At 39.4% G+C, this 72,089-nt stretch overlaps 4 protein-coding genes and 1 long non-coding RNA gene across 5 annotated transcripts in view; 2 read left to right on the top strand and 3 right to left on the bottom strand.

The window, feature by feature from the left end:
- Positions 1–8,722, bottom strand: part of LOC130294977 (high affinity immunoglobulin gamma Fc receptor I-like) — a 12,947-nt gene extending 4,225 nt beyond the window's left edge. The window contains exons 1-4 of the mRNA XM_056545135.1: positions 8,650–8,722; positions 4,820–5,068; positions 3,079–3,336; positions 771–1,049 (exon numbers count right to left, since the gene is read on the bottom strand). Coding sequence (XP_056401110.1) covers positions 771–1,049; positions 3,079–3,336; positions 4,820–5,068; positions 8,650–8,722 — 859 coding nt within the window. The remainder of the gene's footprint in view (positions 1–770; positions 1,050–3,078; positions 3,337–4,819; positions 5,069–8,649) is intronic.
- A 13,412-nt stretch (positions 8,723–22,134) lies between these two features.
- LOC130295586 (fibrinogen-like protein 1) lies at positions 22,135–33,395 on the top strand. The gene is made up of 6 exons (XM_056546435.1): positions 22,135–22,198; positions 25,003–25,027; positions 26,330–26,421; positions 27,917–28,037; positions 32,684–32,869; positions 33,031–33,395. Exons 1-6 carry the CDS (start codon positions 22,139–22,141, stop codon positions 33,330–33,332), a joined length of 786 nt encoding a protein of 261 aa, XP_056402410.1. The 5' UTR covers positions 22,135–22,138; the 3' UTR covers positions 33,333–33,395.
- Positions 22,139–52,779, bottom strand: LOC130295587 (uncharacterized). The gene is made up of 4 exons (XR_008848920.1): positions 52,652–52,779; positions 51,602–51,701; positions 25,047–25,139; positions 22,139–22,860 (listed from the first exon to the last, which is right to left on the bottom strand). It is a non-coding gene; the product is annotated as an uncharacterized LOC130295587 (long non-coding RNA).
- Positions 46,920–60,555, top strand: LOC130295585 (fibrinogen-like protein 1). Its single transcript, XM_056546434.1, has 7 exons — positions 46,920–46,954; positions 48,878–48,947; positions 51,558–51,582; positions 52,673–52,764; positions 55,967–56,087; positions 59,839–60,024; positions 60,185–60,555. Exons 1-7 carry the CDS (start codon positions 46,935–46,937, stop codon positions 60,484–60,486), a joined length of 816 nt encoding a protein of 271 aa, XP_056402409.1. The 5' UTR covers positions 46,920–46,934; the 3' UTR covers positions 60,487–60,555.
- Positions 60,556–66,615: 6,060 nt separating this feature from the next.
- LOC130294976 (fibrinogen-like protein 1) overlaps positions 66,616–72,089 on the bottom strand; it is a 6,290-nt gene continuing 816 nt past the window's right edge. Inside the window, exons 3-6 of the mRNA XM_056545134.1 lie at positions 68,895–68,986; positions 67,803–67,923; positions 67,056–67,241; positions 66,616–66,917 (exon numbers count right to left, since the gene is read on the bottom strand). Of these exons, the coding sequence (XP_056401109.1) occupies positions 66,616–66,917; positions 67,056–67,241; positions 67,803–67,923; positions 68,895–68,986 (701 nt within the window). The remainder of the gene's footprint in view (positions 66,918–67,055; positions 67,242–67,802; positions 67,924–68,894; positions 68,987–72,089) is intronic.

Below are 72,089 nucleotides of genomic sequence, written 5' to 3'. Positions count from 1 at the left end.
CTGTTTGGGCCACTTAGAGGTCAGGGGTCATGCTTTGGTACCATAAACTGTCGGTGAATGTACATGTCTGTATGTATACGTCCATGGGTGTTCAGGATATCAATCGCATATGGGTAGTGAGCCTGGAGATTGAAACGATCAATGGAGACACTGAAGTAGATGGCTTAACCCCATGAGAAACACCTAGGTGCGGCAGACTGTGAAAGAGGGGGTAAAAAACAAAAAATCTAAAAAAACATATTAACTCTCCACTTAACTTTGAAAACCCCCCAAAAAAGGGCATGACTGCTGGGGAAAGGGTCGTGACTACTAAAAAAAGAGCATGACTGCTGGGGAAAGGGTCGTGACTACTAAAAAAAAGGGCATGACTGCTGGGGAAAGGGGCGTGTAGAAAAATACCAATCAGGAAAAAACCCCACAAAACAATTCCACTCCTAGTTAGTGAGGGCCATTGTGTTTGTGCAGTGAGAAAGGACAGAGGACACAGGGCATCCCCGAAATGCGTGGGAGTCCCTGTTATGGATAAGTAATGAATGCTAATTCTCTTTCTCCCAGAAGAACAAAAATTTTAAAACTATTAAGGTGACATCCTAGGACATGGTGGAAGTTACTTGGCTCTTGTATGTATGTTTGGTAAAATGGACAAACTCATTAGAAATGGGATCACATACTATACTTTTACCATGTAGTTTATTTTTTATAAATGATTACTATTTTTTACTATATTGTCCTTCAAATAGATTCAAATTTCACTCCATGACGTTACTCACCGTATACTTGGATATAAGACTCCTGACTTTTCTTTATGTTACTGGATATGGTTTTTACCACACAGGAGTATTTCTCAGAATTCTCTATATAAACAGGCCGGAGACCATATTTATTGGATGGACTAAAACCCTGAATATTGTGTTCTCCTCTGTAGAAAGCAAACAGCAGACTTGTATCTTGTCGGAGAAGACTAAGGTTCGTGTAGCAGGTGAGGGTCATCGTATCACCTTCCAGTGCTGGATTTGGGGTCACATTTATTTCTGGGGTTGAGAACAGTTCTGGAAAATCCATTAAGATCCATTAAGATATCATTATACTTCTGGACGTCACTGGAACATTCTGGCTATGCTTCATATGACAGATAAAATAATTAATAAATAAATAAATAAAAAACATTCAGATTGTGGTGGACACCATAGACATCATAGACACCAAACTATGGTCTCTCTCTCTCCTTCTCTGGTGGGCACGTCTGTATTGTAACAAGGCAATGAGCGTGGACCTACTGCGTTACCAAACTGGTTTGATTTTGGGCTTATCTGACTTTGGGAGTGGAGTCGCAGTGCCATCTAGGTTTTCACTCTATATCCCGTTGCAGAAAGTAAAAGATGAAGGTTTGCTTCTAGCGGGCACTAGGTCGCCCCAGCTCCTCAAGCATGGCCCTGGTGTAGGTAGCAGTTGTCCCAGCAGACTAGGCTGCACCAGTAAAAAGTATCAGGGGGTCAGTTAAGAAGTGTATTCAACAGTCTGAGTCAGGCACTGGAAAGTCAATATGGTATACAGGGATCAGATAGAGACAGAGTTGGTAAAAGGATAGAAGGTCAATGGTGGCGACACAGGTTTAAAGGGGTACTCTGCCTCTAGACAACTTATCAGATGTCTGATCGCGGGGGTCCCGCCACTGGGGACCCCCGGCATCTCTGCTGCAGCACCCTAGACATCCAGTGCATAGAGCAAACTTCACTCCGTGCCAGACTATTGGCGATGCCGGGCGGAGGCTCGAAACGTCCCGGTCATGCCCCATTCATCACGTCACGGCTGTCACGCCCTCTCCCATGGACTTGCATTGAGGGGATGTGGCCATGACATCACGAACGGGGTGTGACTGTGAGTGACATCACGAGCCTCCGAAGCTGCACCAGATGCTCTAAACGAACGCCGGGTGCAGCAGTGAGATATCCAGATATAGGGGATAAGATGTCAAGGGGCGGAGTACCCCTTTAAGGTAAACATCTGGGTCAGGCACAGGGAGATGATACAATACAAGAGGGCACAGAATCCAGAATCCAGAAGACATGGACCAATTCATGATATCAGGATCAGAGGAACAAAAAAAAAAAAAAAAAAAAAAAAAACGGTCCCAAAACTATTCAAGCAAGTGAAGCAGCACTCCAAACAGGATTCAATCCAAGTGGTGTTTTATTCACCATCTGATAAAGGTGCAACGTTTCGGTCCACAATCCGGACGTTTCTCAAGCTGGACCTTCATCAGATGGGTGAATAAGACACCACTTGGATTGAATCCTGTTTGCAGTGCCGCTTCATTCTCTATTTGCTAGGGGAAAAAAATGTAAAAATTCACCGCGACCAAATATAATTTTAGTGTACTATAAGAAGCAAATCACTGGAAAAAAACACTAAGACTAGACACTAAAAGAAAGCCAAAACTTGTCCTAAAGCCATTAAAAAAAACACATTACACAGAAGTGAACAATACCCAGAAGCCACAGTCGGGATCCTGACTGTGGCTTCTGGCCATTGTTTACTTCCTTATAATGTGTGTTTTTTTTATGGCTTTAGGACCAGCTTTGGATCCCTTTTAATGGTCAAATAAAGGTTAAATTTTAGTGTTTTTTTCAGCGATTTGCTTTTATTTCCTAGGATCAGAGGAACAGATACAGCTCATCTTTACAATGGAGACTGAGGAATGATAACAATGCTCAGGTAGCAGGGAGCGAGCCGAGCTGGCCCAAACAGATACTGCCGCAGCAGGATTTAAAGGGGACAGGTTTTGGGTGTGCACACTGCCCATTTATGCTACAGAAAGAGAAGGTGTGTATATACCGAGGGTCAGGACGAGGACATGGAAAAGAGGATAGACTTGGCAGCAGAGGTAACTTGGTTGACTTTGGTGCCAGTCCCTTACTGCTAGGGTTTTATGGGCCGATAGAAAACCATATTAATTATACGTCCACAAATTGGTGAAACCTAAATTATATACAGAGTTTGATCATGGTCTCTAAAAATCAACTCAAGTTTCCTTAGTCTAACTCTGTTTTACACCCATAAATATCACTCGTTCATTACCTCTGACGTGAATAAAAGACTCATCGGAGTACGTGGCATAGGACGATTGCTGATTTTTCTTTACACATCTGTATTTTCCAGCCATATCTTTGTTAATATTCCTGAGGAGTAGTCCTGTGTCTCCATCTGATGGCTTGATTTCCATTTTGTCTTTGTAAAATAGTGTAGGTCTCGCCGAATACCCCGGCCAGCTGTAGCATCTTAGAAGCACATCATCCCCTTCATACACAGAGGCCGGTGTTTGTAGAATAAGATAACCTAAAGGAGAAACCTGTTCAGTGACTCTCTATGGGATGACCTCATGTTACGTAGACTTTACCATGACAATATGGTAGAGCTTGGCTCATCTTGAAAGGACGAAAATTAATGTTGAACGAGGCCATGTTTCTTCTCCTCTTCTCTGCTGTCAATTTAATACCCGATAGTCTGTTTGCTGTAGATATATTGTCTAGCAAGCATAGTCTTCATAAAACTAGATAGACTACAAAAATGGCATGACCTTAAATGGGTTATCCAGATATAGAAAAACAGACCTACTTTCTTTCAAAAACCACTCCCTTTCTATATCCAGGTTGGGTGTGGTGCTGCAGCTTGGTTCCATTAATGTGAATGGAGCCAAGTTGTGATACCATACCCAACCTGGAGACAGACATGGAGCTGTTTTTGAAAGAGATTAACTGTGTTTTTCTATTCCTGGATAACCCCTTTAACAACTAGTGTTTTCAGATTTACTTAGCTTAGAGAAAGGGCCTAGTCATAGTTGGGGTGCTGGTGCTTGCGGGGTCTCAAAAGGCATCTTTGCCACAAAGGAAAATACCTGTATTATACAGTAAATGATCAATAGTAGATAGAGACCCATTTGCACTAAAAGTTACACCTGTGGTTGGTCTCATCCTTTTTTCATTGGGTGATAAGAATCTATAAAGTAAATGGTATCCTCTGTTAGGTGAGGAGAATAAAAATACTGCTTAGATAGGCGCTTCTTCCACGGAGGTATCTTTAGTATGGTAATGCCACAAAACGAGGTGGACTCAGATATTAGTTCAAAGAAAAGGTTTTATTGCCAAGGGAAAAACAGAAAACAAAAACAAAAAAATAAAAGGTAGTGTAAAAACACCACGTTTCGAGGGGCAGCACCCCCTCTTCGTCAGGTCATGACCTGACAAAGAGGGGGTCCTGCCCCTCGAAACACGTTGTTTTGACACTAATTTTTATTTTTTGGTTTCCCCTTGGCAGTAAAGCCTTTTCTTTGAACTAATATCCACGAGTCCACCTCGTTTTGTGGCATTACCATACTAAAGGTACCTCCGTGGAAGAAGCGCCTATGGAAGCAGTATTTTTATTCTCCTCACCTAACAGAGGATACCTGATGACCTGTACCCACCCAGAGGAATACGGTCAACTGCAAGGCAGCATCCCACAATAACTAGCCACAAGAAGTGACAATCAAGCGGACTACGGTATTGTGCTCGCAGTACAACACACGCTCCCATACCCCTTTTTGTGTTTATTTCATACACCAGAGATAATTGCACATAGTTGCGCTTTGTGTTTGGAGCTACAATGTTGGCTAACAAACGAATTGGGACAAAGGTCATGACATGACATTGCAAGGGCACAAAATAGTCATTATCATTGAGCATTACAAAAAATATGAAATGTCACATGTTTTTAAAGAAAAGCATTAAAAACATCAAGCCCGACCCTCTTTGAATTTCTTACGGCTAGGTATGTTACTCACCATAAATAACCTCCAGTCTCACACTCTCGCTGATTTCACCGGTTGGGGTCTGACATTGGTAATCTCCAGTGTCTGATGTTTTGGTATAGCGAATTGTAAATATTTGTCCGATAGTTTCCAATTGGCTGCTGTCCTTGTACCACAAGTAGCTTTGGATTTCCCCAGGTGACTCCACAACACATGTGATCACTACAGACTCTCTGGTAAAAACTTTGCTCCAGTTTGGTGTGAAGGTCACAGCAGGTCTGACTACAATAATATTAATAAAAATGGAAACAGTTACTGTAGGTCTGGAAGGCGAGACCCCACAAATTGTCTGCCCAGGGGGTCTCATAATTTCTTAATGTAGAAGGTGAAGGAGCTTGCCTTGAAATAATCTTTCTAGAGCTGTTGAAGTGGCCTCTAAAGGGGCTATAACTTATGTTTACCATCTTCTGGTGATGAGCGTCTGTGTAAGGTTGAATTCCGGAGTAATGTGACACTGATGAATAAGGGCGTGATGTCTATATCAGAAACGCGTTAGAGCTGAACCTATTGTCAAGTACTGTGCTGCAATTTTAATGGAATGGGAAATAAAGGCTGTATTTAAGACTAGGCTGGACATCCTTTCCATTCCTACAAGTTTTATTTGGGCTGGAGCAGAGCCCTGTCCATGCGAGGAGAGAGTTAAAAGATTGAGGTGAGCAGGATAAATGGTGCTGTTGCACAGCTGCTTGTATAGTCATCACATAAGAGTCTCAATATCCCTGATGACGCATTTGGTTCTGTGAAATATGTTGGGCAGGCTTATTTGAAGTGTTTTTATTTATTTGTTTTATTTTAAAATAACATGGGACGCCCCCTTCCATAGACTTGCATTGGGTGTGACGTCACACAATCCTCCAGCCCCGTGGTCATCACGCTGCACACTCAGAGCCTCTAGCACTGCGGAGAGCTCGCAAAGTTGGGTGCTGAATGAAAGATTGTGGGGGTCCCCAGCGGCAGGACCCCCACGATCAGACATATTATCCCCTATCCTTAGGATAGGGGATAAGATGTATTAGAGCCTGAGTACCCCTTTAATACCTTTTTGAAAACATGCAAATATTCCACGAAGTGACTCATGTTTTTTTCCTCCTCACCTTCTAAGACCCATAACTTTTTTATTTTTCCACTGACAAAGTTGTCTTCGGGCTCATTTTTTGTGGGACAGTTTGCAATTTCCATTGCCAATTTTGGGGGGCAGTAATTATATCGGAGTTCACAATACAGTAAAACTGACATGCAAACTTTTTTCTATGGGTCAGTAATGATTCCAATGATACCAAACTTGGATATTTTTTGTTTTGTTTTATGGTTAAAACAAAATAAAAAATGTAAAAAAGACAGAAACAAAAATCTATTCATTGTCGCGTTCTGACCCCTATGGTAAGCTTGTCCTTTGTCACTTATGATAAAATGAAATAGACGCCCTAAAAAAAAAAGTTTTAAAATGACAATGCCCTATTCATCATCCATACATGTGGCCCCCTGCAGATTTCATTGCTCAGTGTTACTTGGGGTCATATCAGGTATCAGGCTGAACCGTGTATCTAATCAATGTAGTAGAAGTCAGCGTTATCTTAACAGTTAGTATGAGATATGGTATTGAACTAAAATAAGCACACGCTGCCACCCCGACGTTTCACCGGACCTCCAGATTCTCAAGGGTGTGGGCAGTGAGTGTGATCACGTTAGGGAGAGGGAAACTTATAACCTCTAATTATTAAGGCATCATGGCATCTGCAGCATTGCGGTACTTTCAATGGATGATCGGATCACCCGCAGCGCTGCTGATCCGATCATCCAGCATGGCAGCCTGAGGTCCCCTAACCTGCCTCCACTGCCTTCCATGGGTCTTCTGCTCTTGTCTGCGATCGCAGAAGATGACCGATAATGCTGATCAGTGCTATGTCCTATACATAGCACTGAACAGTATTAGCAATCGAATGATTGCTATAAATAGTCCCCTATGGGGACTATTAAAGTGTAAAAATAAAAGTAAAAATTTTTTAATAAAAAGTTTAAAAAATGTGAAAACCCCCCACCCCCAATAAAAATGTAAATTGCCCCATTTTCCCTATTTGACCCCCAAAAAGTGTAAAAAATAAATAAATGTTATATACTTATTTGGTATCGCTGCGTGCCTAAATATCCCAACTATTAAAATAAAATGTGAATGATACCGTATGGTGAACGGCGTGAACGTTAGAAAAAAAAAGTCCAAAATAGCTGCTTTTTAATAACATTTTATTCCAAAATAAATTATAAAAAAAGTATTAAAAGTTTCATATAAGCAAATATGATATCAATAAAAAGTAAAGATCACGGCGCAAAAAATGAGCCCTCATACCGCCGCTTATATGGAAAAATGAAAAAGTTATAGGTCTTCAAAATAGGGGGATTTTAAACCTACTAATTTGGTTAAACAGTTTGCGAATTTTTTTAAGCGCAAAAGTAATAGAAAAGTAGACTATCATGGGTATAATTTTAATCGTATTGACACTGAGAATAAAGAACAAATGTCATTTTTACCGTAAATTGTACGGTGTGAAAACGAAACCTTCCAAAATTAGCAAAATTGCAGTTTTCTTTTTAATTTCCCCACACAAATAGTATTTTTTTGGTTGCGCCATACATTTTATGGTAAAGTGAGTGATGGAATTACAACGGACAACTGGTCGCGCAAAAAACAAGCCCTCATACTAGTCTGTGGATGAAAATATAAAAGTTTAGATTTTTTGGAGGCGAGGAGGAAAAAACAAAAACGCAAAAATGTAATTCCTTGAGTCCTTAAGGCCCAAATGGGCTGAGTCCTTAAGGGGTTAATGATATCACTGTGCTATAAAGGCTCTGCTATAAAAAAAAAAAAAAAACTCCAGTGTCATATTCGACCATCTTTATAGATACCAGACATGTTTACGCCCAATATGGATAAAAAAAAAAAAATCCCCCAAACTCTCTATAGGGACAGTATTTTTATTTCTTAAAAATTCCAAAAAATGTATTAGCATAAAAAGATGTAAAGGTGAAACCCTCATTAGGACCAAGGGGACTGAGACTCTTCAGTTTATAAATCCTCTGCATAAGTCTTCTATCCTGATCGGCTTTTCTGGAGCCTATAGTTACTTTGTTAAAACCCCCAAAAACACCCATCAATTTTTGGAAGCTCCTCATAAATATTTATCTAGAAAGCAGTAGGAGATGAGCAGCTGGTTGCCATCTCTATTCCTGCTTATCCAAACATGATCAACAAGACTAATCTATGGTGTCCTCATCCATCCACAGAATGCATAACGACACTTAAGACCTTTGGGGATCTTCATAAAATGGATAGGTTTTATCAAAATATAATTAACCTTACACAATATTATTTAATGCCGATCCGGCATATAGAAATGAAGGAATGGTACTCACCCATCTGACGATAAAGCAGTGGCATTTATTGTGCAGAAGCATACATACACATAAACGGCATCATAGGAGCGGCATCGTGGGAGAGGGACGCCGGGAACCGGCGTCCCTCTCCCACGATGCCGCTCCTATGATGCCGTTTATGTGTATGTATGCTTCTGCACAATAAATGCCAATGCTTTATCGTCAGATGGGTGAGTGCCATTCTTTCATTTATATATGCCGGATTGTTGATGGACTTGCTTTCATGGAATAGAGCACCCCGCACTGACAACTGAATTGCATATATCCAGCAGTTTATCCATTCAAAGGCCATTATTGTAAGCTGTGCCGAACGCTGTTTCTTTGTCTACTTATTTAATGCCAACCCTCACAACCCTCCTTCTCCCAGGACTTACCAGGTTCAACGAAATCCTTGGATCTCAGGCATAACATTGCGGCTGCAGCGTTCAGTATGATAGAAAGGTTCATCTTGAATGTACAATTACCCGGGTCTGGTGTTTGGTCAACACAGGAAAAGGAAACAAAAAGTACTAAATGTCAAGCCGTGGTTGTGTGGTTGCACGTAGGACCAGCATAAGATTATAAATCTACAGCAAGAAATAGACTTATATATTCTGCAAACCATAGCTGTGACCAACAAAAATTTATGAAAGTGATACAGGTGTTACAGGGAGTCTGGTGCAGTGTATGGTGCAGTGACCATTACTGATTTGTATGGTAAAAATAGACGACCCCAATGGCAAATATGGGAGGTTGGAATGACTAGGGTCCGGCAGTCAATTTTTTTTGTTCGGTGGGGGTATGGAGGGGAGTTTGTGCCAGACTGGATGGGACCAGCTTCACCATGCGTATGGAACCCGTAAACTATGGTAATGGTTGCGGACATATCACTGGGGCTGCTGGTTTGGATGCACAAGGGCCTGTGTATGTGTGAGGGCACATGGTGTACAGTAAAATGTGTATATGTCTGTATGTCAATGAGCGAGGGCATTGCTCTCGGAACAAGGCAGGGGTTCATATGTTGTGGCCATGAACCTGCCCATCCCAGCCAGATTTTTTTTTGCTTGCTATAGAATGTAATGGAGTTTGGCAAATTGTTGACATGAGATTGATTTATAGATATAGATTCAGAGCTCAACAATATGTTTATAGGCTGGAGTTGTGTTCAGTATCTACGTTCTTAACATACAGTCTACGGATGAGTGAACAGTGAATTTCATGAACATAGGACGAATAATCACCAATATATTCTCGAAATATGGTGAAATCGAATATGGCCCTTGCTGCTTATCACTAGTATTCAAGTAGTTTTAAAGTGGGTTTAAACTCATGAAGTAACCCATGGTAACTTACAGCTTGTTCAAAAACACTGATGGATTTTGTATGTCTGTAACACTAACATGAAGCTGCATCAATTATCTCTGGTTGTTGGTAGATGCCTGCCGGTGTTAAAATACACAGGGATTTTTTCAAGCGTTCCATAAATTATCAATTTTTGGGAGTTGCAACAGGATTCGAGTCTTAAAATAGTGAAGAACAAATAGTTGTATGGAGGGGGGGCTTATAGGTTGGGTATATGTAGGCCTGGCTGGTAGAAGCAGTAGCAGCAAGGGTGGCAGACGTGTGTTATAGTATCCAGCATACAGCAGGAGGTAGCATACAGGTGTTTCTAGTAGTAGTCAGTAGTACTGTCTAATCAGTGGCATCTGGCACAAAAGTTTCAAATTCCACACTGATCCATGTTTTTTTATGTTGCTGGCTGACAATCTTGTTTGCTTTGGTCTGACGATGCCGATGGCCATGCTGACTGCCAAACACTCTTTCTGATGTTACACTGGAGGGTGGAGAGAACAGAACACCCAGGGCAAACTGGGCAAATTCTGGCCAGTGGTCTAATCTGTTGACCCAGTATTCCATGGGGTCTGGGCTTATGGCACTGCTGGGGTGTGCTTTAGCTTGTTTGTTCAGATGGTGGTGTACATCCCTTTGGGAATGACTCCAGGATGGAATTCCAGAAATAACATTTGCGTGTTATGTTAAACCCAGATAAAAAAAACAGAATTAAACCCAGAAAATACACATAACTGACACTAAGATGTCTATGTCGCATTCACAACATTTTTGTGTTTTCAATGCAATTTTGCCCCGACCAATGACAAAAAACAACGAGGCAGGGATTGGTATGGATATGGATTGTCTCTTCCTCTATATGTTTGTTGTCCAGTTTGACCATAGTTCTCACTGTCTATATACATTGTCTACTATAGAACAAAAAAAAAGTGAGACTGAGAGTAAAATTTCCGGGTAGAAATATAAAATATAATCTCTAAAAATACATTTACATGTTCCATGTTGGTCATGTGATGATTTTTATTAGCTTTCAGCTTCTACCTAAGTTCTGTGCTGCTGCGACAGACTGACCACAAACAGGAAATATTGTAAAACCCACCAAAGAGCAAGAAGAAGGTTCTATGATACAGCAGGAGAAGGAACGCAGAACAGCTGGTGTAGACATGATCTGCGTATAACAGAGAAGTCCTAACTTTCTCAACTGATCCGTGCCTCAAAGGCACAACTGTGATGTAAACTTAGCCTTAAATGTCTTCATTGACATCTGTGTCCATGTTTGTCCCATCTAGGTCACATCTGAATGGTTGTACCAAGCTTCACCCAGTGATAACAGCTGAACAATGGAGAGAAGTTTGATCATGTAGCTGCATTTTAAGAATGATGAAGTCATGGTTGGCCTGGTAGTTTATAGTGAGTAAATCCCCAGGCCAACAGTTTTACCACCTTTCTGACTCTTTATGCCGGATACATACCATTAGTTAAATGGGTACTCTGGCGAAAAACATCTTATCCTCTATCCCCTAAACACCCCCACGATCTCCGAGCTTGAAACAGCGGCATCCGGAAGATGGAAGCTTGGAACTTCTGTGTTCGTGACATCACTCCAAGCCCCCTCCATTCATGTCTATGGGAGGGGGCGTAAGGGATAGTACATAGCCGTCATGCCTCCTCCCATAGACATGAATGGAGGGGGCATCACGGCTGTAGTCACCAGTCATCTGACACAGAGCGGAGATCAATCCGTGCACGGATGACTGAGGTGCCAGCGGCGGGACCCCCACCATCAGACATCTAAGATTTTTTTCACCAGAGTACCCCTTTAAGGAACCGTTTCATGACACTACATTAAACCCACCAGGGAATATAGCTTGATGACATTGATTCTTTTTGTTCTTCAGGTGTTGTGATAAGAACACAATGCATCAAAAAAAATTGATTTGAGAATTATCCCTATATGGTCACATCTGCCCATGACATTTATAAGGTAATGGTTCTGCCCATTTACATGACGTATGTTGATGTGGTCTGCAGTCGCGGATGAGAGCAAAGTTGGGTGTGTGGGTGATGAACAAATAGTTTTTCCGTTACAGTGAGTTCACACGCTGCAGACGCAATGTCAGCTCTGGCTCTGGTCATTCTACTCTGTAAGTATCAGAATATTCTGTCTTATATACATATTTATTAGCTGGTAAATCATAGATTTGGTGCATGAAAATAGTTGAAATATTAGAATATAATGTATAAACTTCTACTTGTACTACCTATTACTTCTTACTATGCTTTCTTTTGACTAGGCAACCTTTTAGAGGCATCGTCCAAGCCCTGGGTGACCTTCACACCAAACTGGAGCAAGATATTTGTAGGTGAAGACATCAGGATTACGTGTAATGTAGAGTCAAACAAACAAGGACAGGACAAGTATGACTGGTACAGGAACAAGGTGAAGATGGACGGAAGTGAGAGAATTATTTTAGTTAAGTTTGCCAAGATGGAAAATGCTGGAAAATATGAATGTCAGATCGGAGACAGTGAGAGGAGTGACCCTGTCCAATTACCTTGCCGATAAGCCGATAATGCCCCACCCCCCGCACTGCCCAGCGACCGCCCCCCCGACAATCGGCCTTAACCTCCACCGATTATCGGTATCGGCCCTAAAAAAACGATATCGGTCGATCCCTAGTCACAGGTTGTAGTCTCTTCTGCAGTCTCAGTTCACCAACAATTGGGAAGGGATGAAGGATCACTTTACACACCTATTCTTCATTCGCTATAGTTCCATGGTAAGATACAGGGGAGGAAATGTTTCTAAGATCATAACTCACCTTCCTCTACAGATTTATAGCTACAAAAACTTTACTTCCTTATGTCTTAACCACAAATATCACTGCAACATATATTGTTCTATGATCACGTCTAAAAGTAACACCCCCAAAATGTAACTAAACAAAGTACAAAGTAGTGACAAATACAATGTGTCTCTGAATGAATGTTAAAAACGTATAGATATTATTCTGTAGTCAAATGAAACAAAATATTTATTTATTTTATTTTTTTTTCATTATCAGCAACTTCATCTGGAGAGACTTCATATGTGAGTGTCATAAACAATGATATATGAGACAGATCTGTCTACGGTGCCTGTCTCATGTCTATTTCCTCAATGATTTAACCCCTATTGTAAATTTGGTTTATTGGCAAAATGTACAGACTTTTAGATGTTTTCAAAAAATATAATTGAATAAGAACAATAGCTGAACACAACTAATATAACACGTCCTTTATTTACATTAAATACAAAATGTTACTGTGAATGTTACAATGACTACTGCAGTAATGCATACATCTTTCTCCTGGCGCACCCAGCAACTTCCTTAGTTGTCCTGACAACTGCCCTGCACGTTGTAGGTCCATTCATCGGTGAATGAAGCGATGACCGGCCAATCAGGAGAGAAGAGCGCCTGGCTAATCTGCAGTGGCTCCGGCACTCACCCCTACCGTGGCAGGACATTTAAACCATCTCTTTTTATTCACTGGTTTTACTGGTGCCCATTAAAGAAGGCCTTCCCATCACCAGCATTCTTGTATTCCCTGTCCCTGACTTATCTTCTGACCTCCTGCTTTTTTTTTATATTGCCTTTGCCTACTGATTTTGTACTACTCCTGGTTTGACCCATTGCTTGTTTCCTGACATTGCATTTGCCTTCTGATTTTGTACCATGCTACTTTCTAGGTTTAACCCGTAGTTTTTCCTGACTCTGTTCTTGTCTTTTTTTTTTATTTTGTACAAACCGTCAACTATTTTGGGGGCTATCATTTAGGGTGGATCATCCAAGTAGTTAGGGAAAGGGGTTTGGGGCAATTTGTAGGTTGCCATTTTACCCTATCCCTGACATAACAGTTACCATATAAGTTGTGACCAGCAAATCATAGTAATAATGATAATGTGTTCACTGATTTTGTTAATCATCATTTTTTTTTCCCCCCCTTTAGGATGTTATATATGCAGCAGTGAAGACCGGTATTAAACACTAAGCATCTGACCTCCATTTTCCAAATGTTAGCTTTTCCTTTATAGACTCTTTTATATTCTTTTTAAAGTAAAAAAAAAAAACAATAAAATGATGCAAACAAGTATAGAATTAGCACAAGCTAGTTGGATAAATTATTTAATGAAAAAGGTAATTGTGAATAAAAGGATTGTCTAGTCTTAAGCTAGTAATTAAAAAAAAAAATTTTATGGACCATTAGGTAATCACAAGTTAATGAATTAACTGTAAATTAAACAACTGTAATAATCATGCTAAAAAACATAAATGGTTGATTTTGCTAATTGCTGCATCTTGTTTGCCCCCATGGCGGTACCCTTTCCCTTTACAGAAGATAAAATGTGGAAAACATAAAATGTGTTGCTCTTTTAGGTGGATTAATTGCTGATCCTCTGAAAGAAGTAAAATACATAGAATGCAGTTTAATGTGTGTAATGGTATCAGAAGAGGTACAGGGCGCAAAAAAAATTATAATAAAAATACTCTAAACCTTGTCTTTTATCAGGTGTTACCTGCTAAGTGCCCACCATGGTTTTCCCTCTCATAACTCATCCTTAAAATATATCCAGCTCTTATTCTTGGTTCCCAGCATGGCTCTCTCTTTCAGTAGAATTGAGAGAGCCGAACCCTCCGAACCTGCATTCGATCCGAACTTCGAGGGGTTTGCAGTTCACCGAACTTTCGAGCATTGCCAGGTTCAACTCACACAAATGTCGAGGCTGAGCTGTGCTCACAGCTGACAGCCGCGAGCACATCTCAGCCCAGCAAGGAAGGAGTTGATGCTAATTATGTCCTTGGGGGGAGGGTGTGTGTACATTATATAGCCATCTAAATGGCTGTATAATGTATACAGGAAAGACAGTGATACTTACCATCTCGTTGATGGTCTGGGCCTCTTCTTGTGTAGCTCTACCGCCCTTGTGACGGCATCCCTAAAGGCAGGACTACACAAAAAGAGGCCCAAACCAGTGAAGAGATGGTAAGTATCATTCTCTTTCAATGGGCACTCTCATTAAAATGAATTTTTGCTTAAAAAAGACTTCTAATATACTTTGGTAAAAAAAAAAAAAGAAGTTTTCTATGTTTTATTTGTGCTTAAAAAAGCTCAAGAGCACAATTTCCCCCATCTTATATACAGACTTAGGACTGAAGCTCAAACACAGGAAGTGCAGCCTGGAGTGCTGAGGGGTGTGTGTCCAACCAACAGCATATCGCAGTTAAGTGTGAGAGGAGCTATGATTGGATGAGGCTGAACACACCCCCCTCAGCACTTCAGGCTGCACTTTCTGTGTCTGTGTTTCTATAAAACATAGAAAACTTCATTTTTTTAAACAAAGTATATTAGAAATATTTTTTAATTACCAAAAGGAGTGCAATAGCAAAAATGTATTTTAATGAGAGTTATCCTTTAATGTTTACATTATACAGCCATATAGATGGCTGTATAATATGAACAACTACGTCCACCCAAAGGAGTTAACTAGCGTTAACTCAGTAGTGCTCATAAACTCCCTCTTTGCTGGGCTCGCACATAGCGCTTAGCCCAGCAAGATGTTGCAGTAAACCAGCGGATGGCTGGTTTACTGTGAAAAAGAGTTGAGTTGAGTTGCGCAGCAGCGCAACTTAACCCTGTAACTGTCGGTATGCAGCGACCTTGTTCACCTCAAACGAACACTTTTCAAAAGTTTTGGAAAGCTCCCTAAACTCTAGTCCTCAGCATGGCTCCCTCATTCCTTATGGTCCCCAGCATGGCTCCCTTTTTTTTCTTTAGGTCCCCAGTATTGGGGGGCTTCCTCACGATTAACACAGTAGAGTTTTAGGTTAAACTTGATGGACTTTTGTCTTTATTTCAACCTTACAAACTATGTACTATACATGCACCGATACAGTCTTTTAAGGACAGACAGATTTATGTGAAATTGTTGTTAGTAATAAGTGTTTTCATGCTGATTAGGCTTGGTCAGTACATGGCTCTTTGGGGTTTGAGAGCACCTTTCAAGCTATGTAGTAAAAATTGCATAAGGGAATATTTCCAGCATTAAGACAACAATTACATTTCAAACAATTTATACTGAAATATTCATATATACAAACAGCATGAACATTATAGTGAGACAGTGGATACAGGCATATTGCTCCTTTTTCCCCCTTTTAGTCAACGGCGCTGGTGGACCAGACATATGAAAAAACATACAGCCAGGTTACCTGTGATATTTCGGCTTTCTTGACCAAAACTACCAAAATATGGCCCACCAGGTAATTAAAAAGTGGAGTTTTTCTAATACTGGTGATGAACTTTGTCTCTTGTTCTAAGGCTCAGTTCACATTGTTGTGGTCCTCCTTCCTGTTCTGGGTCCATTTTTTCCCCGCCAATCAGGACTGAATAGCATAACACAAGGCCCAGCATCACTTCACACAGCTCTACATCCTCCGATGTTTCATTTAAAGGGGTACTCCGCCCACAGACATCCAACTTGTAGTATAAAGTAAGAAGCCTTGAGGGATCCTTAGATTACTGACCAGACGCAAATTATCTCAAAAGGCTCCGGTGTATGAAAGGGCATGGTTGAAAATGAGATAGATAGATGTGAGATAGATAGATAGATAGATGTGAGATAAATAGATATGAGATAGATAGATAGATAGATATGAGATAGATAGATATGAGATAGATAGATATGAGATAAATAGATATGAGATAGATAGATAGATAGATAGATATGAGATAGATAGATATGAGATAGATAGATATGAGATAGATAGATAGATAGATATGAGATGAATAGATATGAGATAGATAGATAGATATGAGATAGATAGATAGATATGAGATAGATAGATATGAGATAGATAGATATGAGATAGATAGATATGAGATAGATAGATATGAGATAGATAGATAGATATGAGATAAATAGATATGAGATAGATAGATAGATATGAGATAGATAGATAGATATGAGATAGATAGAGAGATATAAGATAGATAGATAAATAAATAGATAGATATGAGATAGATAGATAGATAGATAGATATGAGATAGATATGAGATAGATAGATGATAGAAATTAGATAGATATGAGATAGATAGATATGAGATAGATAGATGATAGATATGAGATAGATAGATAGATAGATATGAGATAGATAGATGATAGATAGATGATAGATAGATGATAGATAGATGATAGATATGAGATAGATAGATATGAGATAGATAGATATTAGACAGATAGATATGAGATAGATATGAGATAGATAGATATGAGATAGATAGATATGAGACAGATAGATATGAGATAGATATGAGATAGATAGATATGAGATAGATATGAGATAGATAGATAGATAGATATGAGATAGATAGATATGAGATAGATAGATAGATATGAGATAGATAGATATGAGATAGACAGATAGATAGATATGAGATAAATAGATATGAGATAGATAGATAGATAGATATGAGATAGATAGATAGATAGATATGAGATAGATAGATAGATATGAGATAGATAGATATGAGATAGATAGATATGAGATAGATAGATAGATATGAGATAAATAGATATGAGATAGATAGATAGATATGAGATAGATAGATAGATAGATATGAGATAGAGAGATATAAGATAGATAGATAAATAAATAGATAGATATGAGATAAATAGATATGAGATAGATAGATGATAGATATGAGATAGATAGATAGATATGAGATAGATAGATGATAGATAGATGATAGATGATAGATATGAGATAGATATAAGATAGATAGATATGAGATAGATAGATATGAGACAGATAGATATGAGATAGATATGAGATAGATAGATATGAGATAGATATGAGATAGATAGATATGAGACAGATAGATATGAGATAGATATGAGATAGATAGATATGAGATAGATAGATAGATATGAGATAGATAGATATGAGATAGATATGAGATAGATAGATATGAGATAGATAGATATGAGATAGATAGATATGAGATAAATAGATATGAGATAGATAGATAGATATGAGATAGATAGATAGATAGATAGATATGAGATAAATAGATATGAGATAGATAGATAGATATGAGATAGATAGATAGATAGATATGAGATAGATAGATATGAGATAGATAGATAGATATGAGATAGATAGATATGAGATAGATAGATATGAGATAGATAGATAGATATGAGATAAATAGATATGAGATAGATAGATAGATATGAGATAGATAGATAGATATGAGATAGAGAGAGAGATATAAGATAGATAGATAAATAAATAGATAGATATGAGATAAATAGATATGAGATAGATAGATGATAGATATGAGATAGATAGATAGATATGAGATAGATAGATGATAGATAGATGATAGATAGATGATAGATATGAGATAGATATAAGATAGATAGATATGAGATAGATAGATATGAGACAGATAGATATGAGATAGATATGAGATAGATAGATATGAGATAGATATGAGATAGATAGATATGAGACAGATAGATATGAGATAGATATGAGATAGATAGATAGATATGAGATAGATATGAGATAGATAGATAGATAGATAGATATGAGATAGATATGAGATAGATATGAGATAGATAGATATGAGATAGATAGATATGAGATAGATAGATATGAGATAGATAGATATGAGATAGATAGATAGATATGAGATAGATATGAGATAGATATGAGATAGATAGATATGAGATAGATAGATATGAGATAGATAGATATGAGATAGATAGATAGATATGAGACAGATAGATATGAGATAGATATGAGATAGATATGAGATAGATAGATATGAGATAGATAGATATGAGATAGATAGATATGAGATAGATAGATATGAGATAGATAGATAGATAGATATGAGATAGATATGAGATAGATAGATATGAGATAGATAGATATGAGATAGATAGATATGAGATAGATAGATATGAGATAGATAGATAGATATGAGACAGATAGATATGAGATAGATATGAGATAGATATGAGATAGATATGAGATAGATATGAGATAGATATGAGATAGATAGATGTACTGGTGAGGGAGATTGGATGTTGAAGGGGGGGGGGGCAGTAAAGTGCCGCCATAGTTGTTGGCCTAGTGAAGGATACAACCACTGATACACAGCACTCAATGCCACATATACAGTACAGGTACCTCCAGGAGCTGCTGGGTCTAAGCCCTTCCAGATCAGCACAGTAGTGAGGGCTGGGGGGCAGTATTTTCTGTGAATGTGGCTAAAAACTTATACAAGAAAGTAAATGTAGCTGATGTACACAGCATTAACACTACACATACAGTAGATCCGTAGCCGCCTTCTTGCAGTGAGATGACACGTTGTTCAGACTCTTCATACTCTGAGGGTTGTGGGAATAGAAGAGAAAGTTCCATGCTAAGAACATGTCATCTTCACAACCCAAAATAAATGTTCATGCATCAAATTGGCATTAATGACACTAAACTAGAGGGTGAAATATCTCGTGCCCATCATAAGCTCTATGAAGAGACGTCCCCCGGGGTCAGGACCAAGTCCTTGTAGATCAATCACTGTGGTCACCACATGGGGGTTCAATGCTAAACGAATGTCCTGAGGGTCCGGCTGTACATCATCTCCTTCACCAAGGTAGATAATGGAGCCATTCAGGAGCAGGATCCTTTGATTCCGCAGTAGTGTGTACAGGGCTCTATCCCTATCCATCAGAAGGAAGTCATTCAAATGTCAAGTCATCTACAAGACTGGGCGATGTTCTTACAGATGGACAGAAGGTTTTTTTCTTTCTTTTCTCTCCTTGTTAATGTTCTACTTATCTCCTAAACAACATCACTCATGGTTCATGATGTTGGACCTTATTTTTAGATGCAACTTTCTAAACAAAAGCCTTACACAAAATACTCAAAAAACAAAAAACAAATATCTTGTGATTAAAGGGGTACTCCACTGCCCGAGCTTTCAGAACATTTAGTTCCCAAAGCCCGGTGCGTGGTCGTGATGTCACTACCACGCCACCTCAATGCAAGTCTATGGGAGGGGGCGTACGCCCCCTCCCATAGACTTGCATTGAGGGGGCGTGGCGGAACTAAATGGGCTTTTGGAACCAAATGTTCTGAACACTGGGGCAGTGGAGTACCCCTTTAAAAAAGGATAGATTTTATTCAACAAATATTGCATACAAAAGTGGTGACCCCAAATATCCCCATAAAATACACAACCACAAAAAGACATGATTAAAGGGGTACTCCGGTAGAAAACTTTTTTTTTTTTTAAATCAACTGGCTCCAGAAAGTTAAACAGATTTGTAAATGACTTCTATTAAAAAAAAATCTTAATCCTTCCTGTACTTATTAGCTGCTGAATGCTGCAGTGGAAATTATTTTCCATTTGAAACACAGAGCTCTCTGCTGACATCACGAGCACAGTGCTCTCTGCTGACATCTCTGTCCATTTTAGGAACTGTCCAGAGTAAAAGGAAATCCCCATAGCAAACATATGCTGTTCTGGACAGTTCCTAAAATGGACAGAGATGTCAGCAGAAAGCACTGTGGTCATGATGTCAGTAGAGAGCTCTGTGTTCCAAAAAGAAAAGAATTTACACTGTAGTATTCAGCAGCTAATAAGTACAGGAAGGATCAAGATTTTTTAATAGAAGTAATTTGCAAATCTGTTTAACTTTCTGGCACCAGTTGATTTTAAAAATAAACATTTTTCACCGGAATACCCCTTTAAAACCTAATAGGAGAAGGTAGTAATTACAAAGGCAAACAAAAAAATATATATATATACATATTTAGTGCTAAATTATTGCACATAGATCCCACGGCGGATGTGTGTCAGTCCCATCAGCGAGATCACAGGATTGTGGCATCACTGGGAGGGCAGGGAAAACACACCGCCGGCGCATCCTCCCGGGGCATGTGCTCGGAGCACACCACTGCGGCCATCTTGCTTAAAGGAGATGTCTCATGTAAAAAAGTCCACAGTGCAGCACTCAGGAATCATCACCCCCCCCCCCCCCCATGCCATCTACCAGTAGATGAAACGCGCTCCTCACAGCTACTCATCTCCTATTCAGTGGATAATTTTAGTTTTGCCAGAGTTCTCCTTTAAGGATGTGTTCACATGGGACGTTTAATTATCTGTACTGCAATTTTACTGCTACGTATGGAAATTGCTGTAAAAATGGGTACTCCACAGGCAAAAAAACATGTTTTCAAACCAACTTGTGTCAGAAAGATTTGTAAATTACTTCTATATAAAAATCTTAAACCTTCCAGTACTTATCAGCTGCTGTATGCTCCAGAGGAAGTCATCTTATCTTTTTAATCCAGCATGGTGCTCTCTGCTGACACCTCTGTCCATGTAAGGAACTGTCCAGTACAGGCACAAATCCCCATAGCAAACCTCCCCTGCTCAGTTTTTTTGTGTTTTTAAGTAGTCTTATCTGAATGGCCAGAGTTTTCTTGTTGTTCCCCCCCTCCCCCCTTAAACTTGGTGATATAAAAAGGGGGTGGTAGTGAAGAGTATTAGAAGCTACTCACAGAGCACTTCTGAGGATTAGAGAGAACTTAGTAGGTCCCATTTACTCTCTCATTTTCTTTCTTTAATTTTGTCATTGTATATTGTTTTATTTATTTGTTTCTACATTATTGTTTTTAAATTTGCCATCAGATTTATTTTATTCATTAATTTACCTATTTATTCACACATTTTTTTACTCATTAATTTATTTATTTGCCAATTTGTTGGTGAATTTATTTAGTTATTTGTTAATTATTTACATATTCATTTATTTATTGACTTATTTATTTTCTTATTTATACATTTATTTACCTTTTTGTTTATTAATTTATTTATTTACTTATTTATTTTCTTATTTATACATTTATTTACCTTTTTGTTTATTCATTTATTAATTTACTTATTTATTTTCTTATTTATACATTTATTTACCTTTTTGTTTATTCATTTATTAATTTACTTATTTATTTTCTTATTTATACATTTATTTACCTTTTTGTTTATTCATTTATTAATTTACTTATTTATTTTCTTATTTATACATTTATTTACCTTTTTGTTTATTCATTTATTAATTTACTTATTTATTTTCTTATTTATACATTTATTTACCTTTTTGTTTATTCATTTACTTATTTATTTTCTTATTTATACATTTATTTACCTTTTTGTTTAGTAATTTATTTATTTACTTATTTATTTTCTTATTTATACATTTATTTACCTTTTTGTTTATTAATTTATTTATTTACTTATTTATTTTCTTATTTATACATTTATTTACCTTTTTGTTTATTCATTTACTTATTTATTTTCTTATTTATACATTTATTTACCTCTTTGTTCATTAATTAATTAATTAATTTATTTATTTATTTACTTATTTAATTGCATCAAAACTTACATTTGCCAATCTGTTTAGGTGTGTGAGAATGAAGACGAGGAACCTGCTGCGGTGTTTGCTCCTAGTTCTGTGTCAACGAATCACACTGGTAAGTTCTGTCAGTTTAAGGGGGGTTTCATACATGGTAATTTAAAAAAATGGTGTGCTTTTTGTAGTATTTTTCAAGGAAGATTTTTTAATTTCTTTTTTATTAACTAAAGATGTTATGGAAATCTATATTATATCTACAAATTTATTTTGTTTGTTTTGTTTTGTTTTTTGCTATTTTTTTGGTAGCACTTTTCATCAATTTTGGAGAATTTTTAGGTATGTGCCAATTTTGAAAAAGGGGTCCATGAGGAGTGAGAAATATAAAGGAAGGATTTATACTTCTCCAACCTGCAGGATCCACTTCTGGCTTAGAGTCAAAGATTGCCTTAAAAAAGCCTTAAAGGGGTACTCCCACCCTAGACATTTTATCCCCTATCCAAAGGATAGGGGACAAGATATCGGATCGCAGGGGTCCTGCCGCTGGGGACCCCCCAAGTTATTGCATGCGGCACTCACCTGTTTTTTCACAGGAACCGCTGGAGGGTCTGAGTCACGACTAAAATCCGCCACATATAAAATCCGCCACATATAAAACCGATACTGGGGAACTCAAACTTAAAATATGAAAATAAATAATAACATAATGATTAGCTGACGAGAGGCTGCAGACCCATGGGTGGGAAGTGTCGACTGGGAGAAATTTACACCTGGTCTGTTAATCTATAGGATATAAATAATGTTATTTAATAAAGTACAATATAGACCAATAAGATAAAAAATTTATATAACACCAGTTAAGAGAATGGCCATATGAGATATAATATAATAAACTTATAAAAATGAAAATTAACCTAACAACATCTAAAAAGAATGACCAGATGTGACACAATAAACTTATAAAATCATTGTAACAAATGACTAAATGAGATACAATAAATATATAAAATCTATAAAATCACTATAATAATATCTAGGAGAATGGCCAAATGGTACACAAGAACCCTATAATTAGAAGAAAAGAAATAAAGAAAAAAGAAAAAAAGATTCTAAAAAACTCAGACCACCTAGTACCTATAAAGAGAGAGAATAAGAACACAAGGAACGATCATAGAAGGCAAAAACTAAGAAGGATATAATACATTTACTGAGAGAAGGGATCAACCAGGGACGCATGCGCGTACAGACTATAGATGGGGCTTGCGTGTCACGAGACGGAGCTCGCGTTCCACCGAGAACAGGACAGAAAGTATTGCGCACGCGCGAGAGGACGCGCGTGCGCAGTAGCGAAAAGTAGATGCCCGGGATTACAGAATGACGGGGCATGCGCGAGAATGGCGGCCGGAACACATGGAATGCCAACCACGTCCTGATTGGATCCCAACCCTTCACTGGCGCATCGGAAATGATGCGCCGATACAGGGCTATAAAAGGCAGTGCCGCACGCTGAACGCCATATTAGGCAGCTCTCTGAAGAAGTTAGTTTTCTAACGAAACGTTAGAGCAATTTATCAAGATTTTAGACAGGAATACAGTATGTGTCAAGAGTGTGGAGTTACTGTGTAATGGTAGAGTGGAGATACTGACCATGCACAGTGAGAAATGGGATAACTCCTACACCAGTGCTGTAGCACCACCTAGTGGGCTTATACTAGAAGACACTCTGTTTCTCCTGACAGTTTTAATCATATATAAGTTTCACATTGTCACAGACATTTTTTAAGGAATAAGAATAAAAGTTATATTTTAATTGGGTTACAGGTAGGGTATTGTTCCCCGGAAGGGAGGGCCTCCTCCCAGAAGGGGATTGGAAAATTTATAATTAAACCCATAACCCAATGGGACCTTTTTTGTTGGATTTGAGTCGCTACTACGGGAACGGAAGTCCGTGACGTCGGGACTCCGCCCCCCGTGTGATGTCACGCCCGTCCCCTCAATGCAAGTCTATGGGAGGGGGCGTTATCACGCCCCCTCCCATAGACTTGCATAGAGGGGACGGGCGTGACATCACACGGGGGCGGAGTCCCGACGTCACGGACTTCCGTTCCCGTAGTCGCGACTCAGACCCTCTAGCGGTTCCGGTGAAAAAACAGGTCGGAGCCGCATGCAATAATGTGGGAGTCCCCAGCGGCGGCACCCCCACGATCCGACATCTTATCCCCTATCCTTTGGATACGGGATAAGATGTCTAGGGTGGGAGTACCCCAAGTTGTCCAGGATTAGAAAAATGCTTCTTCTTTCTTTCTTTCTTTCAAAAACAGCACCACTCCTGTCCAGTGGTTGAGTCTGGTATTGAAGCTTGGCTCCATTGAAGTGAAGGGGAATGAGCCGCAGTACTACATACAACCTGTGAACAGAAGTGGTGCTGTTTTTGCAAGACAAAAGCAGCATTTTTTGAATCCTGGAAAACCCTGTTTAATGTGTGCTGTGTATTTATTTATTTTTTGTTGTTGTTTTTGTTGGGGGGGGGGAGGGGTTGGTGCATTTTGAGACATTCTTCATGGGAATTCCTTAAATCACAAGACCTATAATAAGAAAAACACACTATTTTATTAGAAAACAAATGTATTCTTCCTCCCATAGAAGTCGATGGGAGAAAAAATGACAAGATTTTATTAAAACAAAAAAAAAAAAAGGCCACACCCAGAGTATAGTGTGATTTTGGGAAACACTACAAAAGCCTAAAAACAATACAAAATGGTGTAGTATTATGTCCTATGCATAGAATTTTCTATTAATATGAGAGAATTTTCTCTTGTTGTAGCCTATGAAACTGAGCATCATTTTTGAATGTATAATAATAATAATAAAATACATTTTAATAATTCTAAAGTTAACATAAAACACAATGTTTTTTTCTTACAGAGTCAGGAAGAGCAACAGGCTGAGGGTAAGATATGATCACTTACCTCCATATACAGGGGGAACATTTTTCTTTTATCTACATTGTATTTGTGTGTCATGTGACTCATTGTCATTTCTTTCTAAGATAGCATGCATAGCTAGAAATAAAAAGTAATTAAAAGTAAAAAAAAAAAAAAATTCTAATTATAATTTATACATTAAAGGAATATTCCGGTGGAAAACTATTTTTGTAAAATCAACTGGTGCTAGAAAGTTAAACAGATTTGTAAATTAGTTCTATTTAAAAATCTTAATCCTTCCAGTACTTATCAGCTGCTGTTTGCTCCACAGGAAGTTATTTTCTCTTTGAATTTCTTGTCAGTCTGACCACAGTGCTCTCTGTCCATGTCAAGAACTGTCCAGAGGAGAGGTTTACTATGGGGATTTTCTTCTGCTCTGGACAGTTCCTGACACGGACTGAGGTGTCAGCAGAGAGCAGTGTGATCACACTGGAAAAAACTACATAACTTCCTGTGGAGCATACAGCAGCTGATAAATACTAGAAGGATCAAGATTATTAAATAGAAGTAATTTACAAATCTGTTTAACCGTCTGGCACCAGTTGATTAAAAATTTTTTTTTGCCACTGGAGTACCCCTTTACTTGGACAGTATGGTGCAACATAGGCAATGCATTTCCGAGCGGATTTCACAGAAAGAATTGACATGTCTGTTCTTTCTGCAGAGGCCGAAATCAGAATTTCCGCTGCGGAAATTCTGCTGTGCGCACGGTGCAGCAGAATCCGATTGAAAACAATGGGACTCTGCTGCCATGGAATTTTCAAGTTGAATTTTCTGCAGAATTCCACGTGGAAATACCGCCCTGTTAATGAGGCAGTCTAAGATTGCGCTAGATTTTTAAAGGGGTATTCTGGTCATAGACATCTTTGGATAGGGGATAAGATGTCTGATCGCGGGGGGCCGGCTGCTGGGACCCCCTGCGATCTCCGTGCAGCACCCACATTCTATGCGGGGCTGCTTCTCCAGTCAGGGACTGGAGAGGTGATGTAAAGCCAAGCCCCCTTTGTGATGTCACGTCACGCCCCCTCCATTCATGTCTATAGGAGGGGGCGTGACGGCCATCACGCCCCCTCCCATAGACATGAATGGAGGGGGCGTGTTGTGACGTCATGTGTCCAGTCCCGGAAGCACCGATTGGACCATTGGGTGGACAACATTCAGCTGTTCCTTTCAAAACAAGGGGGAGGAGAACTGAATACACCGGAAATAAATAGCAACACATGGGTTAAATATTTTTGGTATTTTACCGAATTTTCTTGGTTCTGCAGGATTTGACTGTTTTGACATCTGGACAAAAAACAATCTGTCGGATAGTGGAATCTACACGGTTAAACCTAAAGGAGCCGATGTTGCTTTTAAGGTGAGAGAATCAATGATCTTTCTATAGCAGAAGACAATGGGGGAGATTCATCAAAACCTGTGGAGGGGAAGAATGGTGCAGTTGCCCATAGCAACCAATCAGATCGCTACTTTCATTATTAAAAAAAAAAAAAAAAAAAAAAAAAAAAGGCCTCTGGAAAATGAAAGTAGTGATCTGATTGGTTGCTATGGGCAACTGGTCAACTTCCTCTGCACAGAGTTTGTATTTTTATTCTCTGACCTTATATTGATTGACCAGTCTTTATTCAGTGATGAGTCAAAGTTTTGTATGTTACCCCTTAAAGGGGTACTCCGGTGGAAAAAAATATTTTTTTAAATCAACTGGTGCCAAAAAGTTAAACAGATTTGCAAATGACTTCTATTAAAAAATCTTTACCCTTCCAGTACTTATTAGCAGCTGTATGCTACAAAGGAAAGTCTTTTCTTTTTTTCATTTCTTTTTTGTCTTGTCCACAGTGCTCTCTGCTGACACCTGATGCCCGTATCAGGAACTGTCCAGAGCAGCATAGGTTTGCTATGGGGATTTTCTCCTGCTCTGGACAGTTCTTGACATGGGCATCAGGTGTCAGTAGAGAACACTGGACTTATACGTAATTCTGGACTTTGGTATTTTTTTTTAACGTATATGCCATTGACCATGCAGTTTAATTAACATCATATTTTTATAGTTCGGACATTTACGCACATGACGATTCCACATATGTTATGTTTTTAGTTACATATTTTTTTTATTGAGAAAAAAGGAGGGAGGGCTATTCAAATGTTTAATATGGAACGGGTTAATTCCCATTAATTAAGATCTTTTTTCTTACTTTTTTTTACATCATATTATAGTTCCCTAATGATTGCATGTAATAGTCCCCTATGGGAACTATAATAGGGGGTAAAAAAAAGTAAGAAAAAAAAATCTTAATAAATGTGAATTAACCCCTTCCATAATAAAAGTTTGAATCACCCCTCTTTTCCCATAAAAAAATTAAAAATATATAAATAAAAACATAACAACATATGTGGACTATTACATGCAATCATTAGATTGCATGCACTGGTCAATGCTATGCCATAGAACAGCATTGAACAGTGTTATCAGTGATCTGCTGCTCCAGCCTGCCATGGCTGACTGGAGCTTTGGATTACCGATCAGACGGGAAGGATGTAGGTAAGGGCCCTCCTGCCGTCCTCTAAGCTGATCAGGACATGGCGATTTCACCACAATAGTCTCAATCATCTCCGCTGAGCTGCCAGGAGTGTTTTCTTTTTAATTTTAGATGCCACAATCAACTTAGATGGCAGGGTCTAAGGTGTTAATGCCGGGCATCACCGCGATCAGTTATGTCCGACATTAGACACAGGTCCCGGCGGCCTGAGCCAGTGTCATAGAAGGGGAGCGGGCGCAGAGCGTACATGTACACTCTGCATTTTTAAGGGGTTAAATCCATGTGAAAAATAAAGGACTGTCATGGCTCCCTCTGCAGGTGTTCTGTGAAATGACAAAAGAAGGAGGTTGGACTCTTATACAGAAACACAACGGAGAAGACAGATTGTCATTTAATAAAAAATGGGACGACTATGAGAATGGATTTGGAAAGCTTGGAGGTAAGTGGGCTAAGATCTATTTTTGATTTGTGATATTATAGTAGTTGTATTCTTGTATATAGGAGCAGTATTATAGTAGTTATATTCTTGTATATATAGGAGCAGTATTATAGTAGTTATATTCTTGTATATAGGAGCAGTATTATAGTAGTTATGTTCTTGTATATAGGAGCAGTATTATAGTAGTTATATTCTTGTATATAGGAGCAGTATTATAGTAGTTATATTCTTGTATATAGGAGTAGTATTATAGTAGTTATATTCTTGTATAGGAGCAGTATTATAGTAGTTATGTTCTTGTATATAGGAGCAGTATTATAGTAGTTATATTCTTGTATATAGGAGCAGTATTATAGTAGTTATATTCTTGTATATAGGAGTAGTATTATAGTAGTTATATTCTTGTATATAGGAGCAGTATTATAGTAGTTATGTTCTTGTATATAGGAGCAGTATTAAAGTAGTTATATTCTTGTATATAGGAGCAGTATTATAGTAGTTATATTCTTGTATATAGGGGCTGTATTATAGTAGTTATATTCTTGTATATAGGAGCAGTATTATAGTAGTTATATTCTTGTATATAGGGGCTGTATTATAGTAGTTATATTCTTGTATATAGGAGCAGTATTATAGTAGTTATATTCTTGTTTATAGGAGGCAGTATTATAGTAGTTATATTCTTGTATATAGGAGGCAGTATTATAGTAGTTATATTCTTGTATATAGGAGCAGTATTATAGTAGTTATATTCTTGTATATAGGAGCAGTATTATAGTAGTTATATTCTTGTATATAGGAGCAGTATTATAGTAGTTATATTCTTGTATATAGGAGCAGTATTATAGTAGTTATATTCTTGTATATAGGAGCAGTATTATAGTAGTTATATTCTTGTACATAGGAGCAGTATTATAGTAGTTATATTCTTGTATATAGGAGGCAGTATTATAGTAGTTATATTCTTGTACATAGGAGCAGTATTATAGTAGTTATATTCTTGTATACACTAGGCAGTGTTATAGTAGTTATATTCTTGTATAGAGGAGCAATATTATAGTAATTATATTCTTGTACATAGAAGCAGTATTATAGTAGTTATATTCTTGTATATAGGAGGCAGTATTATAGTAGTTATATTCTTGTACATAGGAGCAGTATTATAGTAGTTATATTCTTGTATATAGGAGGCAGTGTTATAGTAGTTATATTCTTGTATAGAGGAGCAATATTGTAGTAGTTATATTCTTGTATATAGAAGCAGTATTATAGTAGTTATATTCTTGTATATAGGAGCAGTATTATAGTAGTTATATTCCTGTATATAGGAGCAGTATTATAGTAGTTATATTCTTGTATATAGGAGCTGTATTACAGTAGTTATATTCTTGTACACAGGAGGCAGTATTATAGTAGTTAAATTCTTGTATATAGGAGCAGTATTATAGTAGTTATATTCTTGTATATAGGAGGAAGTATTATAGTAGTTATATTCTTGTATATAGGAGGCAGTATTAAAGTAGTTATATTTTTGTATATAGGAGGCAGTATTATAGTAGTTATATTCTTGCACATAGGGGCAGTATTCTAGTAGTTATATTCTTGCATATAGTAGCAGTATTATAGTAGTTATATTCTTTTATATAGGAGCAGTATTATAGTAGTTATATTCTTGTATATAGGAGGCAGTATTTTCGTAGTTGTATTCTTGTACATAGGAGGCAGTATTATAGTACTTATATTCTTGTATATAGAAACAATGTTATAGTAGTTATATTCTTGTACATAGGAGCAGTATTATAGTAGTTATATACTTGTATATAGGAGGCAGTATTATAGTAGTTATATTCTTGTATATAGGAGGCAGTATTATAGTAGTTATATTCTTACACATACGGGCAGTGTTATAGTAGGTATATTCTTGTATATATAGGCAGTATTATAGTAGTTATATTCTTTTATATAGGAGAAGTATTATAGTAGTTATATTCTTGTATATAAGAGCAGTATTATAGTAGCTATATTCTTGTATGTAGGAGCGGTATTATAGTAGTTATATTCTTGTATATAGGAGCAGTATTATAGTAGTTATATTCTTGTATATAGGAGCGGTATTATAGTAGTTATATTCTTGTATATAGGAGCAGTATTATAGTAATTATATTCTTGTATATAGGGGGCAGTATTATAGTAGTTATATTCTTGTATATAGGAGCAGTATTATAGTAGTTATATTCTTGTATATAGGAGAAGTATTATAGCAGTTATATTCTTGTATATAGGAGCAGTATTACAGTAGTTATATTTTTGTATATAGGAGACAGTATTATAGTAGTTATTTTCTTGTATATAGGAGGCAGTATTATAGTAGTTATATTCTTGCGTATAGGGGGCTGTATTATAGTAGTTATATTCTTGTATATAGGGTGCAGGCCCCCTCCCATAGAAATGAATAGTGGGATCATGGCGTGATGTCACAAGGGGGCCTGTCCGTGACATCACGACCACTGCCGCAGAAACCTGGTGTTTCTATAGAATGCCGGGTGCTGCAGGAGATCGTGGGAGGTCCTAGCAGCCGGACCCCCACAATCAAACATCTTATCCCCTAACCTTTGGATGGAGGATAAGATGTCTAGCAGCGGAGTAGTGGATATGTGTCTGATTTCAGGGGGTCCAACTATGGGGATCCCCCTGATCTCCTCTACTAACACATCCTCAGTGCACTCTGGTCATCACCTTTCTGGACGAGCCCAAGTGCACTAAGCCAATCATCACATTTTGCAGATTACAGCCAGGAAAGCTGCTTGAAAATAATATACAGGGTGGGCCATTTATATTTATATTATATATGTTTGTGGCACATTAGTATATGTGAGGGGGGAAACTTTTCAACATGGGTGGTGACCATGGCGGCCATTTTGAAGTCGGCCATTTTGAATCCAATTTTAGTTTTTTCAATAGGAAGAGGGTCATGTGACACATCAAACTAATTGGGAATTTCACAAGAAAAACAATGATGTGCTTGGTTTTAACGTAACTTTATTCTTTCATGAGTTATTTACAAGTTTCTGACCACTTATAAAATGTGTTCAATGTGCTGCCCATTGTGTTGGATTGTCAATGCAACCCTCTTATCTATATACTGCTATATACTACTATATACACCGCAGAAGAAATGCCAGCACAGGCTTCCAGTATCCGTATACACTGCTATATACTACTATATACACCGCAGGAGAAATGCTAGCACAGGCTTCCAGTATCCGTATGCACTGCTATATACTACTATATACAACGCAGGAGAAATGCTAGCACAGGCTTCCAGTCTCCGTAGTTTCAGGTGCTGCACATCTCGTATCTTCACAGCATAGACAATTGCCTTCAGATGACCCCAAAGATAAAAGTCTAAGGGGGTCAGATCTGGAGACCTTGGGGGCCATTCAACTGGTCCACGACGACCAATCCACTTTCCAGGAAACTGTTCATCTAGGAATGCTCGGACCTAACACCCATAATGTGGTGGTCACCATCTTGCTGGAAAAACTCAGGGAATGTGCCAGCTTCAGTGCATAAAGAGGGAAACACATCATCATGTAGCAATTTTGCATATCCAGTGGCCTTGAGGTTTCCATTGATGAAGAATGGCCCCATTATCTTTATACCCCATATACCACACCATACCATACATTTTTGTGTTCCAACAGTCTTGGAGGGATCTATCCAATGTGGGTTAGTGTCAGACCAATAGCGGTGGTTTAGTTTGTTAACTTCACCATTCACATAAAAGTTTCCTCATCACTGAACAAAATCTTCTGCGTAAACTGAGGGTCCTGTTCCAATTTTTGTTTTGCCTATTCTGCAAATTCAGTGCGCCGATCTGGGTCATCCTCGTTGAGATGCTGCAGTAGCTGGAGTTTGGTGCCATTTGTGAGTAGCTAATATCCGTTGAAGGGATGTTCGACTAATGCCACTCTCCAGTGACATGTGGCGAGTGCTACGCTATGGGCTCTTGCTGAATGAAGCTAGGACAGCCATTGATGTTTCTTCATTAGTGACAGATTTCATGCGTCCACATTTTGGCAAATGCAACTCTGAACCAGTGTCACGAAACTTAGAAAACAGTTTGCTAACTTTATCATGGGATATGGGTGGTCTCGTAGGGTGTCTTGCATTGAAATCTGCTGCAATGACCCGGTTAATGCATTCACCAGACATCAACACAATTTCTATCCGCTCCTCATGTGTTAACCTCGACGACATGTCAATGGCTGTAAACGAAGAGAAACTTGTAAATAACTCATGAAAGAATAAAGTTACATTAAGACCAAGCACTCCAGTGTTTTTCTTGTGAAATTCCCAATAAGTTTGATGTGTCACATGACCCTCTTCCTATTGAAAAAACAAAAGATGGATTCCACATGGCCGACTGCAAAATGGCCACCATGGTCACCACCCATCTTGAAAAGTTTCCCCCATTCACATATACTAATGAGCCACAAACAGGAAGTTAATATCACCAACCATTCCCATTTTATTAAGGTGTATCCATATAAATGGCCCACCCTGTATGCTCCAAATTTTACACAGTGTGACCCAGCCTTATACTAAATCTACCAGATGTAATGATCTTTTATCTATCGTTCAAGGTGAACACTGGCTTGGACTCCGATACATTCATGCCCTGACACGGCAGACGGACAGACCTTCCAAACTGCACATAAGGATCGAAGACTTTAATGGTCATGAAGCCTTCGCGGAATACAGTCCCTTTAGTGTTGGAAATGCCCAACAGTTCTATAGATTGTCAGCAGGAATATACTCGGGTACAGCAGGTATGGGAGCCACAGATCTGAGGGTATATTCCCCCCACAATGGTCAATCAAAACATCAATATGTTGGGAATACTCTCTCAATGCCTTAACTCAACATATTGTACAAATATTGTATGGACAGAGCGACTAATAAAAAACATATTTTGTATTTTTCCCTACAGGAGACGCCTTTTTTGGAAATTCTGAAAATGGCCGTTCCAACCAACACACAAGCTTTTTCAGCACCATTGATAAACCCAATGACAAATGTAACCCGATTTGTCGTGTTGGTGACCTGATGTATATAAGCTGCAGTCACATTTATCAGGCTGGTTGGTGGTTTAACTCCTGTGGAGAAGCCAATCTGAATGGGCGTTGGCGACAACCACCAAGACATATGAATCAAGCTTCAGCTGTTTCTTGGCCAACATGGAGACCAAATGAGTCCTTGAAGTTTAGCAAAATATATCTGATTCACAATTAGCGAGTTACTTCTATTTTATATGTAAAGGGGTACTCCGAAACCCTTCTGATCTGTACAATAAAGTTAACATGGTGTTTTAAAACTTTGGTGGAATGTTCTTTTTTAATATTTCTCGGCAAAGAAACAAACAAAAAAAAAACTGTTATATCTATCCCAAAGGGTGAAAAATACAACTCATCCTGAAAAAAAAATAAAAAAAATTGGAAAAACTGCTTCGCCCTTAAAGGTGTACTCCACCCCTAGACATCCTATCTCCTATACAAAGGATAGGGGATAAGATGATTGATTGTGGGGGGCCCGCTGCTGGGGACTCTTGTGATCTCCGTGCTGTACCCGGCTTTCGTTTAGAGTGTCTGGTTCAGTGCCGGAGGCTCGTGACATCACGGCCGCGCCCCGCTCATGATGTCATGGCCACATACCCTCAATGCAAGTCCCATAGACTTGCACTGAGGGGGCTTGATGTCACAAGCGGGGAGTGACCAGGGATAAGGGGATAAGATGTCTGATTGCGGGGGTCCCCCACAGTAAGACATCTTATGCCCTTTCCAGCATGGCACCCCAGTCATCCGTGCACGAAGCAAACTCTGCTCTATGTCAGATGACTGGCGACTACAGCCATCACGCCCCCTCTCATAGACATGAATGGAGGGGGCGTGGTGTGATGTAATGAATGTGGAAGCTCCTGTTACGCCGAGCGCTCCGGGTCCCCGTTCCTCCCCGGAGCGCTCGCCTCATCCTCGTTGCTGCAGCGCCCCGGTCAGATCCACTGACCGGGTGCGCTGCGGTACCGCCTCCAGCCGGGATGCGATTCGCGATGCGGGTGGCTCCCGCTCGCGATGCGCACCCCGGTCCCCGTACCTGACTCGCTCTCCGTCGGTCCTGTCCCGGCGCGCGCGGCCCCGCTCCCTAGGGCGCGCGCGCCGGGTCTCTGCGATTTAAAGGGCCAGTGCACCAATGATGGTGCCTGGCCCAATCTTCCCAATTAGCTTGATTAGTTTCCACCTGTGCACTCCCTACTTATACCTCACTTCCCCTGCACTCCCTTGCCGGATCTTGTTGCACTTGTGCCTAGTGAAAGCGTTCCCTTGTTTGTTCCTAGCCCGTGTTCCAGACCTCCTGCCGTTGCCCCTGACTACGATCCTTGCTGCCTGCCCCGACCTTCTGCTACGTCCGACCTTGCTTCTGTCTACTCCCTTGTACCACGCCTATCTTCAGCAGTCAGAGAGGTTGAGCCGTTGCTAGTGGATACGACCTGGTCACTACCGCCGCAGCAAGACCATCCCGCTTTGCGGCGGGCTCTGGTGAAAACCAGTAGTGACTTAGAACCGGTCCACTAGCACGGTCCACGCCAATCCCTCTCTGGCACAGAGGATCCACCTCCTGCCAGCCGGCATCGTGACAGTAGATCCGGCCATGGATCCCGCTGAAGATCCTACACTGGTCGCCCAGCTAGCCCTAAAGATCGCCCAACGAGATCAACAGCTGGCATACTTGACCTCCGAGACACTGCGTCTTCAGTCACAGATACAGCAGCTGCAGCCGCAGATACAGCAACTTCAGTCACAGCTACAGCTGCAACAACCATCTCCTCCGCCGGCTCCTGCAACTCCTCCGCAGCAACCGGCCGTTCCTAACCCCTGCTTGTCCCTGCCGGACAAATTTGGCGTAAAGATCGCCCAACGAGATCAACAGCTGGCATACTTGACCTCCGTGACACTGCATCTTCAGTCACAGATACAGCAGCTGCAGCCGCAGATACAGCAACTTCAGTCACAGCTACAGCTGCAACAACCATCTCCTCCGCCGGCTCCTGCAACTCATCCGCAGCAACCGGCCGTTCTTAACCCCTGCTTGTCCCTGCCGGACAAATTTGATGGGGACCGCAATGATCCTGCCACAGCCACAGTCCAGTCCTTCTTCGCTGAGGTCCGTGGTGTCTTCGAGGAGCCTGCCCGAGCTTCTTCTGCCGAGATTGCCCTGCTGAACCTGGCCCAGGGTGTTTCTTCCGTTGGCGAGTACGCCATTCAGTTCCGTGCTCTTGCTTACGAGTTGTCCTGGAATAGTGAGGTTCTCTGCGCGACCTTTAAAAAAGGCCTATCCAGCAACATTAAAGATGTTCTGGCCGCACGAGAGACTCCTGCTGACCTACATGAACTCATTCATCTTGCCACTCGCATTGACATGCGTTCTTCCGGATGGCGTCTGGAGCTCCGCCTGGATATGGACTTTGTTCGCACGAAGCGTTTTTTCTCCCCGGCTCCTCTCTCCTCTGGTCCTCTGCAATCCGTTCCTGTGCTTCCCGCCGCGGAGGCTATGCAAGTTGACCGGTCTCGCTTGACACCTCAAGAGAGGACACGACGCCGCATGGAGAATCTTTGCCTGTACTATGCCGGTACCGAACACTTCCTGAAGGATTGTCCTATCCGTCCTCCCCGCCTGGAAAGACGTACGCTGACTCCGCACAAAGGTGACACAGTTCTTGATGTCAACTCTGCTTCTCCACGCCTTACTGTGCCTGTGCGGATATCTGCCTCTACCTTCTCCTTCTCTACTATGGTCTTCTTGGATTTCGGATCTGCAGGAAAAAATTTTTTGGCCTCTCTTATCAACAGGTTCTACGTCCCTGTGACCAGTCTCGCCAGACCCCTTTACATCTATTGTTTTAACAATAAAAGATTGGACTGTCTCGTGCGTTTCCGCACAGAACCCCTCCTAATGTGCATCGGACCTCATCACGGAAAAATTGAGTTTTTTTTCCTCAGGTTCTTTGGCCCCAAGAAGAGGGGGAGACCCAAGGGGGGGGGTACTGTTACGCCGAGCGCTCCGGGTCCCCGTTCCTCCCCAGAGCGCTCGCCTCATCCTCGTTGCTGCAGCGCCCCGGTCAGATCCACTGACCGGGTGCGCTGCGGTACCGCCTCCAGCCGGGATGCGATTCGCGATGCGGGTGGCTCCCGCTCGCGATGCGCACCCCGGTCCCCGTACCTGACTCGCTCTCCGTCGGTCCTGTCCCGGCGCGCGCGGCCCCGCTCCCTAGGGCGCGCGCGCGCCGGGTCTCTGCGATTTAAAGGGCCAGTGCACCAATGATGGTGCCTGGCCCAATCTTCCCAATTAGCTTGATTAGTTTCCACCTGTGCACTCCCTACTTATACCTCACTTCCCCTGCACTCCCTTGCCGGATCTTGTTGCACTTGTGCCTAGTGAAAGCGTTCCCTTGTTTGTTCCTAGCCCGTGTTCCAGACCTCCTGCCGTTGCCCCTGACTACGATCCTTGCTGCCTGCCCCGACCTTCTGCTACGTCCGACCTTGCTTCTGTCTACTCCCTTGTACCACGCCTATCTTCAGCAGTCAGAGAGGTTGAGCCGTTGCTAGTGGATACGACCTGGTCACTACCGCCGCAGCAAGACCATCCCGCTTTGCGGCGGGCTCTGGTGAAAACCAGTAGTGACTTAGAACCGGTCCACTAGCACGGTCCACGCCAATCCCTCTCTGGCACAGAGGATCCACCTCCTGCCAGCCGGCATCGTGACAGCTCCAAGCTTCCACTTTCCAGATGCCGCCACTTCCGGCTCAGAGATCGTGGGGGTCCCCAGTGGTGGGAGCCTCTGCAATCAGACATCTAGGTGTAAAGATTAACCCATTGTTCACTTTACTCCTCTCTTTATCCTATGTAACTATGTAATTGTTTAGTCTTGAGAAGAGACGTTTAAGGGGGGATATGATAAACGTATATAAGTATATTAATGGCCCATACAAAAAATATGGAGAAAAACTGTTCCAGGTTAAACCCCCCCAAAGGACGAGGGGGCACTCCCTCCGTCTGGAGAAGAAAAAGTTTAGTCTCAAGGGGCGACACGCCTTCTTTACCGTGAGGACTGTGAATTTATGGAACGGTCTCCCTCAGGAACTGGTCACAGCAGGAAAAATTAACAGCTTTAAAACAGGGTTAGATACATTCCTGGAACAAAATAAGATTAATGCTTATGAAGAAATATAAAATCTCATCCCTTCCCCAATATCGCGCCACACCCCTACCCCTTAATTCCCTGGTTGAACTTGATGGACATATGTCTTTTTTCGACCGTACTAACTATGTAACTATGTAACTATGAATTATTTTATTTATTTCTGTATTTTATTCCCTTTACCTGGGGAATCTCGACTGGCAACTTTCTTTGTTTAGCAAAAAAAAATAAAACTTAATTTTTTAACTTTACTTTTTTATTTATTTACTTTTTTTTTTAATATAATATACTTTATTTCTCATTTTCATATTACAAAATTTTAAGTTTGACAGTATTTTAATATCTTACTTTAAAAAAAGAATTATAGGTCGGCCCATAATACACTAAATTAATTTAATAATTACTCATCCCCCACCCTACCAGTAATGAAGAGAAAGAGGGATGAAAAATATATTACATTTTTTTTTCTCCTTTTTCAGTATATCATGTATATCATGTTAACCATTTACCCCATACTTTCTGGAATGTAATAATACCCCTGTATCTCTTTTTTTGCTCATTTAAATTCATAGTTGTGTATTTTATATATGGAGCCTACCCATTCTGGAATTGACTGAGTTTGCGCATCATAATATTTATGGGTTGTCATCATTTTTACATAGGCCAACAATTGTATCAATAATTCTGCAATAAGTTCCCCAATAATAAACACTTTGAACCTGCATACAGAGTAGTTCCTTTGCCTCCAAAATTCCTTTAACCCCTTAAGGTCGCAGGGTTTTCCCATTTTTGTATTTTCATTTTTTCCTCATCACCTTCTAAAAATCATAATGCTTTCAATTTTGCACATAAAATTCCATATGATTGCTTATTTTTTGCGCCACCAGTTCTACTTAGCAGTGACATAAGTCAGTTCATCCAAAAATCCACAGAGAAACGGGAAAGAATTCATTGGGGGCTTTTGGGGGCTTCCGTTTCTACGCAGTGCATTTTTCGGTAAAAATAACACCTTATCTTTATTCTGTAGGTCCATACGGTTAAAATGATCCCCTACCTATATAGGTTTGATTTTGTTGTACTTCGGAAAAAAATCATAACTACATGCAGGAAAATTTATTTGTTAAAAATTCTCATCTTCTAACCTCTATGACTTTAAAATTTTTCCGCATACGGGCCGGTATGAGGGCTCATTTTTTGCAACGTGTTCTGAAGTTTTTATCGGTACCATTTTTGTATTGATCAGACTTTTTGATTGTTTTTTATTCATTTTTTCATGACATAAAAAGTGACGAAAAATACGCTATTTTGGACGTTGGAATTTCTTTTGCGCGTACGCCATTGATCTAATTTAATTAATGATATATTTTTATAGTTCGGACATTTACGCACGCAGCGATACCACATATGTTTATTTTTATTTACACAGTTTTTTTTATGGGAAAAGGGGGGTGATTCAAACTTTTATTAGGGAAGGGGTTAAATGACCTTTGTTAACTTTTTTTTTTCCCTTTTTTTTTGCAGTGTTATAGATCCCATAGGTACCTATAACACTGCACACACTGATCTCTTATACTGATCATTATTATCCCATAGGGACCTATAACACTGCACACACTGATCTCTTATACTGATCATTGTTATCCCATAGGGACCTATAACACTGCACACACTGATCATTGTTATCCCATAGGTACCTATAACACTGCACACACTGATCTCTTATACTGATCCCTGCAAAGCCATAGTTTTGCATGGATCAGCAAGATAGGGGCTCGATTGCTCAAGCCTGTAGCTCAGGCTTGGAGCAATCAAACCCAGATCGGACGTGACAGAGCAAGGTAAGGGGGTCTCCGCTCGCGTCCTAATTGATCGGAACATCGCTATTTTATTGCGATGTCCCGATCAGCCCGACTGAGTTGCCAGGAAGCGCTTACTTTCACTTTCAGACGCGGCGGTCAACTTTGATCCCCCCCCGTCTGAAGGGTTAATAGCATGCGACACAACGATCGGTGCCGCGTGCTGTTAGCCCAGGGTCCCGGCTATGAATAGCAGCCAGGACCGACCCGGTGTGATGCAGGGTCACGGTGTGACCCCGTTTTAAACACCGGGACTGGGCGTAGGGCGTACAGGTATGCCCTAAGTCCTTAACAGGTTAAAACTCTTCCTTTATTTTTCTCAATTTTCATACATTTTGTGAGATTACAATTATTCCATATAGGTGTAAAGATTAACCCATTGTTCACTTTACTCCTCTCTTTATCCTAATTCTATACTTTAGTATAGAAAGGTCCAATCAAAAGAGGATTGAGTCTCCCTCCAATCAACTGGTCGACTTCCAAAAGCTCAAAAACATTTGTGAAACCGCCACATACCTGATCCATTCTATAACTTAGAGTCAGAGAAGATTATCGTTTCTTTATATTTAGCAACATACTTGCATAAAAATATAGTTACATATGGGTAGTCTCAAACCTCAGGATGGGTAAACAACAAATTTTAAGCCTGGTTCTCACCTTTTAGTGCTAGAGTAGTTATATTCTTGTACATAGGAGCAGTATTATAGTAGTTATATTCTTGTATATAGGAACAGTATTATAGTAGTTATATTCTTGTACATAGGAGCAGTATTATAGTAGTTAAATTCTTGTCTATAGGAGGCAGCATTATAGTAGTTATATTCTTGTATATAGGGGCAGTATTATAGTAGTTATATTCTTGTATATGAGAACAGTATTATAGTAGTGATATTCTTGTATATAGGAGCAGTATTATAGTAGAGATATTCTTGTATATAGGAGCAGTATTATAGTAGTTATATTCTTGTATATAGGAGCAGTATTATAGTAGTGATATTCTTGTATATAGGAGCAGTATTATAGTAGTCAAATTCTTGTATATAGGAGCAGTATTATAGTAGTTATATTCTTGTATATAGGAGGCAGCATTATAGTAGTTATATTCCTGTATTTAGGAGCAATATTACAGTAGTTATATTCTTGTATATAGGAGCAGTATTATAGTAGTTATATTCTTGTACATAGGAGCAGTATTATAGTAGTTAAATTCTTGTCTATAGGAGGCAGCATTATAGTAGTTATATTCTTGTATATAGGGGCAGTATTATAGTAGTTATATTCTTGTATATGGGAACAGTATTATAGTAGTTATATTCTTGTATATAGGAGCAGTATTATAGTAGTGATATTCTTGTATATAGGAGCAGTATTATAGTAGTTATATTCTTGTATATAGGAGCAGTATTATAGTAGTGATATTCTTGTATATAGGAGCAGTATTATAGTAGTCATATTCTTGTATATAGGAGCAGTATTATAGTAGTTATATTCTTGTATATAGGAGGCAGCATTATAGTAGTTATATTTCTGTATTTAGGAGCAATATTACAGTAGTTATATTCTTGTATATAGGAGCAGTATTATAGTAGTTATATTCTTGTACATAGGAGCAGTATTATAGTAGTTAAATTCTTGTATATAGGAGGCAGCATTATAGTAGTTATATTCTTGTATATAGGAGCAGTATTATGGTAGTTATATTCTTGTATATGGGAGCAGTATTATAGTAGTTATATTATTGTATATAGGGGCAGTATTATAGTAGCTATATTCTTGTATATAGGAGCAGTATTATGGTAATTATATTCTTGTATATAGGAGCAGTATTATAGTAGTTATATTCTTGTATATAGGAGCAGTATTATGGTAGTTATATTCTTGTATATAGGAGGCAGTATTATAGTAGTTATATTCTTGTATATAGCGGCAGTATTATAGTAGTTATATTTTTGTACATAGGAGCAGTATTATAGTAGTTATATACTTGTATATAGGATCAGTATTATAGTAGTTATATTCTTGTATATAGGAGCAGTATTATAATAGTTATATAATAGTTATATTCTTGTATATAGGAGCAGTATTATAGTAGTTATATTCTTGTATATAGGAGCAGTATTATAGTAGATATATTCTTGTATATAGGAGTATTATAGTAGTTATATTCTTGTATATAGGAGTATTATAGTAGTTATATTCTTGTATATAGGAGCAGTATTATAGTAGTTATATTCTTGTATATAGGAGCAGTATTATAGTAGTTATATTCTTGTATATAGGAGCAGTATTATAGTAGTTATATTCTTGTATATAGGAGTATTATAGTAGTTATATTCTTGTATATAGGAGCAGTATTATAGTAGTTATATTCTTGTATATAGGAGTATTATAGTAGTTATATCTAAGTGGAGAGAGGTGAGTGGCACCAGTGACTGGACTCCCTAAGTAACAGCCTATTCGTGGAGGTGTTGTCTTGGAGCCTCAGGTATACAAAATCTCTGGGGGTGCAGGTATAAATTCGGTAGTCCATAAATATGAATAAGAGAAGAAGAAATGAAGATACCGCACTCACCCACTGTATGTACTTGAAGATGTAGATTTATTCAGATCCTTGGAGATGGATCCGTAAGGTGGAGGACATGGAGGGGGATGAACGCCAGGACTAGTTTTGCGCCGAGCGGCGCTTCCTCTGACTGGATAGGTAATCCAGTCAGAGGAAGCGCCGCTCGGCGCGAAACTAGTCCTGGCGTTCATCCCCCTCCATGTCCTCCACCTTACGGATCCATCTCCAAGGATCTGAATAAATCTACATCTTCAAGTACATACAGTGGGTGAGTGCGGTATCTTCATTTCTTCTTCTCTTATTCTTATAGTAGTTATATTCTTGTATATAGGAGCAGTATTATAGTAGTTACAGTGGGGATCAAAAGTTTGGCCACCCCAGGTGAAAATTTGTATTAATGTGCATCAAGAAGCCAAGGAAAGATGGAAAAATCTCCAAAAGGCATCAAATTACAGATTAGACATTCTTATAATATGTCAACAAAAGTTAGATTTTACAACTAATATATGCACAAGCGCTACTATCTGGATAATTAGCAGCTGCCTATGATTACGGGTGGGTCCCTACAAACCACCCGAGGGTAGATTAGTAAAACACTAATATAAAAAAACAAAAGTATATTGTAATCAGGCGCTTGCTATAATGAAAACCTAACATATAACAAAAAATAAATGAAAAATAAAGATGAGGATAATGTGCTCACATGAAATAGATTTATTAGAAAATCATATGATTCAAATGGCAGCGAACTTGAATGGAATATGGATATAGCAGCTTCTGTAAAATGAAGTTAGAGGAGTTAGACATTGTAGCAGGACATGAGTGGTGGTTATAGTCACTAAGACTGGCCGGGATATAGTGCTTTCCACTTAGGACTTTAAAGGGGTACTCCGGTGAAAACCTTTTTTCTTTTAAACAAACTGGTGCCAGAAAGTTAAACATATTTGTAAATTACTTCTATAAAAAAATCTTAATCCTTCCAGTACCTATTAGCTGCTGAATGCTACAGAGGAAATTCCTTTCTTTTTGTAACACTGATGACATCACGAGCACAGTGCTCTCTGCCAACATCTCTGTCCATTTTAGCAACCGTGCATAGCAGATGTATGCTAAGGGCAGCATGGTGGCTTAGTGGTTGCAGCGCCTTGCAGCGCTGGGGCCTTGGGTTCAAATCCCACTAAGGACAACAATAAATAAAGACTAATTATTATTATTATAACATCAGCAGAGAGCACTGTGCTCGAGATGTCATCAGAGAGCATTCCAAAAAGAAAAGAATTTCCTCTGTAGTATTCCGCAGCTAATAAGTACAGGAAGGATTAAGATTTTTTTTAATAGAAGTAATGTAAAAATCTGTTTAACTTTCCGGAGCCAGTTGATTTAAAAGAAAAAAGGTTTTCACCGGAGTACCCCTTTAACTTTATATAGGGCTATGTGCTTTATGTAATTTTATCCTTGTAGCCTCCTCCCCTCCATTCACCCTGTTGTATTGTATTTATTCACATGGGTATTTATTAATCTTTACAAACATCCAGTTCCGCCCATATTGTTTTTAAATTCCTGATGTTCCCTGTATATCATGTTACTTATTTTTGTTTAAAGGGAACCAATCATCAGATTTTACCCTATATAACGCTTGGCAAAGCGTTATATAGGGTAAAATCTTTATTTTCACCATTCCCGTGGGACGCTCCTGCCCCCAGGGATGGTGAAGATATGAAGTTATAAACTAGTCACCGCCGCCGCCGTAAGTAGTCACCTGGGTGGGGAGCTCTTCTCAGCTACTCCTGTTCTTCGGCCGGCAGCGACGCCCCCTCCGCTTGATAGATGGGCCGCGTCATCGCTCTGCTCTGTCTGTTCAGTGAGCGGAACAATGACGCGGCCCATCAATCAAGCGGAGGGGGCGTCGCTCCCGGCCGAAGAACGGTAGTAGATGAGAAGAGCTCCCCGCCCAGGTGACTACTTACGGCGGCGACTAGTTTATAACTTCATATCTTCACCATCCCTGGGGGCAGGAGTGTTCCCCGGGGATGGTGAGGACAACAATTTTACCCTATATAACGCTTTGCCAAGCATTATATAGGGTCAAATCTGATGATTGGTTCCCTTTAATAAAGTATATATATTTTCAGTAGCAATTGCTCAGTTTTTTCTGTATAAAATAGCTAGTTTTCGAGCTATACTGATTGTTTCACTACCCCAGGCCATTATAGAGAAAGGATATGCCTTAGACAATATGGGAGGTTTGAGGTGGTCGCGTATTGTTTGTATAGTACCATCGGATAAGTATTGTTTCAGCTCAAACATGCACTTTAAATAACATGTTAAAATCCACACAGATGAGCTTGTTAAACAATAGTGGCTTCTTTGTAAACTCTTATGTTGGATTAGCAGATATTTAGCCTAGGATTTTCCCATTGTTCTCCCTCCCCGGGTAAAACCAACTTTATTATCTGTCTACCTTGAAACAGAGAGCAACAAGTTGACATCGGCATTATACAAGACTTGGCGGAAAACAAGAAAATTCTGGCTCTAGAGCCTTGATTTAGGTATTTCATAAGCAAGATAAAATTATATCTTGATTTATATATATATATTTGTGTATATGCCTGACAGAATCTATTTGAATGTCCGGACATTCCCCTCCACTGTTCTTATATAACCCTTTCATTGGCTACAGTATATATGGTGGTTAGGAAGTATTCACAATACCATTGGACATTAGTTTACTTCTTCAATTACAATTTTTTCAGCATACCGGACAATCAGATTAGTTAGTCTGATAAACCGGAATCTTCGATTCATCAGGACCTCATGTACCCATTCCACTAATGGTGCTTAAAATTGAGGATTATGTACTGTTATAATCATATAGTGATACAGCTATATAATGTGACATCAGTATTATTTCAATTTCATTTTACAGAAGCTGCTATATCCATATTCCATTCAAGTTCGCTGCCATTTGAATCATATGATTTTCTAATAAATCTATTTCATGTAAGCACATTATCCTCATCTTTATTTTTCATATTTTTTTTTGTTATATGTTAGGTTTTCATTAAAATATACAAACGTTAAATTTTATTTCCATCATTTACACTTTCAAAATAACAGGAAAAAAAAATGGCATCTGCAAAAGTTTGGGCACCCTGCAGAATTTATAGCATGCACTGCCCCCTTTGCAAAGCTGAGACCTGCCAGTGTCATGGATTGTTCTCAATCATCATCTGGGAAGACCAGGTGATGTCAATCTCAAAGGTTTTAAATGCCCAGACTCATCTGACCTTGCCCCAACAATCAGCACCATGGGTTCTTCTAAGCAGTTGTCTAGAAATCTGGAACTGAAAATAGTTGACGCTCACAAAGCTGGAGAAGGCTATAAGAAGATAGCAAAACATTTTCAGATGTCAATGTCCTCTGTTCGGAATGTAATTAAGAAATGGCCATCAGGAACAGTGGAAGTTAAAGCAAGATCTGGAAGACCAAGAAAAATATCAGACAGAAAAGCTTGCAGGATTATGAGAAAAACAAATCAAACCCCATGTTTGACTGCACAATCCCTCCAGAAAGATCTGGCAGACACTGAAGTTGTGGTACACTATTCCACTATAAAGAGATACTTGTACAAATGTGGTCTTCATGGAACATGGAAGAGTCATCAGAAGAAAACCTCTTCTATGTCCTCACCACAAAAATCAGCGTTTGAACTTTGCAAATGGACATATAGTCAAGCCTGATGCATTTTGGAAACAAGTTCTGTGGACTGATGAGGTTAAAATTGAACTTTTTGGCCGGAATGAGCAAAGGTACGTTTGGAGAAGAAGGGGAACAGAATTTAATGAAAAGAACCTCTGTCCAACTGTTAAGCATGGGGGTGGATCAATCATGCTTTTGGTTTGTATTGCAGCCAGTGGCACAGGGAACATCTCACGAGTAAAAGGAAAAATGGATTCAATAAAACTTCAGCAAATTTTGGATTCTAACTTGACGCCATCTGTGAAAAAACTGAAGTTAAAGAGAGGATGGCTTCTGCAAATGGATAATAATCCTAAAAACACCTCGAAATCCTCGGGGGATTTCATCGAGAGGCGTAAACTGAAGGTTTTGCCATGGCCTTAACAATCTCCTGACCTCAACATAATTGAAAATCTATGGATAGACCTTAAAAGAGCAGCGCGTGACAGACAGCCCAGAAATCTCAAAGAACTGGAAGACTTTTGTAAGGAACAATAGGCCAAGATACCTCAAACACGAATTCACAGATTATTGGCTGGCTACAAAAAGCGTTTACAAGCTGTGATACTTGCCAAAGAGGCAGTACAAGATATTAACTCTGCAGGGTGCTCAAACTTTTGCAGATGCCGTTTTTTTGTTCTCTGTTATTTTGAAAGTGTAAATGATGGAAATAAATAGATAGATATGAGATAGATATGCGGTAGCTTGGGGGTTGTAGGGTAAATAGGGTGTAGCTGTGCAGTGATGAAAGGGTGTTGCATTAACCCTTAACTGTCGTGACCACAGGGTGTGGGTTCCTCTTCATATATATATCCTACCGCCACCCGTCCCAGGAACGATAGGGAGGAATAAAGGATTGTCCACAACCAGAATTGTAGTAAACTGGAAATAACTTTACTGCAGATTTTATGTAGGATGAAATCAGAAAATAGTCTATACAGAGGACCGGTACTTAGGCTCCTCACAGGTTGGTTGGGACCTTGTAGGGAATAAGCTTTGAGGCTTGTTTTACGCTGTTCCATTTAATTTAGGGGTTTGATTTAGGTTCAGTAGTCACATAGGATTTTAGGAGAGAGTTGGATAAACTCACGGTTAGCAAGATGCTAGAGAGATAGGCTTCAGGCCTAGATCTGTCTTGTAGGTATGCCCGGAGCTGAGTTCTCTCTGTTAGTCCGGAACCCAAGAGAGATATGATTGGAAACAGCGCCCTTATATGCCAAGGGGGCAGGCTCAAAGCTTATTGGATCCCCAAACCTGTCAGTTCTATTACAAAGGATTGTGGTACATCAGGTGGCACAATCACATGACCTGAAAGGTCCTTAACCTTAGCATAACACATTTACTGTAGATCACATGACCTAAGGTCCTGGAAGTAATCTTTATAAAATAAAATATATACACATTACACATTAAATTAAAGAAGGAAGAGGCGACTAGGGGTTATCCCATTAAGAGACTCCTATCAGGACGAAGGAACTCTGACTATGGGGACTTACGACACAAGGTACAGGACCATGTCCAGTACCGGGACACCACAGATAGATAGACAGATGTGAGATAAATAGATAGATACTGTAGATATGAGGCAGATAGATATGAGCTAGATATGATATAGATAGATATGAGATAGATAGATAGATAAGAGATAGATATTAGATAGATAGCTAGATAGATAAATATGAGATAGATAGATATGAGATAGATATGAGATAGATAGATAGATATGAGGCAGATAGATATGAGATAGATATGATATAGATAGATATGAGATAGATATGGTATAGATAGATATATAGGAGATAGATAGATATGAGATAGATAGATAAGAGATAGATATTAGATAGATAGCTAGATAGATAAATATGAAATAGATAGATATGAGATAAATAGATAGATAGATATGAGGCAGATAGATATGAGATAGATATGATATAGATAGATATATAGATAGATATGAGGCAGATAGATATGAGATAGATATGATATAGATAGATAAAAGATAGATAGTTAGATATGAGATAGATAGATAGAGATATGAGATAGATAGATATGAGATAGATAGATAGATATGAGATAGATAGATAGGAGATAGATATTAGATAGATAGATATGAGATAGATAGATATGTGCGTCACAGTCCCAGCAGCGAGATCACAGGATTGTGACATCACTGGGAGGGCAGGGAAAACACCGCCGGTGCATCCTCCCGGGGCATGCGCGCGGAGCACACCACTGCGGCCATCTTGCTAAAAGTCCACAGTACAGCACTCAGGAATCATCGCCCCCCCCCCCCCCATGCCATCTACCGGCAGATGACACGCACTCCTCCTCGTCTCCTATTCTTGGGATAATTTTAGTTTTGCCAGAGTTCTCCTTTAAGGATGTGTTCACATGGGACGTTTAATTAGCTGTACCGCAATGTTACTGCTACGTATGGAAATTGCTGTAAAAAGGGGTACTACACAGGGAAAAAACATGTTTTCAAACCAACTTTGTCAGAAAAATTTGTAAATTACTTCTATATAAAAATCTTAAACCTTCCAGTACTTATCAGCTGCTGTACGCTCCAGAGGAAGTCATCTTATCTTTTTAATCTAGCATGGTGCTCTCTGCTGACACCTCTGTCCATGTCAGGAACTGTCCAGAACAGGCACAAATCCCCATAGCAATCCTCTGTTTTTGAGTAGTCTTATCTGAATGGTCAGAGTTTTCTTGTTGTTCCCAACCCCCACCCCTTTAACTTGGTGATATAAAAAGGGGATGGCAGTGAAGAGTATTAGAAGCTACTCACAGAGCACTTCTGAGGACTGGAGAGAACTTAGTAGGTCCCATTTACTCTCTCATTTTCTTTCTTTAATTTTGTCATTGTATTTCGTTTTATTTATTTATTTGTACATTAGTGTTTTAAAATTTGCCATCAGATTTATTTTATTTATTAAATTTACCTATTTATTCACAAATGTATTTACTTATTTATTTGCCAATTTGTTGATGAATTTATTTACTTATTTGTTAATTTATTTACTTATTCATTTATTTATTTACTTATTTATTTTATTATTTACACATTTATTTACCTTTTTGTTTATTAATTTATTTATTTACTTATTTATTTTCTTATTTATAGATTTATTTACCTTTTTGTTTATTAATTTATTAATTAATTTATTTACTTATTTATTTTCTTATTTATAGATTTATTTACCTTTTTGTTTATTAATTTATTAATTTATTTATTTACTTATTTATTTTTTTATTTATACATTTATTTACCTCTTTGTTCATTAATGAATTAATTAATTTATTTATTTATTTACTTATTTATACATGTATTTACCTCTTTGTTCATTAATTAATTAATTAATTAATTTATTTATTTATTTACTTATTTAATTGTATCAAAACTTACATTTGCCAATCTGTTTAGGTGTGTGAGAATGAAGACGAGGAACCTGCTGCGGTGTTTGCTCCTAGTTCTGTGTCAACGAATCACACTGGTAAGTTCTGTCAGTTTAAGGGGGGTTTCATACATGGTAATTAAATTTTTTTTTTTTTTAAATTAGCTTTTTGTAGTATTTGTCAAGGAAGATTTTTAGTTATTTATTTTTTTATTAATTAAAGATGTTAGGGAAATCTACCGTATTTTTCGCCCTATAGGACGCACCGGCGTATAAGACGCACCCAATTTATAGGCGCAAAATCTAAAAAAATAAAGATTCTGAACCCAACAGTAGTCTTCTACCTGCGGACCTCCAGATGTTTCAAAACTACAACTCCCAGCATGCCCGGACAGCCAACGGCTGTCCGGGCATGCTGGGAGTTGAAGTTTTGCAACATCTGGAGGGCCACAGTTTGAGACCGCTGATCTAAATAGCTATAATACAGGTAATAAAGCTTTTGTAGTAACAAACAGTATCTAAGCGAGTATCTAACTAACTAGAACGTGGGGTGTCTAACTAAATCTAACCAATTTGTGCCCAAAACTAGCAGTACCTAGAAACTAAGGGTATCTACAAAATGGTACCCAACCTATTATCTAACCAACTAGTGATATCAAAAGGGTTTGGGGATATGGGGGGGAATAAGTAGTCATATCAGTAGTAGTAGGCTTTTGGCTGTCCGGGCATGCTGGGAGTTGTAGTTTTGCAACATCTGGAGGTCCGCAGATTGAAGACCACTGGTATAGGAGGTAATACTCACGTGTCCCCGCCGCTCCGGACCCGTCACCGCTGCCCTGTATGTCGCTCCATCGCTGTCGCCGCGTCCCCGTGGTGTCCCCGACTCTCCGGACGTCTTCTTTCCCGGGATCCACGCTCTCCGTCGCCGTCATCATGTCGCTACGCATGCCGGGACGGCTAAGCAGGGGATCCCGGAACGGAGCAGACACCTAGGAGGCAGGCAAGGTCCTGTAAGCTGTTTGGGATGCCGCGATTTCACCACTTTCCCTTCAGAAGCGGTGGTCAGCTTTGATCGCCGTGTCTGAAGGGTTAATACAGGGCATCACCGCGATCGGTGATGTCCTGTATTAGCCGCGGGTCCCGGCCGTTGATGGCCGCAGGGACCGCCGCGATAGGGGAGTATTCGCCGTATAAGACGCACCGACTTTTTCCCCCCAGTTTTGGGGAAGAAAAAGTGCGTCTTATACGGCGAAAAATACGGTATATTATATCTACAATGTTTTTTTTATTTGTTTGGGTTTTTTTGCAATTTTTTGGTAGTACCTTTCATCAATTTTGGAGAATTTTTAGGTATGTGACTATTTTCAAAAAGGGGTCCATGAGGAGTGAGAAATATAAAGGAAGGATTTATACTGCTGGATCCACTTCTGGCTTTGACTCAAAAATTTCTATGTGGAATCCCAGTCTTAAAGGGGTACTCCGTTGGAAAACTTTTGTTTTTTAATCAACCGTTGCCAGAAAATTAATCAGATTCTTAAATTACTTCTATTAAAAAATCTTAATCCTTCCAGTACTTATTAGCGGCTGTATACTACAGAGAAAATTCTTTGCTTTTTGGATTTCTTTTCTGTCACAAACACAGTGCTCTCTGCTGACACCTCTGTCCATTTTAGGAACTGTCCAGAGCAGCATATGTTTGCTATGGGGATTTTCTCCTGCTTTGGACAGTTCACAAGACCTATAATAAGAAAAACACAACTGATAAAAAATGCAGCAATAATAAAATGTATTAAAGGGGTACTCCGGTGAAAATCTTTTTTCTTTTAAATCAACTGGTGGCAGAAAGTTAAACTTATTTGTAAATGACTTCTATTAAAAAATCTTAATCCTTCCTGTACTTATTAGCTGCTGAATACTACAGAGGAAATTATTTTCTTTTTGGAATGCTTTCTGATGACATTATGAGCACAGTTCTCTCTGCTGACATTATAATAATAATAGTAACACTTTTTTTTATTGTTGTCCTTAGTAGGATTTGAACCCAAGTCCCCAGCACTGCAAGGCAGCAGTGCTAACCACTGAGCCACCATGCTGCCCTTAGCATACATCTGCTATGCACGGTTGCTAAAATGGACAGAGATGTCAGCAGAGAGCACTGTGCTCGTGATGTCATCAGTGTTCCAAAAAGAAAGGAATTTCCTCTGTAGCATTCAGCAGCTAATAAGTACTGGAAGGATTAAGATTTTTTTTTATAGAAGTAATTTACAAATATGTTTAACTTTCTGCCACCAGTTGATTTAAAAGAAAAAAGGTTTTCACCGGAGTACCCCTTTAAGTACTGCAATGCCATGAAATCCCCAAGAGAATACATGAAGCATTTCTGGCATTTTTAATTTTTTTATTGTTCTTCCCATAGAAGTCGATGGGAGAAAAAATGCCAAGATTTTATAAAAAAAAATCAAAACACCACACCGAGAGTATAGTGGGATTCTGGGAAATGCTACAAAAGCCTAAAAACAATACAAAATGGTGTAGTATTATGTCCTATGCATAGAATTTTCTATTAATATGAGAGAATTTTCTTTTGTTGTAGCCTATGAAACTGAGCATCATTTTTGAATGTATAATAATAATAATAATAATAATAATAATAAAATACATTATAAAAATTCTAAAGTTAACATAAAACACAATGTTTTTTTCTTACAGAGTCAGGAAGAGCAACAGGCTGAGGGTAAGATATGATCACTTACCTCCATATACAGGGGGAACATTTTTCTTTTATCTACATTGTATTTGTGTGTCATGTGACTCATTGTCATTTCTTGTGTGTCATGTGACTCATTGTCATAGCTAGAAATAAAAAGTAAAAAAAAAAATTATAATTATACATTAACCCCAGCATGCCCTTTGGCTGTCCGTGCATGCTGGGGGTTATAGTTATGCAACAGCTGGAGGCACACTGGTTGCAAAACACTGAGTTTGTTACTTAACTCAGTGTTTCCCAACCCGTGCGCCTCCAGCTGTTGCAAAACTACAACTCCCAGCATGTACGTTTTTTTCTGTGCATGCTGGGAGTTATAGTTTTGGAACAGCTGGAGGCACACAGGTTGGGAAACACTGAGTTAGGAAACAGACAATGTTTCCCAACCAGTGCCTCCAGTTGTTGCAAAAATACAACTCCCAGCATGCACAGGCAGCCGAAGGGCATGCTGAGAGTTGTAGTTTTGCAACAACTGGAGGAGAACAGTTTGGAGACCACTGTGTAGTGGTGTCCAAACTGTAGCCCTCCAGATGTTTCAAAAGTACAACTCTGAAGGGCCAGATGTTACAGAACTACAACTCCCAGCATGCCTGGACTGTCTGGGCATGCTGGGAGTTGTAGTTTTGCAACATCTGGAAGAGCACAGATTGGAGACCATTGCACAGGGGATAAGATGTTTGATCGCGGGGGGACCCGCTGCTGGGACCCCCTGCGATCTCTGTGCAGCACCCACATTCTATGTGGCGCTGCTTCTCCAGTCAGGGACTAGAGAGGTGATGTAACGCCAAGCCCCCTTTGTGATATCACGTCACGCCCCCTCCATTCATGTCTATGGGAGGGGGCGTGACGCCCGTCACGCCCCCTCCCATAGACATGAATGGAGGGGGCGTGTTGTGACGTCATGTGTCCAGTCCCGGAAGCACCGATTGGACCATTGGGTGGACAACATTCAGCTATTCCTTTCAAAACAAGGGGGAGGAGAACTGAAAACACCGGAAATAAATAGCAACACATGGGTTAAATATTTTTGGTGTTTTACCGAATTTTCTTGGTTCTGCAGGATTTGACTGTTTTGACATCTGGACAAAAAACAATCTGTCGGATAGTGGAATCTACACGGTTAAACCTAAAGGAGCCGATGTTGCTTTTAAGGTGAGAGAATCAATGATCTTTCTATAGCAGAAGACAATGGGGGAGATTCATCAAAACCTGTGGAGGGGAAGAATGGTGCAGTTGCCCATAGCAACCAATCAGATTGCTACTTTCATTATTTAAAAAAAAAAAAAAAAAAGGCCTCTGGAAAATGAAAGTAGTGATCTGATTGGTTGCTATGGGCAACTGGTCAACTTCTCCTCTGCACAGGGTTTGTATTTGTATTCTCTGACCTTATATTGATTGGCCAGTCTGTATTTAGAGATGAGTCAAAGTTTTGTATATTTCCCCTTAACCCCTTAAAGGGGTACTTCGCTGCCCTGTGTCAGAAGCTCCGCTCCCCAGCGTCCGGAAGTTTATTGTTCCCTTCGTGACGTCACGCCCCCTTCGTGACGTCACGCCCGCCCCCTCAGCGAAAGTCTATGGGAAGGGGGCGCGATGGCCGTCACGCCCCCTTCCCATAGACTTTTGTTGAGGGGGCGGGCGTGACGTCACGAGGGGCAGCCCTGAACACGGAAGTCTATGGGAAGGGGGCGTGACGGCCATCGCGCCCCTTCCCATAGACATTCGCTGAGGGGGCGGGCGTGACGTCACCAAGGGAGCGTGACGCCACGAAGGGAACAATAAACTTCCGGATGCTGGGGAGCGGAGCTTCTGACACAGGGCAGCGGAGTACCCCTTTAAGGGGTTAAGGGGTAATATACAAAACTTTGGGCGTGACGTCACGAAGGGAACAATAAACTTCCGGACGCTGGGGAGCGGAGCTTCCGACCCAGGGCAGCGAAGTACCCCTTTAAGGACCCGGGGTTTTTCCATTTTTGCCTTTTTTGTTTTTTCCTCCTTACCTTTAAAAAATCATAACTCTTTCAATTTTGCACCTAAAAATCCATATGATGTGTTATTTTTTGCGTCACCAATTCTACTTTGTAATGACGTCAGTCATTTTACCCAAAGATCGACAGCAAAACAAAAAAATAAAAAATCATTGTGAGACAAAATTGAAAAAAAAAAACTCCATTTTGTAACTTTTGGGGGTTTCCGTTTCTACACAGTACATTTTTCGGTAAGAATGACACCTGATCTTTATTCTGTAGGCCCATACGGTTAAAATCATAACTACATGCAGGAAAATGTATACGGTTAAAATTGTCATCTTCTGAACCCTTTAACTTTTTTATTTTTCCACGTATGGGGCGGTATGAGGGCTCATTTTTTGCGCCGTGATCTGAAGTTTTTAGCGATTCCATTTTTGCATTGATATGACTTATTAATAACTTTTTATTCATTTTTTCATGATATAAAAAGTGTCCAAAAATGCACTATTTTGGACTTTGGAATTTTTTTGCACGTATGGCATTGACCGCAAAAAATTTACTATATATTTTTATAATTTGGACATTTCCGTACGCGGCGATACCACATATGTTTATTTTTATTTACATTGTCTAAAGGGTTTATTTACCGTCTAAAGGGTTAATAGCGTGCGGCACCGCGATCAATGCCGCGCGCTATTAGCCACGGGTCCCAGCCGGTGTTAGAGGCCGGGCCCGACCCGCTATGATCTGGAGCGGACTCATGAAGTACGCGTACGTCATGGGTCCTTAAGAGGTTAAAGGAGTACTCCAGTGGAATTTTTTTTTTTTTTAACTCAACTGGTGCCAGTGCCAGTTAAAAAGATTTGTAAATGACTTCTATTAAAAAATCTTTACCATTCCAGTACTTGGAAAGGACAAAAAATTAATTAAAAAAGAAAAGAATTTCCTCTGTAGCATACAGCAGCTAGAAAGTACTGGAAGGGTAAAGATTTTTTTAATAGAAGTCATTTACAAATCTGTTTAACTTTCTGGCACCAGTTGATTTGAAAGAAAAAAAAAATTCCCACCGGAGTACCCCTTTAACGACTCAGTTTTTTATTTCATTTTTTCATTTTTGCATTTTGATTTTTCCACCTCCCCCTCTAAAAATCATAACGCTATTAGTTTTCCACCTACAGACCCATATGATGGCTTGTTTTTTGCGCCACCAATTTTTCTTTGTAATGACATCACTCATTTCACCACAAATATACAGCAAATCCCCCCCCCCCCCAAAAAAAAAATCATTTGTGGGGCAAAATTGAAAAAAACCCCATCATTTAGTCAATTTTGGGGGATTCCGTTTCTACGCATTGCACCTTTCGGTAAAAGTGACACCTTATCTTGATTATCTAGGTCCAATAATACCCAACTTATATACAGTAGGTTGATTTTCTTTACTCCTTTTCAAAAATTATAACTTCATGTACAAAAATTGTCATGTTTAAAATTGTCCTATTACGACCCCTAAAACTTTTTTTTTTCCGTATACGGGGATGTGTGAAGGTAATTTTTTGCGCCGTAATCTCAAGTTCTTATTGGGACCATTTTTATTTTGATGAGACTTTTTGATCGATTTTTATCAATATTTTAGTGTGAACAGAGTGACCAAAAATACCCAATTCTGGACTTTGGTATTTTTTTTACGTATACGCCATTGACCTTGCGGTTTAATTAACATTATATTTTTATGGTTTGGACATTTACGCATGCGACGATTCCAATACCAATATGTTATCTTTTTATTTAAATTTTTTTTTTTATGGGAAAAGGGGGGGGGGGGTGATTCAAACTTTTATTATGGAAGGGGTTAATTCACATTTATTAAGATGTATTTTTCTTTTTTTTTACTTTTTTTTTTACACCATTTTATAGTTCCCATAGGGGACTATTACATGCAATCATTATATTGCATGCACTGGTCAATGCTATGCCGTAGAACTGCATTGAACAGTGTTATCGGTGATCTGCTGCTCCAGCCTGCCATAGCTGACTGGAGCTTTGGATTACTGATCAGACGGGGAGGATGTAGGTAAGGGCCCTCCTGCCGTCCTCTAAGCTGATCTGGACATGGCGATTTCCCCACAATAGTATCAATCATCTCCGCTGAGCTGCCAGGAGTGTTTTCTTTTTCATTTTAGACACCGTGATCAACTTAGATCGCAGGGTCTAAGGTGTTAATGCTGGGCATCACCGCGATCAGTTATGTCCGACATTAGACACAGGTCCCGGCGGCCTGAGCCAGCGTCATAGAAGGGGAGCGAGCGCAGGGCGTACATGTACACTCTGCATTTTTAAGGGGTTAAATCCATGTGAAAAATAAAGGACTGTCATGGCTCCCTCTGCAGGTGTTCTGTGAAATGACAAAAGAAGGAGGTTGGACTCTTATACAGAAACACAACGGAGATGACGGATTGTCATTTAATAAAATGTGGGATGACTATGAGAATGGATTTGGACAGCTTGGAGGTAAGATCTATTTTTGATTTGTGATATTATACTAGTTGTATTCTTGAATATAGGAGCAGTATTATAGTAGTTATATTCTTGTATATAGGAGCAGTATTATAGTAGTTATATTCTTGTATATAGGAGCAGTATTATAGTAGTTATATTCTTGTATATAGGAGCAGTATTATAGTAGTTATATTCTTGTATATAGGAGCAGTATTATAGTAGTTATATTCTTGTATATAGGAGCAGTATTATAGTAGTTGTATTCTTTTATATAGGAGGCAGTATTATAGTAGTTATATTCTTGTATATAGGAGCAGTATTATAGTAGTTATATTCTTGTATATAGGAGCAGTATTATAGTAGTTATATTCTTGTATATAGGAGCAGTATTATAGTAGTTATATTCTTGTATATAGGAGCAGTATTATAGTAGTTATATTCTTGTATATAGGAGCAGTATTATAGTAGTTATATTCTTGTATATAGGAGGCAGTATTATAGTAGTTATATTCTTGTATATAGGAGCAGTATTATAGTAGTTATATTCTTGTATATAGGAGCAGTATTAGAGTAGTTATATTCTTGTATATAGGGGGCAGTATTATAGTAGTTATATTCTTGTATATAGGAGCAGTATTATAGTAGTTATATTCTTGTATATAGGAGCAGTATTATAGTAGTTATATTCTTGTATATAGGAGCAGTATTATAGTAGTTATATTCTTGTATATAGGGGGTAGTATTATAGTAGTTATATTCTTGTATATAGGAGCAGTATTATAGTAGTTATATTCTTGTATATAGTAGTTATATGTGGTAGAAGATTGATAGATGAATCACACTCCCCCTCTGTAGTTGCAAAAGTGAAGATTTATTTCCAAGGTGTACAACTGGAAAAACTAGGCATGAGGTGTGGAGGGTTCCGAGACAAATAACAAGTTTCACACCTGACGGTGCTTCCCCTGGTTTCTCAAACGCCGCACCCTGGGCTTTAAGGACCCAGGACGTCCCCGTACATCCTGGCGTTTTCCGGTCCCTGCCGCGCGCCGGGCAGAGATCGGAACCGGATGCCTGCTGAAATCCAGGGAAAACGCAGAGGGGGGCCATGTAGGCCCCCCATGTCGGCGATCGTCGCAAATCGCGAGGGAAATCGCCCTTGCGATCTGCGGCGATATCAGGCTGATCGGGTCTCTGGGACCCGACCGCCCGGTAATTTTGCATTATCCCAGTTGTCACAGACAGCCAGGACCATGCTGGAGTATAGGAGCGAGGTGGCAAGCCTGCCACCTCCTCCTATCCCCTGCGATCCGTGGGTTAGCAGGGGGGGGGGCGGTTACTTCCTCCCGCCCTGCCCGGCCCCATGTTTTTACACTAACATGCTGGTGTTGCCCTATACTTTTCATTTTGACAAGAGGTAAAAGGGAAAAAAGCCCCCCAAAATTTGTAATGCAATTTCTCCCGACTACGGAGATACCCCATATGTGGGCGCAAAGTGCTCTGGGGGCGCACAACAAGGCCCAGAAGGGAGAGTGCACCATGTACATTTGAGATGATTTGCACAGGGGGGGCTGATTGTTACAGCGGTTTTGACAAACGCAAGAAAAACAAAACCCCACATGTGACCCCATTTTGGAAACTACACCCCTCACGGAATGTAATGAGGGGTGCAGTGAGAATTTTCACGCCACTGGTGTCTGACAGATCTTTGGAACAGTGGGCTGTGCAAATTAAAAATTTTGTACAGCCCACTGTTCCCAAGATCTGACAGACACTAGTGGAGGGTAAATGCTCACTGTACCCCTTGTTACATTCCTCAAGGGGTCTAGTTTCCCAAATGGTATGCCATGTGGGCGTTATTTTGCTGTCCTGGCACCATAGGGGCTTCCTAAATGCGACATGCCCCCCGAGCAAAATTTGCTCTCAAAAAGCCAAATATGACTCCTTCTGAGCATTGTAGTTCGCCCGTAGTGCACTTCAGGTCAACTTATGGGGTACCTTTATACTCAGAAGAGATAGGGTTACAAATTTTGGGGGATATTTTCTGCTATTAACCCTTGCAAAAATGTGAAATTTGGGGGGGAAACACACATTTTAATGAAATTTTTTTTTTTTTTTACGTATGCAAAAGTCTAGAAACCCCTGTGGGGTATTAAGGCTCACTTTATTTCTTGTTACGTTCCTCAAGGGGTCTAGTTTCCAAAATGGTATGGCACGTGTATTTTTTTTGCTGTCTTGGCACCATAGGGGCTTCCTAAATGTGACATGCCCCCGAGCAAAATTTGCTCTCAAAAAGCCAAATATGACTCCTTCTCTTCTGAGCATTGTAGTTCGCCCGTAGTGCACTTCAGGTCAACTTATGGGGTACCTTCATACTCAGAAGAGATGGGGTTACAAATTTTGTTTTTTTTTCTGCTATTAACCCTTGCAAAAATGCGAAACTTGGGGGGAAACACACATTTTAGTGACATTTTTTTTTCATTTTTTTTACATATGCAAAAGTCGAGAAACACCTATGGGGTATTAAGGCTCACTTTATTCCTTGTTACGTTCCTCAAGGGGTCTAGTTTCCAAAATGGTATGCCATGTGTTTTTTTTTTTTTGCTGTTCTGGCACCATAGGGGCTTCCTAAATGCAACATGCCCCCCAAAAACCATTTCAGAAAAATGTACTCTCCAAAATCCCCTTGTCGCTCCTTCGCTTCTGAGCCCTCTGCTGCGCCCCCCCGAACACTTTACATAGACTTATCAGGTATGTGCTTACTCGAGAGAAATTGGGATACAAATACAAGTATAAATTTTCTCCTTTTACCCCTTGTAAAAATTCAAAAATTGGGTCTAGAAGAACATGTGTGAAAAATGGAGATTGTGAATTTCTCCTTCACTTTGCTGCTATTCCTGTGAAACACCTAAAGGGTTAAAACGCTGACTGAATGTCATTTTGAATACTTTGGGGGGTGCAGTTTTTATAATGGAGTCATTTGTGGGGTATTTCTAAGATGAAGACCCTTCAAATCCACTTCAAACCTGAACAGGTCCCTGAAAAATTGTGAGTTTGGAAATTTTGTGAAAAATTGGAAAATTGCTGCTGAACTTTGAAGCCCTCTGGTGTCTTCCAAAAGTAAAAACTCATCAATTTTATGATGCAAACATAAAGTGGACATATTGTATATGTGAATAAAAAAAAAATTATTTGGAATATTCATTTTCCTTACAAGCAGAGAGCTTCAAAGTTAGAAAAATGCTAAATTGTAAAAATTTTCATCAAATTTGGGGATTTTTCACCAAGAAAGGATGCAAGTTACCACAAAATGTTACCACTATGTTAAAGTAGAATATGTCACGAAAAAACTGTCTCAGAATCAGAATGATAACTTAAAGCATTCCAGAGTTATTAATGTTTAAAGTGACAGTGGTCAGATGTGCAAAAAATGGCCGGGTCCTAAGGTGTAAAATGGCTGGGTCCTTAAGGGGTTAAAGGGGTACTCCAGGGAACCAAACTTATCAGACACTTATCCTCTAACCAAAGGATAGTGGATATGTGTTTGATTTTGGGGGGGAGTGGGGTCCGACTATTGGGATCCCCCTGATCTCCTCTACTAACCCTTTCTGGACGAGCCCAAGTGCACTAAGCCAATCATTACATTTTGCAGATTACAGCCAGGAAAGCTACTTGAAAAATAATATATACTCCAAATTTTCCGCAGTGTGAACCCAGCCTTATACTAAATCTACCAGACTTAATGATATTTTATCTATCGTTCAAGGTGAACACTGGCTTGGACTCCGATACATTTATGCCCTGACACAGCAGACGGACAGACCTTCCAAACTGCGCATAAGCATTGGAGACTTTAATGGTCAGGAAGCCTTCGCGGAATACAGTCCCTTTAGTGTTGGAAATGCCCAACAGTTCTATAGATTGTCAGCAGGAATATACTCGGGTACAGCAGGTATGGGAGTCACAGATCTGAGGGTATATTCCCCCCATAATGGTCAATCAAAACATCATTATGTTGGGAATACTCCCTCAATGCCTTAACTCAACATATTGTACAAATATTGTATGGACAGAGCGACTAATAAAAAAATATTTTGTATTTTTCCCTACAGGAGACGCCTTTTTTGGAAATTCTGAAAATGAACTTTTCAACCAGCACACAAGCTTTTTCAGCACCGTTGATAAACCCAATGACAATTGTAACCCGACTTGTCTTTTTGGTGGCCTGATGTATATAAGCTGCAGTCACATTTATCAGGCTGGTTGGTGGTTTAACTCCTGTGGAGAAGCCAATCTGAATGGGCGTTGGCGACAACCACCAAGACATAGGTATCAAGCTTCATCTGTTTCTTGGCCAACATGGAGACCAAATGAGTCCTTGAAGTTTAGCAAAATGTATCTGATTCACAATTAGAGGGTTTCTTCAACTTAATACTTAAAGGGGTACTCCGAAACCCTTCTGATCTATACAATAAAGTTAACATGGTATTTTAAAACTTTGTCGGAATGTTCTTTTTTAATATTTCTTGGCAAAAAAAAACAACAAAAAAAACAGTTCTATCTATCCCAAAGGGTGAAAAATACAACTCATCCTGAAAATAACAAAAAAAAAAAAAAAAAAGCCCTTAAGGAGCTACAGCAACAGAATAATAATAATAAAACAGTTATAACATGTTGGAATGCAACAATGAAAATTGGAAAAACTGCTTCACTCTTAAATAAAGGTGTACTCCACCCCTAGATATCTTATCCCCCTCCCATGGAGCTTTCGTTTAGAGCATCTACTTCAGTGCCGGAGGCTAGTGACATCATGGCCACGCCGCCTCAATGCAAGTCTATGGGAGGGGACATGACGACCATCACACCCCCTCCCATAAACTTGCATTGAGGGGGCATGACCGTGACGTCACAAGCAGGGAGTGACCGTGACGTCACAAGCCTCCGCCTGCATTGTCAATTATCCAGCATGGAGCAAAGTTTGCTCCGTGCACCGGATGTCTGGGTGCCACAGCCGAGATCGTAGGGGTCCCCAGCGGCAGGACCCCCCTGATCAGACAACTTATCCCCTATCCTTTGGCCCACTCCTCATAAGATCTTGCTCCAGATGTCTCAGGTGTCTTCTCCAGAGTGCAGGTATCTTGGCCCACTCCTCATAAGATCTTGCTCCAGATGTCTCAGGTGTCTTCTCCAGAGTGCAGGTATCTTGGCCCACTCCTCATAAGATCTTGCTCCAGCTGTCTCAGGCGTGAAGGTGTCTCCTCTAGACTGCAGGTATCTTGGCCCACTCCTCATAAGATCCTGCTCCAGCTGTCTCAGGTTACAAGGTGTCTTCTCCAGACTGCAGGTATCTTGGCTCACTCCTCATAAGATCCTGCTCCAGATGTCTCAGGTGTGAAGATGTCTTCTCTAGACTGCAGGTATCTTGGCTCACTCCTCATAAGATCCTGCTCCAGATGTCTCAAGTGTGAAGGTGTCTTCTCCAGACTGCAGGTATCTTGGCCCACTCCTCATGAGATCCTGCTCCAGCTGCCACAGGTGTGAAGGTGTCTTCTCCAGACTGCAGGTATCTTGACTCACTCCTCATAAGATCCTGCTCCAGATGTCTCAGGTGTGAAGATGTCTTCTCTAGACTGCAGGTATCTTGGCTCACTCCTCATAATATCCTGCTCCAGATGTCTCAGGTGATAAGGTGTCTTCTCCAGACTGCAGGTATCTTGGCCCACTCCTCATAAGATCCTGCTCCAGCTGGCTCAGGTGTGAAGGTGTCTTCTCCAGACTGCAGGTATCTTGGCCCACTCCTCTTAAGATCCTGCTCCAGCTGTCTCAGGTGTGAAGGTGTCTCCTCTAGACTGCAGGTATCTTGGCCCACTCCTCTTAAGATCCTGCTCCAGCCGTCTCAGGTGTGAAGGTGTCTTCTCCAGACTGCAGGTATTTTGGCCCACTCCTCATAAGATCCTGCTCCAGCTGGCTCAGGTGTGAAGGTGTCTTCTCCAGACTGCAGGTATCTTGGCCCACTCCTCATAAGATCCGGCTCCAGCTGTCTCAGGTGTAAAGGTGTCTTCTCCAGACTGCAGGTATCTTGGCCCACTTCTCATAAGATCTGCTCCAGCTGTCTCAGGTGTCTTCTCCAGACTGCAGGTATCTTGGCCCACTCCTCATAAGATCCTGCTCCAGCTGTCTCAGGTTATAAGGTGTCTTCTCCAAACTGCAGGTATCTTGGCTCACTCCTCATAAGATCCTGCTCCAGCTGTCTCTGGTATGAAGGTGTCTTCTCCAGACTGCAGGTATCTTGGCCCACTCCTCATAAGATCCTGCTCCAGCTGTCTCAGGTGTCTTCTCCAGACTGCAGGTATCTTGGCTCACTCCTCATAAGATCCTGCTCCAGCGGTCTCAGGGGTGAAGGTGTCTTCTCCAGACTGCAGGTATCTTGGCCCACTCCTCATAAGATCCTGCTCCAGCTGGCTCAGGTGTGAAGGTGTTTTCTCCAGACTGCAGGTATCTTGGCCCACTCCTCTTAAGATCCTGCTCCAGCTGTCTCAGGTGTCTTCTCCAGACTGCAGGTATCTTGGCCCACTCCTCATAAGATCCTGCTGGCTCAGGTGTAAAGGTGTGAAGGTGTCTTCTCCAGACTGCAGGTATCTTGGCCCACTCCTCATAAGATCTGCTCCAGCTGTCTCAGGTGTCTTCTCCAGACTGCAGGTATCTTGGCCCACTCCTCATAAGATCCTGCTCTAGCTATCTCAGGTGTGAAGGTGTCTTCTCCAGACTGCAGGTATCTTGGCCCACTCCTCATAAGATCCTGCTCCAGCTGTCTCAGGTTACAAGGTGTATTCTCCAGACTGCAGGTATCTTGGCTTACTCCTAATAAGATCCTGCTCCAGCTGTCTCTGGTGTGAAGGTGTCTTCTCCAGACTGCAGGTATCTTGGCCCACTCCTCATAAGATCCTGCTCCAGGTGTCTCAGGTGTCTTCTCCAGACTGCAGGTATCTTGGCCCACTCCTCATAAGATCCTGCTGGCTCAGGTGTAAAGGTGTGAAGGTGTCTTCTCCAGACTGCAGGTATCTTGGCCCACTCCTCATAAGATCTGCTCCAGCTGTCTCAGGTGTCTTCTCCAGACTGCAGGTATCTTGGCCCACTCCTCATAAGATCCTGCTCTAGCTATCTCAGGTGTAAAGGTGTCTTCTCCAGACTGCAGGTATCTTGGCCCACTCCTCATAAGATCCTGCTCCAGCTGTCTCAGGTTACAAGGTGTATTCTCCAGACTGCAGGTATCTTGGCTTACTCCTAATAAGATCCTGCTCCAGCGGTCTCAGGGGTGAAGGTGTCTTTTCCAGACTGCAGGTATCTTGGCCCACTCCTCATAAGATCCTACTCCAGCTGTCTCAGGTGTGACGGTGTCTTCCCCAGACTGTAGGTATCTTGGCCCACTCCTTATAGGATCCTGCTCCAGATGTCTCAGGTGTCTTCTCTAGACTGCAGGTATCTTGGCCCACTCCTCATAAGATCCTGCTCCAGCTGTCTCAGGTGTGATGGTGTCTTCCCCAGACTGTAGGTATCTTGGCCCACTCCTCATAAGATCCTGCTCCAGCTGTCTCAGGTGTGACGGTGTCTTCCCCAGACTGTAGGTATCTTGGTCCACTCCTCATAAGATCCTGCTCCAGCTGTCTCAGGTGTGAAGGTGTCTGCAGGTTTCACCTCCATAGATGTTCAATAGATTAGGACTCCTATAGGACACTTCACCATACTCCAGTGTTTTTCTGTTTGTTTTAATGATGATTGTATACATAGCGATCAATGAGTACTTTGAAGAAAGGAATACTGCTTCCCGGCAAGGCGATCATGTGATCCCCTATGTTGTGAATCTGCAGAAGCTCCAGGGTCTTAGTAGACCCAGATCAGTTCATACAGTGTCAGGGGCTGTATTTCCCCTTTATCTGGGTCTTATGTGTCACGGGAAATCATCAACAATGAAAATGTATTGCAGTGTCAAAACAACCCCTGACCCCCCCCTAAAGGTCTTTTATGACCCCATTTAGGTGGGGGCGGGGTACAAAATGTGAAAAACAAAAAAATGTACACATGTGTAAAAGTGAAAACAAAAAATAAAAATAATATGTATGGAAAAAAAAACATTCAGCCCAAATTATGCTCCTAGCTCTAGTCCCTAAATACATCCCTAATAAATTTATGCCTTTAAAGGACAACTGCAGCGGAATTACACTTATCCCCTATCCACAGGATAGGGGATAAGTGTTTGATCGCTGGGGGTCTGACCGCTGGGACCTCCCTCGATCTCCCTATCGGAGCGCCGGCATTAGCACCCATGGTGACTAGAGGTCGACGGTGACGCCCCGTCTCCTCCCCGTCCCCATACAGTTCTATAGGGGATGTGGGGAGGCACGAAGGCTGCGGTGTTGCTATGAGTGTGTGAAGAGTGGGAGAAGAGGGTTGCATTGACAATCCAACACAATGGGCAGCACATTGAACACATTTTATAAGTGGTCAGAAACTTGTAAAGAACTCATGAAAGAATAAAGTTACGTTAAAACCAAGCACATCATTGTTATTCTTGTGAAATTCCCAATAAGTTTGATGTGTCACATGACCCTCTTCCTATTGAAAAAAACAAAGTTGGATTCAAAATGGCTGACTTCAAAATGGCCGCCATCGTCACCACGCATTTTGAAAAGTTTCCCCCTCACATATACTAATGTGCCACAAACAGGAAGTTAATATCACCAACCATTTCCATTTTATTAAGGTGTATCCACATAAATGGCCCACCCTGTAGTTATATTCTTGTACATAGGGGGCAGTATTATAGTAGTTATATTCTTGTATATAGGAGCAGTATTATAGTAGTTATATTCTTGTATATAGGAGACAGTATTATAGTAGTTATATTCTTGTATGTAGGAGCGGCATTATAGTAGTTGTATTCTTGTATATAGGAGGCAGTATTATAGTAGTTATATTCTTGTATATAGGAGCAGTATTATAGTAGTTATATTCTTGTATATAGGAGCAGTATTATAGTAGTTATATTCTTGGAGATAGGAGGCAGTATTATAGTATTTATATTCTTGTACATAGGAGGCAGTATTATAGTAGTTATATTCTTGTATATAGGAGGCAGTATTATAGTAGTTATATTCTTGTATATAGGAACAGTATTATAGTAGTTATATTCTTGTATATAGGAACAGTATTATAGTAGATATATTCTTGTATATAGGAGCAGTATTATAGTAGTTATATTCTTGTATATAGGAGGCAGTATTATAGTAGTCATATTCTTGTACACAGGAGGCAGTATTATAGTAGTTATATTCTTGTATATAGGCAGCAGTATTATAGTTGTTATATTCTTGTATATAGGGAGCAGTATTAGAGTAGTTATATTCTTGTATATAGGAGGCAGTATTATAGTAGTCACATTCTTGTACACAGGAGGCAGTATTATAGTAGTTATATTCTTGTATATAGGCAGCAGTATTATAGTAGTTATATTCTTGTATATAGGAGCAGTATTATAGTAGTTATATTCTTGAATATAGGAGCAGTATTATAGTAGTTATATTCTTGTATATAGGAGGCAGTATTATAGTAGTTATATTCTTGTATATAGGTGACAGTATTATAGTAGTTATATTCTTGTATATAGGAGCAGTATTATAGTAGATATATTCTTGTATATAGGAGGCAGTATTATAGTAGTTATATTGGTGTGTGGCACATTAGCTGGATAAAACTCCTCTGTGAGCGATACTAGTTGCATTTTTCTCCTCCACGTCCTCCACCTGTTCCGGACTTTGACCCCCGGCTGAATAAAAATCTCCCCGTTTGCAGCACATTTAAAGTGGGTGAGAGTGCGTTTTTTTCCTTCTACACTTGCACTTATAGTAGTTATATTCTGGTATATAGGGAGCAGTATTATAGTTGTTATATTTTGTATATAAGAGGAAGTATTACAGTAGGTATTTTTGTATAAGTTATTTTCTTGTGCAGGGGAGCAGTATTACATTAGTTATATTCTTGTACATAGGAAATATGTACAAATGCGACATGGCCCCCAAAAACAATTCCAGCCAAATTCTCTCCTACAAAAGCCAAACGTTGCTGCTTTCCTTCTAAGCCCTGCAATGCACCCCTAGAGCAATTTATGTCCACATGTAGAGTACTTTCATATTGGGATACACATTTTGATGAACTTTTTCTACTTTTACCTCTTGTAGAAAATGAAAATGGGGCTACAACAACATGTTAGTTTAAAAATTGGAGGTTTTTTACTTTTCTACTCCGCTTGTATAATTTTTTGCTTAAACTTTTTTACTGAATAAAAGACATAGACAAGGTACATTGCTATAATGCAGTAAGATTTTATTTAATAGATACAAACATTTACAAATAAAAGATTATTTTCCTCACTAGATATATATATATATATATATATATATATATATATATATATATATATATTAACATTTACAACGAAAAGATTATAAATTATGGCCAAAGATGTAATTAAATACAGTAGCATCCACTAATGAGTAATCAGATACATTTTACTGAATTTCAAGGACTCTCTCACTTTCCACGTTGGCCACAACACTGATGAGGTAAAACCTATACATCTTGGTGGTTTGCGCCAAATTCCATTCAGATTTGTTGATCCACAGGCGTTAAACCACCAACCTGACTGAACTATTTCACTGCAGCTGCTGAACATCATGTCCCCTACTAGACATGACCCATCACAGTTGTCGGTGGGATGATCCCAAGTGCTAAAGGAGCTGTCATGTTGGTTGGTGGCTTCAACTGCTGGATCCCCAAGGAAGGCATCTCCTACAAGTGAAAAGATATAGTTCATGTTTAGAATGCACTGTAGATATATTTTTATAATATATTTTACATTTTCCTTTACATTTGTTTCTTTAGTTAGTTTTTTTATTTTTTATATGTCTGTCCTCTCTATCCACTCACCTGCGGTACCGGAGTATTTTCCTGCTGATAATTTATAGGAACTGTCTTCATTCCCTACATTAAAGGGGTTGTATTCGGCATAGGCTTCTTCACCATTGAAGCTCCCGATACTGATGTGCAGCTTGGCAGGTCTGGCTGTTTGTTGTGTCAGGGCAAAAATGTATTCGAGTCCAAGCCAGTGTTCACCTATAACAAAAAATGAGTCAATAATATAGAAGAAACAAACTAAACAGGGTAGTGATACAATAATTGGAGAGAAGAACATCTCCAAGTTGTCTCTATCTCTAGTGAAGGTATGTACGAAGGTTGTGCTATCACTCGCTGACAGATGGGGACCTATCATAAGGCCACAAGAGTCAAAATCCTTTGAGTAGGTCATTAAGTCATTTGGTCAGTATTTTGCATCAGTACTTGTAAGCTAATAAAAGGACTTATAAGTACAAAGAGAAAAACAGCCATGAAAGATTTGCATCTCTTCCATGTTTTGGACCCACTCCTTATTTTGACTCTGGTGAAAAATACTGACCCAAACCAGTATTCATGTTGTCAACAAATCATTTTCATCATTATTTCAGTCAACAACTATTTCAGTGACTAAAACTAAACAAAGTTATGACGACCTAAAACTATAGCTAAAATGTATTGACATTTTAGTCAACGGAACGAAAACTAGACTAAACTGTTAGGTAGAGAAAATTTGAGAAGAGATCCCATCATCAGGATTCATCAGGATTTCTTCACGTTTACCTTGAAGTTTGCCAAATCCATTTTTATACTCGTCCCATGTTCTGTCAAAGTCTAATGTGTCCGATCCGTCGTGTCTCTGTATAAGAGTCCAGCCTCCGTATTTAGACATCTCACAGAATACCTTGAATTTGAGAAAATATTCTTAATTGTGAATTATATTTTCTTGTTGTCCGTGTCAATATGGGCTAGGATTTTTCAAAAGTAGTAAAAAAAAGAACAAACTACACATAATTTGATATCAGTGTAATCCTATTGACTCCTACATAATCTGTGCCACCATACCCATAACCATCTGTACCACTGTCCTGTAATGAAAGAAAAATGTCCAGCCCTGTGAGGATATAGTCCAAAGTATCAAAAATATTTACTTAAAGCATAGGATACAAAAAGTGAAATGATAATAAAAACGAATGACGCGTTTCGGACCTAAAGTCCTTAATCATAGTCATGACTGTAATCAAGGACTTTTGGTCCATAATGTGTCAGTCATTTTTATGATCGATTCACTTGTTGTACCCTATGCTTTAAATAAATATTTTTGATACTTTGGACTATGTCCCCACTGATTTCCAGACATGCTCTAGCCATCCGTGCTCTGAGGTGGGGTTGTACACAATGTGGGAAATCTACCTTGTGTGCAATGTGCATACTGTCCTGTAATGATCTGTGAGACCATGCCCCAATTAATTGTTCCCTGAAATTTTTTTATTTTATTTAATTGTACCAAAAATATAAGTAGAGACAGCACTCCTTAATGTTTTTGGAATTCAACATCTTATTATTGAATGTTGCACACCAATAAATGTAGAAAATATTTGGAAGTGTGCAATAGCTAATCTATCAAGTTGTCCTAGGAGGCAGGCACCGGACATGATTTTTTTTTTTTAAACATTTTTACATATTTTACATCTTTTTATATTCCTGCCATCAATTGATTTTAAAATAGTTTTTTTTTTTGTCTGTTGAATACCCCTTTAAGCAAAATATGGTTGAGCTTTAAAGGGTTAAAGACGTTTTAAGAAAAATTATAAAAATGTAACATACGGTATGTGTATATACTTCAATTTTACCCTTTTTTGTTTGCTGTCTTACCGGAAAAGATAAATTAGTTGTTTTTGGTTGTATCCAGTAAATTCCACTGGTGGAAGCATTATTCTTGTCCCACATATCTGAGCAGTCAAATCCTACATTTAAAAAGAAATAATAGAATTCAATTAGAATATATAAAACAGGGACACATTATCCCCCTACACTAACTGTATGTGCATTTATTTATTTATCTATTTTAAGTGTGTGTGTTTGTGTTACTTATTTATTTTAATATATGTGTGTGTGTTTGTGTTACATATTATATATATATATATATATATATATATTATATATATATATAAAAAACTATAATGATCCAAAGGATGTAGGTCTCCCAACTCGTATAAATATATCAAAAATGAAAAAAATAGGGAACCTTTAAAATGTTAATATTTATTGTATCCATTAAAATATGAAAAAACTTTTTGGAAAAAATCACACCACGTGAAAAAACTAAGAATGTATTGCCACCGCCATATGTTGGTATCTTTCTTGGTGCTCACCTCTCCACATTAATTCATACAGATGAGAGCCCCAACATTGTATTCTTATATTCTTATATTAACGCCACAGTCTTTTGATCACTGTTCACACTTCTAGTAACGACACAGTCTTTTGATCACTGTTCACACTTGGTTTGTAGAACCAAGAGAAAATATTCATGCAAAATCCGCAATTTAAATCCATAAAACTGTTAGTAATTTACTGCATCCAGTGCCATATACTTTAGATCACTGTTCACACTTCTAGTAACGACACAGTCTTTTGATCACTATTCACACTTGGTTTGTAGAGCCAAGAACAAATATTCATGCAAATTCCGCAATTTGAATCCGTAAAGCTGTTAGTAATTTACTGCATCCAGTGCCATATGTTTGAAATGGATGATTTACTACATGCACTGTTCCTTTTGATGTTATGGGAACACGCTTCAGTGATTGTCCGTAATATTTATTATATATGAATGTCTGCGTTTTTACAGATATTTAGCACCAAGCTCAATCATCCACACACAACAAATTGGTACAGACACGTGAAATGTCTAATATAGATGTTGCACCAGACTATTAATCCATAAAAATCGCATCAATGTGAACAAGGTGAAGGCGTTTTATATAACTTTTTGTGCAAAAAACTTCCTTGTCCCATGGGTGTTTGTACAAAGTCCAATAGGCCCACTATCTGCATGTGTATCAGCGCCTTATTGAATATTGCACAGTTCCTCTTAAATAAACTTCACTTAATCCCAGATATATTTAAACCAGTATTTTTACATTTGCAAACGTGTTACTAGTTTAGTTATTTTTGTCAATAGACATGTTTAAGCTTCATATATTATTGCACTATCCCTTTAGAATACTAAGATGATTTCATTTCATATATTCACACACATGGTGGCAAATAGATAGAGGACGTGAGAAAAAAACCTGATGTCTTCTCCTTGTGTTCGTTCACACTGCTCCTCTGTAAGATTTCGGTTCAACGCGTTTCCTTCAGCCTTTAATTCATCAGGAACCGTACTTAGGCTTTGTTATTCCAGCATCTCCTTTCTTTTTGTTGTTTGTTTGTGGAGTGAGCTTGTGCATAACTCTGATGGCGGTCGCACACTGATTCAAATCTCCACTTGCTATTTATACAGGTGTGTAGCCCTCCCCTTCACCGCATCATCACTGGATCCTCCTATCATTCCACTACACGTCACTGTGTTCTTTTAGCAGAACGGAGGTATTAGATCCAGGTGCCTGGAAGGGGATTGTTAGATACATATCCAGGGGAAAAGGGTTTCCCGTTCCAGAAATCTATTGTCCGTACTTTACAATTGAATTATGTTTTTGGTCTATTGATGTTAAATAAGTTCGTATAAATACTTTAAGATGACTTTGGACTGGATAAATAGCAAGTGGAGATTTGAATCAGTGTGCGACCGCCATCAGAGTTATGCACAAGCTCACTCCACAAACAAACAACAAAAAGAAAGGAGATGCTGGAATAACAAAGCCTAAGTACGGTTCCTGATGAATTAAAGGCTGAAGGAAACGCGTTGAACCGAAATCTTACAGAGGAGCAGTGTGAACAAACACAAGGAGAAGACATCAGGTTTTTTTCTCACGTCCTCTATCTATTTGCCACCATGTGTGTGAATATATGAAATGAAATCATCTTAGTATTCTAAAGGGATAGTGCAATAATATATGAAGCTTAAACATGTCTATTAACAAAAATAATTAAACTAGTAACACGTTTGCAAATGTAAAAATACTGGTTTAAATATATCTGGGATTAAGTGAAGTTTATTTAAGAGGAACTGTGCAATATCCAATAAGGCGCTGATACACATGCAGATAGTGGACCTATTGGACTTTGTACAAACACCCATGGGACAAGGAAGCTTTTTGCACAAAAAGTTATATAAAACGCCTTCACCTTGTTCACATTGATGCGATTTTTATGGATTAATAGTCTGGTGCAACATCTATATTAGACATTTCACGTGTCTGTACCAATTTGTTGTGTGTGGATGATTGAGCTTGGTGCTAAATATCTGTAAAAACGCAGACATTCATATGTAATATTACGGACAATCACTGAAGCGTGTTCCCATAACATCAAAAGGAACAGTGCATGTAGTAAAACATCCATTTCAAACATATGGCACTGGATGCAGTAAATCACTAACAGCTTTACGGATTCAAATTGCGGAATTTGCATGAATATTTGTTCTTGGCTTTACAAACCAAGTGTGAACAGTGATCAAAAGACTGTGTAGTTACTAAAAGACTGTGTCGTTACTAGAAGTGTGAACAGTGATCTAAAGTATATGGCACTGGATGCAGTAAATTACTAACAGTTTTATGGATTTAAATTGCGGATTTTGCATGAATATTTTCTCTTGGCTCTAACCAAGTGTGAATAGTGATCAAAAAATTGTGGTGTTACTAGAAGTGTGAACAGTGATCTAAAGTATATGGCACTGGATGCAGTAAATTACTAACAGTTTTATGGATTCCAATTGCGAAATTTGCATGATTATTTTCTCTTGGCTCTAAAAACCAAGTGTGAATAGTGATCAAAAGACTGTGTCGTTACTAGAAGTGTGAACAGTGATCAAAAGACTGTGGCGTTAATATAAGAATATAAGAATATAAGAATACAATGTTGGGGCTCTCATCTGTATGAATTAATGTGGAGAGGTGAGCA

The sequence above is a fragment of the Hyla sarda genome, chromosome 11 (assembly GCF_029499605.1).
Source record: "Hyla sarda isolate aHylSar1 chromosome 11, aHylSar1.hap1, whole genome shotgun sequence".
Lineage (NCBI taxonomy): Eukaryota > Metazoa > Chordata > Amphibia > Anura > Hylidae > Hyla > Hyla sarda.
Note: the sequence above shows the minus strand (reverse complement) of the source record. Positions and strands in the feature narration are given on the sequence as shown.

What these genes read in the sequence shown, in the direction of transcription:
- LOC130295586 (XM_056546435.1), top strand. Translation starts at nt 22,139, where the DNA reads ATGAAGACGAGGAACCTGCTGCGGTGTTTGCTCCTAGTTCTGTGTCAA. An exon ending in GGAAGAGCAACAGGCTGAGG is followed by an intron (nt 25,028 to 26,329) that starts GTAAGATATGAT and finishes TTGGTTCTGCAG; the next exon opens with GATTTGACTGTTTTGACATC. An exon ending in TGGATTTGGAAAGCTTGGAG is followed by an intron (nt 28,038 to 32,683) that starts GTAAGTGGGCTA and finishes CTATCGTTCAAG; the next exon opens with GTGAACACTGGCTTGGACTC.
- LOC130295585 (XM_056546434.1), top strand. Translation starts at nt 46,935, where the DNA reads ATGGGGACTTACGACACAAG. An exon ending in ATGGGGACTTACGACACAAG is followed by an intron (nt 46,955 to 48,877) that starts GTACAGGACCAT and finishes CAATCTGTTTAG; the next exon opens with GTGTGTGAGAATGAAGACGA. An exon ending in GAGCCGATGTTGCTTTTAAG is followed by an intron (nt 52,765 to 55,966) that starts GTGAGAGAATCA and finishes CTCCCTCTGCAG; the next exon opens with GTGTTCTGTGAAATGACAAA.